This window comes from Alosa pseudoharengus, unplaced genomic scaffold (assembly GCF_046254945.1).
Source record: "Alosa pseudoharengus isolate Yale_2024_CS ecotype anadromous, Long Island Sound unplaced genomic scaffold, YU_APseudo_1.1 YU_APseudo_1.1_scf_25, whole genome shotgun sequence".
Lineage (NCBI taxonomy): Eukaryota > Metazoa > Chordata > Actinopteri > Clupeiformes > Clupeidae > Alosa > Alosa pseudoharengus.
The window spans coordinates 3,184,284-3,245,231 of NW_027468696.1; the positions used below are offsets into that span (position 1 = coordinate 3,184,284).

General features: G+C 40.7%; 1 protein-coding gene across 1 annotated transcript; it reads right to left on the reverse strand.

Annotated features, from left to right (window-relative positions):
* Window positions 1–30,951: 30,951 nt before the first annotated feature.
* LOC143099242 (uncharacterized) lies at window positions 30,952–57,977 on the reverse strand. Its single transcript, XM_076262338.1, has 11 exons — window positions 57,761–57,977; window positions 55,300–55,404; window positions 53,768–53,947; window positions 52,722–52,792; window positions 51,388–51,445; window positions 48,036–48,168; window positions 47,830–47,870; window positions 46,628–46,727; window positions 46,207–46,277; window positions 33,079–33,262; window positions 30,952–32,093 (listed from the first exon to the last, which is right to left on the reverse strand). The coding sequence occupies exons 1-11, from the start codon at window positions 57,857–57,859 to the stop codon at window positions 31,243–31,245; spliced, it is 1,893 nt and encodes a 630-aa protein (XP_076118453.1). The 5' UTR covers window positions 57,860–57,977; the 3' UTR covers window positions 30,952–31,242.
* Between the last annotated feature and the right edge of the window lie 2,971 nt (window positions 57,978–60,948).

Sequence of the window (60,948 nt, forward strand, 5' to 3'; positions counted from 1 at the left end):
TTAGTCAGCTGTGTGTTCAACAGCAGAAATTAATCTTAATTACCTTTTCTCATCTGCCAACAGTGGTTTGATCTATACCATAGACGGGTGCGTCCACAGCTCCTTAGATCCAACAAGAAACGCAAGAGGAGTAAAGATGTTGACGTGGAAGACAGGTTCTTTGTCTCCTCAACAGGGAGGGCAATTCACAACCCATCCAATGACCTGTTGCGGCTGCATTCAAAGTAAGTGAACCATTTGCCCTCTTATATGTTTGCCCATGTGTTGTTCATTGTGCCTCAGATGAGATGTCTTGATGCATTTCTAACATACTGTTTAAACTTGCATTTTAGATACAACCTCCCGTCAGTGACCAGCCAGATGGCGCGGAGAGCGTTTCAGACAGCAGCTGAGAGCTGGCCGGAAGCTGAGAAGTCAATGTTGGCCGGTTACATGGGTTGAATGAGCACGGTTTAATCACGCGCATCCAAATAATACGCGTGCAGGATCGAAGATACGGTTCAAACAAAAAGTGAAGATCCTCACACTGGAGTGCTCCCATTGAAGCATTTTTTATTGGTAACATTTCAAGCCCTTACGGCCCTTCCACAGACTTCCAGCAGGTGTTACACAGACCTCTTGGCCGATTACCTGACACATGCCAACGTAATGTAAAAATTAAAAAATTGAGTTTTATCTTACTCCAGTTCTTCCAGCTGTTCGCTGAGTCTGGCGATACCACTTAGCTCTAGCCTAGATCATGAATAGGATTAGACCAGTGGTCTAAGCATCACGCTTAAAAGTGACTAACATTATGGATGTGTTTTAGTGTAGCGTGTAACCATCTTTAATTCTGCCTCTCGTGTAGCCCTTCTTGTCAGTATGAGTGTGACCACCCTTTCTGTGTACTGTATGAGTGTTGTTGACTGCCCTAGTGTGAGCCATGTATTGTCGTCTGTATTCCCCACTCCTGACCTATAAATAAAGCTAAATGTTTTGAACAAGCCTTGCTCGAGTCATCGCAATATGATTCAAGGTGAGAGAGAGGGAGAGAACATAGCTAACTTAGGCTGTGATCAGATAGGACACGGTATTTGCAGTGAGATCCGGCTTTCTTAATGTTGTTTCCTTTTGGCAGTAAGCGTTTTGCGTGCTGCGTATGTGCTCAGAGCTTCATTCTGTCTAGAACTTCATTTGCAAACTTGAGCAGCTTATGTTAGGGTTAACTGACGTGAATGAATGAATTTGTGATTTTAGAGAAACAGGAAGAGGTTTTAGTTTGGTTGATGCATTTTTTAAGTGGCTACAGCGTAAAGTTTAAGTAGATAATGTTGCCGTGCTGCACTTCAGCATCGATTGTGTGCTTGTTTTCTCCCTCTTGACATGCATGCTGGACGTGACATTTGGGGTGTGGCTGCATCGTCGATTCTAGCTTTGATTTCAAAGTTCAAGATTGTGATGTCATTTCTGTTTGACTTCAAACCGAGATTGTGACACCTCTAGTAGGGGTTATTGCGTTTATAAAGATGTAGCAACTCTTGACTTTTGATTCAATTCGTAGCACGTAGTATAGAATGAAATGAGGTGAACATGGGGGGTTGCAGTAGGTTTTGCAGCAGCAAAAAACGTGATTCAGTCAATTATAATCAAGAACAAGTTGGTGTTGCATCCAAAACTCTTACCAAACTAACTGCAGTGGTACGGCCTCTCTTTTGTGTAAACTAGGGTTGTCAAAATAACTGATTAATTTCGATTAATTTATTTGAGAAAAAATAACTGATTAGAAAAAATAACGCAGATTAACCGATTCCGTATGACCTTTGACCCCGAGCCATTCTAGTCAGTAACCATTAGACTGTAAAATGAAGGAAAGAGAAAAATGTGCTGCCTAGATCATTGATTGGAACATTTACTTTTAAAAAACGGCCTGATGTTGATAAAAATGAAGTGTTGATTAAAATAAAGCCCTCTGCAATGTCTGCAGCAAGGAATTTGCATATCACCGGAGTTTGTCCACTCTAAAGTCGCACATCAATGCAAAGAAATAGTGTTGACATTCAAGGGAGTGTTAATTTATTTTCATTGTGTCCCCTGGGTTATATCTGTGGCCTGAAATGCCTGTATGAAAAAAAAACTTCTTCCCGAAGCACTTTTGAATTGATTTCCTCATCATATTACGTCATATCATAGATTATTATGGCCATCATTTGAACAGTGAAAATAATAATGAAAGAGTTTTTAAACTTTAATGTCACTAATGCTGATTATTCAATGATTCATTTGAATTTAAATATTTAAAATATATTCACAGCAAAAATTATATATGCGATTAATTTAGATTAATTAATCACAGAGTATGTAATTAATTTGATTCATTTTTTTAATCGATTGACAGGCCTAGTGTAAACAGGTGTCTTTTGAGATGTCCCTTTACTTTGAAGTCCTTGCCACACTTGAGTGCATTTATACGTCCTCTCTCCTAGTGGGCAGCCATGGCCTACTGGTTAGCGCTTGGACTTGTAACCAGTTGCCAGTTGGAACCCTGACCAGTAGGAACGGCTGAAGTGCCCTTGAGGTACCTAACCCCTCATTGCTCCCCAGGCGCCGCAGTAGCAGGCAGCTCACTGCGTTGGGATTATTGTGTGCTTCACCTCACTGTGTGTTCACTGTGTTTCATTAATTCATGGATTGGTATAAATGAAGAGACCAAATTTCCCTCACAGGATCAAAATAGTATATTATATGTACTATTTTATACTATATGTATGTGTATACTATTTTATACTATATGTATGTATTTGGTGTCTTTTGAGATCTCCCTCTTGAGAGGAACTCTTGCCACACTGATTGCATCTACAGAATATGGCCTCTCTATGTATTCTTTGGTGAACTCTGAGATTTCCCTCCAGAGTGAAACCCTTGCCACATCTAGTGTATTTATACAGCCTCTCTCCTGTATGAATATGTTTGTGAGTTTTGAGATGTCCCGCTTGACAGAAACTCTTGCCACACTGGCTACAGAAAATTATATGAAGGCTTTTCACACACACTCACACAGCAGCACAGAGCTATCATTACATTACATTTACATTACATTACATTTGGCTGACGCATTTTTAGCCAAAGCGACTAACAACATGGTAAACAGTTTAAGTTTTAGAGCAATTCTCAACAATATTAGGACAATTTAAAAAACATTAGAGAACAGTAAGAATAAGTGCATCAGTGAGTGCTGTTACCTATCAACCAAAACAATAGGAGGGCCATCAACCAAAACAAAGCATGTGACATGCCATACTGTGGGTAACACTGGACACTGGAACAACTCTGATTAAACAACATGTAATGTGGAAGCCATTCCATAATTTCAGCAAAGACTCCAAAAGGTAAAGTTCTGCAATTCTTCAGGACGTCCCGATCGTCCAACTTGGCCGTTTCATCCACTTCAGCAATGGCAGCTTCAGTGCTGTCCCTCAAGCATGCCCTCCGCAGATGGGCTAACCTGTGGGTGGAGCCAACCTGTATGTAGCTCCACCCATCTTCAACAGGTGAACCATACACGTGCTAATGGGTGGGGCTAACCTGTAAACAGAAGCATAAATAGAAGCATGACACTTTGGGAATTATCTTACTGTGCAGGAGATCAACATTGCTACAGTAGATTTTCATTGCTACTGATTTTTCCTTTTTGCATTTTTCATTTCTTCCTTAGGCCTTCACCTGAAGCCAAAAAAGCAATTTTCATTGCTACACTGAGAAGCATTTATTCCATAGGCTTTCACCTGAAGATTCTGCTTCATTCAATCCCGAGAAATGGCTCCAAGAATAGTGTCAAAGGGACACTCTCTGTTCTGCCCATTTTGTCGTAAAACCCAAGATAACCTGCCCGTCCACCTGTGCAGATCCTGCATGAGAACGAGCACCGAAGCAGACCGTTTGGCAGTGGTTGAAAAGGCCAAGTTGGACGCTGCGGAAGTCCTGGATCGAGTATGGTACTATTGCATCCTTCAGAAAGTTAGGAAAACTCAAGATCCAGTCCAAAGGTTGGTGGCTTCTACATTACTTTTTGTTTAGTCAGAGTTATCACATTCAGCTTGTTTTTGAAAGCCTTAAAACATGCTTTGTGTATATATGTAGGAATGTATCTCAGTTAATTGCCATGTAGGAATGCATCTCAGTGAATTGCTCCATTATCACCTCTCTCAGTCTTATGTGAATAGGTCATTGATTATTGATTGTAACTGCTTTAGTCAGAGCTCATGTCACTGCGCATGTTCAATCCCCAATAGGCCACATGCTTTGTTTGGTTAATGACCCTCCTATTGTTGGTTGATAGCTCTGTTCTGCTGTGTGAGTATGTGTGTGAAAAGCCTTCATACCTTGCTTCCAAACTCCAAACTATCTTCCATCACAGTCCCCTTTTACTATTTCTTTGAGTTTAAATGTTTCATACTTTAGTTAATTTACCTTTTTTTCAAACATCTTGTTTTCCTTAAGCTTGATTGAGGAGCTGAAGCGTCGTGACATGGTTAAGAATGGTGTCCCCCCACCTGAGGCGGGACCATCCACCAGGCAGAACAATTCTGTGACTAGACCATCCACCAGGCAGAACAATTCTGTGGCTAGACCATCCACCATGCAGACTAATTCTGTGACTAGACCATCCACCAGAGACCGTGGAGAGTCAGCCGAAGTGGCATCTGACGGCAGTGGAAAGTTGTTTCAATGGTGAGAGTCTCAGTTTTCACAACTTATCTGTGATTTGTGTTATTTAGTGTGGTTCACATTAAATCATAATAATGCACTATTATGACAAAAGTCTTATCCCACATTGCAGTGGCCGAGATGTGAATTATTCCCAGAAGACCAAGCAACTCATGCTTAAGAAGGAGCTTTATAACAAACATCCACTGGAAAATCCACTGCTGAAAGACTTTGCCGAACACCTAAGGATAGATCTCCTAAAAGAAAATTACAAACAGGGGGTGAGGATCATCAATACACACTCTGTGTTTATTAGGCACATTCATTAGAAAGTTAATAAACGATGAAGCAACGGTCATGATTAGAAGGTAATTTAACATTGTTGCTTTTACTTTCAGGTTGAAAATGTTTCCCGGTATCTCTACTATGTCAACCCTGAGCAAGTATCCCTGGAGTTTGTCAATGACAGAGAGAAGCTCCGACAGTACCTGCGTGACCTTTCTGAGGCAACACAATTGAACTACCTGAAAAGCTTGAAAAGATTCCTGGTTTACCACGCTAATTTATCAGATCTGGGGATGGAGAATGTTACACTCCAGGAACAGTGCCAGGACTTCATTGCCTTCATTGATTCTCTGAAAAAAGTCACCTCTAAGCTGGTGAGCAAAAACATCACCCAAAAGAGGTTAGTTGAAGTGTTTGTACCCCATGCAAATTATTACACTACAGAACTGGTAGTCCTCTCTCTGTAATATGACTTGTTAATACAGTTGATGTGTTTTGTCATAGGCATGACTTGTTGACTAGCAGCGAACGTCAATTACAACCATATGAATGCGTGGCTGTTCTGATGGCTGCCGAGAAGGACCTTTTGGCAATTATGAACAAACTGTCGGACAGTTGTTCTGCCTCATTGGAGTTGGCCGAGTGCACCTTTGTGGTGTACTACCTCGAGGCTGTTATCATTCTGCAACACCTCCAACAACCGGGCGTGGTGGCACACATGACTGTGGCGGAGTGGCTTGCCAGGAGAGAACATCAATCACGTTACATCATTGACGTACACGAGCACAAGACAGCACCACAGGAAGAGGCATCGTTTGCCCTGTCAGAGGAGGAGGCGCGCGTAAGTTCAATTCAGAGATATCACATTTCCTCAGAGAAAATGGATAAACCAAAGCAAATGTCATTTGAAGAATGAGTGAAATCCTGTATAGGAGAAGCAGGGACAGTGTATTCTTAGATGAGCAGTCCATCTGTAACCTGCCTGTCTGTGGGTTAGTCAGCTGTGTGTTCAACAGCAGAAATTAATCTTAATTACCTTTTCTCATCTGCCAACAGTGGTTTGATCTATACCATAGACGGGTGCGTCCACAGCTCCTTAGATCCAACAAGAAACGCAAGAGGAGTAAAGATGTTGACGTGGAAGACAGGTTCTTTGTCTCCTCAACAGGGAGGGCAATTCACAACCCATCCAATGACCTGTTGCGGCTGCATTCAAAGTAAGTGAACCATTTGCCCTCTTATATATTTGCCCATGTGTTGTTCATTGTGCCTCAGATGAGATGTCTTGATGCATTTCTAACATACTGTTTAAACTTGCATTTTAGATACAACCTCCCGTCAGTGACCAGCCAGATGGCGCGGAGAGCGTTTCAGACAGCAGCTGAGAGCTGGCCGGAAGCTGAGAAGTCAATGTTGGCCGGTTACATGGGTTGAATGAGCACGGTTTAATCACGCGCATCCAAATAATACGCGTGCAGGATCGAAGATACGGTTCAAACAAAAAGTGAAGATCCTCACACTGGAGTGCTCCCATTGAAGCATTTTTTATTGGTAACATTTCAAGCCCTTACGGCCCTTCCACAGACTTCCAGCAGGTGTTACACAGACCTCTTGGCCGATTACCTGACACATGCCAACGTAATGTAAAAATTAAAAAATTGAGTTTTATCTTACTCCAGTTCTTCCAGCTGTTCGCTGAGTCTGGTGATACCACTTAGCTCTAGCCTAGATCATGAATAGGATTAGACCAGTGGTCTAAGCATCACGCTTAAAAGTGACTAACATTATGGATGTGTTTTAGTGTAGCGTGTAACCATCTTTAATTCTGCCTCTCGTGTAGCCCTTCTTGTCAGTATGAGTGTGACCACCCTTTCTGTGTACTGTATGAGTGTTGTTGACTGCCCTAGTGTGAGCCATGTATTGTCGTCTGTATTCCCCACTCCTGACCTATAAATAAAGCTAAATGTTTTGAACAAGCCTTGCTCGAGTCATCGCAATATGATTCAAGGTGAGAGAGAGGGAGAGAACATAGCTAACTTAGGCTGTGATCGATCAGATAGGACACGGTATTTGCAGTGAGATCCGGCTTTCTTAATGTTGTTTCCTTTTGGCAGTAAGCGTTTTGCGTGCTGCGTATGTGCTCAGAGCTTCATTCTGTCTAGAACTTCATTTTCAAACTTGAGCAGCTTATGTTAGGGTTAACTGACGTGAATGAATGAATTTGTGATTTTAGAGAAACAGGAAGAGGTTTTAGTTTGGTTGATGCATTTTTTAAGTGGCTACAGCGTAAAGTTTAAGTAGATAATGTTGCCGTGCTGCACTTCAGCATCGATTGTGTGCTTGTTTTCTCCCTCTTGACATGCATGCTGGACGTGACATTTGGGGTGTGGCTGCATCGTCGATTCTAGCTTTGATTTCAAAGTTCAAGATTGTGATGTCATTTCTGTTTGACTTCAAACCGAGATTGTGACACCTCTAGTAGGGGTTATTGCGTTTATAAAGATGTAGCAACTCTTGACTTTTGATTCAATTCGTAGCACGTAGTATAGAATGAAATGAGGTGAACATGGGGGGTTGCAGTAGGTTTTGCAGCAGCAAAAAACGTGATTCAGTCAATTATAATCAAGAACAAGTTGGTGTTGCATCCAAAACTCTTACCAAACTAACTGCAGTGGTACGGCCTCTCTTTTGTGTAAACTAGGGTTGTCAAAATAACTGATTAATTTCGATTAATTTATTTGAGAAAAAATAACTGATTAGAAAAAATAACGCAGATTAACCGATTCCGTATGACCTTTGACCCCGAGCCATTCTAGTCAGTAACCATTAGACTGTAAAATGAAGGAAAGAGAAAAATGTGCTGCCTAGATCATTGATTGGAACATTTACTTTTAAAAAACGGCCTGATGTTGATAAAAATGAAGTGTTGATTAAAATAAAGCCCTCTGCAATGTCTGCAGCAAGGAATTTGCATATCACCGGAGTTTGTCCACTCTAAAGTCGCACATCAATGCAAAGAAATAGTGTTGACATTCAAGGGAGTGTTAATTTATTTTCATTGTGTCCCCTGGGTTATATCTGTGGCCTGAAATGCCTGTATGAAAAAAAAATTTCTTCCCGAAGCACTTTTGAATTGATTTCCTCATCATATTACGTCATATCATAGATTATTATGGCCATCATTTGAACAGTGAAAATAATAATGAAAGAGTTTTTAAACTTTAATGTCACTAATGCTGATTATTCAATGATTCATTTGAATTTAAATATTTAAAATATATTCACAGCAAAAATTATATATGCGATTAATTTAGATTAATTAATCACAGAGTATGTAATTAATTTGATTCATTTTTTTAATCGATTGACAGCCCTAGTGTAAACAGGTGTCTTTTGAGATGTCCCTTTACTTTGAAGTCCTTGCCACACTTGAGTGCATTTATACGGCCTCTCTCCTAGTGGGCAGCCGTGGCCTACTGGTTAGCGCTTGGACTTGTAACCAGTTGCCAGTTGGAACCCTGACCAGTAGGAACGGCTGAAGTGCCCTTGAGGTACCTAACCACTCATTGCTCCCCAGGCGCCGCAGTAGCAGGCAGCTCACTGCGTTGGGATTATTGTGTGCTTCACCTCACTGTGTGTTCACTGTGTTTCATTAATTCATGGATTGGTATAAATGAAGAGACCAAATTTCCCTCACAGGATCAAAATAGTATATTATATGTACTATTTTATACTATATGTATGTGTATACTATTTTATACTATATGTATGTATTTGGTGTCTTTTGAGATCTCCCTCTTGAGAGGAACTCTTGCCACACTGATTGCATCTACAGAATATGGCCTCTCTATGTATTCTTTGGTGAACTCTGAGATTTCCCTCCAGAGTGAAACCCTTGCCACATCTAGTGTATTTATACAGCCTCTCTCCTGTATGAATATGTTTGTGAGTTTTGAGATGTCCCGCTTGACAGAAACTCTTGCCACACTGGCTACAGAAAATTATATGAAGGCTTTTCACACACACTCACACAGCAGCACAGAGCTATCATTACATTACATTTACATTACATTACATTTGGCTGACGCATTTTTAGCCAAAGCGACTAACAACATGGTAAACAGTTTAAGTTTTAGAGCAATTCTCAACAATATTAGGACAATTTAAAAAACATTAGAGAACAGTAAGAATAAGTGCATCAGTGAGTGCTGTTACCTATCAACCAAAACAATAGGAGGGCCATCAACCAAAACAAAGCATGTGACATGCCATACTGTGGGTAACACTGGACACTGGAACAACTCTGATTAAACAACATGTAATGTGGAAGCCATTCCATAATTTCAGCAAAGACTCCAAAAGGTAAAGTTCTGCAATTCTTCAGGACGTCCCGATCGTCCAACTTGGCCGTTTCATCCACTTCAGCAATGGCAGCTTCAGTGCTGTCCCTCAAGCATGCCCTCCGCAGATGGGCTAACCTGTGGGTGGAGCCAACCTGTATGTAGCTCCACCCATCTTCAACAGGTGAACCATACACGTGCTAATGGGTGGGGCTAACCTGTAAACAGAAGCATAAATAGAAGCATGACACTTTGGGAATTATCTTACTGTGCAGGAGATCAACATTGCTACAGTAGATTTTCATTGCTACTGATTTTTCCTTTTTGCCTTTTTCATTTCTTCCTTAGGCCTTCACCTGAAGCCAAAAAAGCAATTTTCATTGCTACACTGAGAAGCATTTATTCCATAGGCTTTCACCTGAAGATTCTGCTTCATTCAATCCCGAGAAATGGCTCCAAGAATAGTGTCAAAGGGACACTCTCTGTTCTGCCCATTTTGTCGTAAAACCCAAGATAACCTGCCCGTCCACCTGTGCAGATCCTGCATGAGAACGAGCACTGAAGCAGACCGTTTGGCAGTGGTTGAAAAGGCCAAGTTGGACGCTGCGGAAGTCCTGGATCGAGTATGGTACTATTGCATCCTTCAGAAAGTTAGGAAAACTCAAGATCCAGTCCAAAGGTTGGTGGCTTCTACATTACTTTTTGTTTAGTCAGAGTTATCACATTCAGCTTGTTTTTGAAAGCCTTAAAACATGCTTTGTGTATATATGTAGGAATGTATCTCAGTTAATTGCCATGTAGGAATGCATCTCAGTGAATTGCTCCATTATCACCTATCTCAGTCTTATGTGAATAGGTCATTGATTATTGATTGTAACTGCTTTAGTCAGAGCTCATGTCACTGCGCATGTCCAATCCCCAATAGGCCACATGCTTTGTTTGGTTAATGACCCTCCTATTGTTGGTTGATAGCTCTGTTCTGCTGTGTGAGTATGTGTGTGAAAAGCCTTCATACCTTGCTTCCAAACTCTTCTTCCATCACAGTCCCCTTTTACTATTTCTTTGAGTTTAAATGTTTCATACTTTAGTTAATTTACCTTTTTTCAAATATCTTGTTTTCCTTAAGCTTGATTGAGGAGCTGAAGCGTCGTGACATGGTTAAGAATGGTGTCCCCCCACCTGAGGCGGGACCATCCACCAGGCAGAACAATTCTGTGGCTAGACCATCCACCAGGCAGACTAATTCTGTGGCTAGACGATCCACCAGGCAGACTAATTCTGTGGCTAGACCATCCACCATGCAGACTAATTCTGAGGCCGGACCATCCACCAGAGACTGTGGAGAGTCAGCCAAAGTGGCATCTGACGGCAGTGGAAAGTTGTTTCAATGGTGAGAGTCTCAGTTTTCACAACTTATCTGTGATTTGTGTTTTTTAGTGTGGTTCACATTAAATCATAATAATGCACTATTATGACAAAAGTCTTATCCCACATTGCAGTGGCCGAGATGTGAATTATTCCCAGAAGACCAAGCAACTCATGCTTAAGAAGGAGCTTTATAACAAACATCCACTGGAAAATCCACTGCTGAAAGACTTTGCCGAACACCTAAGGATAGATCTCCTAAAAGAAAATTACAAACAGGGGGTGAGGATCATCAATACACACTCTGTGTTTATTAGGCACATTCATTAGAAAGTTAATAAACGATGAAGCAACGGTCATGATTAGAAGGTAATTTAACATTGTTGCTTTTATTTTCAGGTTGAAAATGTTTCCCGGTATCTCTACTATGTCAACCCTGAGCAAGTATCCCTGGAGTTTGTCAATGACAGAGAGAAGCTCCGACAGTACCTGCGTGACCTTTCTGAGGCAACACAATTGAACTACCTGAAAAGCTTGAAAAGATTCCTGGTTTACCACGCTAATTTATCAGATCTGGGGATGGAGAATGTTACACTCCAGGAACAGTGCCAGGACTTCATTGCCTTCATTGATTCTCTGAAAAAAGTCACCTCTAAGCTGGTGAGCAAAAACATCACCCAAAAGAGGTTAGTTGAAGTGTTTGTACCCCATGCAAATTATTACACTACAGAACTGGTAGTCCTCTCCCTGTAATATGATTTGTTAATACAGTTGATGTGTTTTGTCATAGGCATGACTTGTTGACTAGCAGCGAACGTCAATTACAACCATATGAATGTGTGGCTGTTCTGATGGCTGCCGAGAAGGACCTTTTGGCAATTATGAACAAACTGTCGGACAGTTGTTCTGCCTCATTGGAGTTGGCCGAGTGCACCTTTGTGGTGTACTACCTCGAGGCTGTTATCATTCTGCAACACCTCCAACGACCAGGCGTGGTGGCACACATGACTGTGGCGGAGTGGCTTGCCAGGAGAGAACATCAATCACGTTACATCATTGACGTACACGAGCACAAGACAGCACCACAGGAAGAGGCATCGTTTGCCCTGTCAGAGGAGGAGGCGCGCGTAAGTTCAATTCAGAGATATCACATTTCCTCAGAGAAAATGGATAAACCAAAGCAAATGTCATTTGAAGAATGAGTGAAATCCTGTATAGGAGAAGCAGGGACAGTGTATTCTTAGATGAGCAGTCCATCTGTAACCTGCCTGTCTGTGGGTTAGTCAGCTGTGTGTTCAACAGCAGAAATTAATCTTAATTACCTTTTCTCATCTGCCAACAGTGGTTTGATCTATACCATAGACGGGTGCGTCCACAGCTCCTTAGAATCAACAAGAAACGCAAGAGGAGTAAAGATGTTGACGTGGAAGACAGGTTCTTTGTCTCCTCAACAGGGAGGGCAATTCACAACCCATCCAATGACCTGTTGCGGCTGCATTCAAAGTAAGTGAACCATTTGCCCTCTTATATGTTTGCCCATGTGTTGTTCATTGTGTCTCAGATGAGATGTCTTGATACATTTCTAACATACTGTTTAAACTTGCATTTTAGATACAACCTCCCGTCAGTGACCAGCCAGATGGCGCGGAGAGCGTTTCAGACAGCAGCTGAGAGCTGGCCGGAAGCTGAGAAGTCAATGTTGGCCGGTTACATGGGTTGAATGAGCACGGTTTAATCACGCGCATCCAAATAATACGCGTGCAGGATCGAAGATACGGTTCAAACAAAAAGTGAAGATCCTCACACTGGAGTGCTCCCATTGAAGCATTTTTTATTGGTAACATTTCAAGCCCTTACGGCCCTTCCACAGACTTCCAGCAGGTGTTACACAGACCTCTTGGCCGATTACCTGACACATGCAAACGTAATGTAAAAATTAAAAAATTGAGTTTTATCTTTCTCCAGTTCTTCCAGCTGTTCGCTGAGTCTGGCGATACCACTTAGCTCTAGCCTAGATCATGAATAGGATTAGACCAGTGGTCTAAGCATCACGCTTAAAAGTGACTAACATTATGGATGTGTTTTAGTGTAGCGTGTAACCATCTTTAATTCTGCCTCTCGTGTAGCCCTTCTTGTCAGTGTGAGTGTGACCTCCCTTTCTGTGTACTGTATGAGTGTTGTTGACTGCCCTAGTGTGAGCCATGTATTGTCGTCTGTATTCCCCACTCCTGACCTATAAATAAAGCTAAATGTTTTGAACAAGCCTTGCTCGAGTCATCGCAATATGATTCAAGGTGAGAGAGAGGGAGAGAACATAGCTAACTTAGGCTGTGATCAGATAGGACACGGTATTTGCAGTGAGATCCGGCTTTCTTAATGTTGTTTCCTTTTGGCAGTAAGCGTTTTGCGTGCTGCGTATGTGCTCAGAGCTTCATTCTGTCTAGAACTTCATTTGCAAACTTGAGCAGCTTATGTTAGGGTTAACTGACGTGAATGAATGAATTTGTGATTTCAGAGAAACAGGAAGAGGTTTTAGTTTGGTTGATGCATTTTTTAAGTGGCTACAGCGTAAAGTTTAAGTAGATAATGTTGCCGTGCTGCACTTCAGCATCGATTGTGTGCTTGTTTTCTCCCTCTTGACATGCATGCTGGACGTGACATTTGGGGTGTGGCTGCATCGTCGATTCTAGCTTTGATTTCAAAGTTCAAGATTGTGATGTCATTTCTGTTTGACTTCAAACCGAGATTGTGACACCTCTAGTAGGGGTTATTGCGTTTATAAAGATGTAGCAACTCTTGACTTTTGATTCAATTCGTAGCACGTAGTATAGAATGAAATGAGGTGAACATGGGGGGTTGCAGTAGGTTTTGCAGCAGCAAAAAACGTGATTCAGTCAATTATAATCAAGAACAAGTTGGTGTTGCATCCAAAACTCTTACCAAACTAACTGCAGTGGTACGGCCTCTCTTTTGTGTAAACTAGGGTTGTCAAAATAACTGATTAATTTCGATTAATTAATTTGAGAAAAAATAACTGATTAGAAAAAATAACGCAGATTAACCGATTCCGTATGACCTTTGACCCCGAGCCATTCTAGTCAGTAACCATTAGACTGTAAAATGAAGGAAAGAGAAAAATGTGCTGCCTAGATCATTGATTGGAACATTTACTTTTAAAAAACGGCCTGATGTTGATAAAAATGAAGTGTTGATTAAAATAAAGCCCTCTGCAATGTCTGCAGCAAGGAATTTGCATATCACCGGAGTTTGTCCACTCTAAAGTCGCACATCAATGCAAAGAAATAGTGTTGACATTCAAGGGAGTGTTAATTTATTTTCATTGTGTCCCCTGGGTTATATCTGTGGCCTGAAATGCCTGTATGAAAAAAAAACTTCTTCCCGAAGCACTTTTGAATTGATTTCCTCATCATATTACGTCATATCATAGATTATTATGGCCATCATTTGAACAGTGAAAATAATAATGAAAGAGTTTTTAAACTTTAATGTCACTAATGCTGATTATTCAATGATTCATTTGAATTTAAATATTTAAAATATATTCACAGCAAAAATTATATATGCGATTAATTTAGATTAATTAATCACAGAGTATGTAATTAATTTGATTCATTTTTTTAATCGATTGACAGCCCTAGTGTAAACAGGTGTCTTTTGAGATGTCCCTTTACTTTGAAGTCCTTGCCACACTTGAGTGCATTTATACGGCCTCTCTCCTAGTGGGCAGCCGTGGCCTACTGGTTAGCGCTTGGACTTGTAACCAGTTGCCAGTTGGAACCCTGACCAGTAGGAACGGCTGAAGTGCCCTTGAGGTACCTAACCACTCATTGCTCCCCAGGCGCCGCAGTAGCAGGCAGCTCACTGCGTTGGGATTATTGTGTGCTTCACCTCACTGTGTGTTCACTGTGTTTCATTAATTCATGGATTGGTATAAATGAAGAGACCAAATTTCCCTCACAGGATCAAAATAGTATATTATATGTACTATTTTATACTATATGTATGTGTATACTATTTTATACTATATGTATGTATTTGGTGTCTTTTGAGATCTCCCTCTTGAGAGGAACTCTTGCCACACTGATTGCATCTACAGAATATGGCCTCTCTATGTATTCTTTGGTGAACTCTGAGATTTCCCTCCAGAGTGAAACCCTTGCCACATCTAGTGTATTTATACAGCCTCTCTCCTGTATGAATATGTTTGTGAGTTTTGAGATGTCCCGCTTGACAGAAACTCTTGCCACACTGGCTACAGAAAATTATATGAAGGCTTTTCACACACACTCACACAGCAGCACAGAGCTATCATTACATTACATTTACATTACATTACATTTGGCTGACGCATTTTTAGCCAAAGCGACTAACAACATGGTAAACAGTTTAAGTTTTAGAGCAATTCTCAACAATATTAGGACAATTTAAAAAACATTAGAGAACAGTAAGAATAAGTGCATCAGTGAGTGCTGTTACCTATCAACCAAAACAATAGGAGGGCCATCAACCAAAACAAAGCATGTGACATGCCATACTGTGGGTAACACTGGACACTGGAACAACTCTGATTAAACAACATGTAATGTGGAAGCCATTCCATAATTTCAGCAAAGACTCCAAAAGGTAAAGTTCTGCAATTCTTCAGGACGTCCCGATCGTCCAACTTGGCCGTTTCATCCACTTCAGCAATGGCAGCTTCAGTGCTGTCCCTCAAGCATGCCCTCCGCAGATGGGCTAACCTGTGGGTGGAGCCAACCTGTATGTAGCTCCACCCATCTTCAACAGGTGAACCATACACGTGCTAATGGGTGGGGCTAACCTGTAAACAGAAGCATAAATAGAAGCATGACACTTTGGGAATTATCTTACTGTGCAGGAGATCAACATTGCTACAGTAGATTTTCATTGCTACTGATTTTTCCTTTTTGCCTTTTTCATTTCTTCCTTAGGCCTTCACCTGAAGCCAAAAAAGCAATTTTCATTGCTACACTGAGAAGCATTTATTCCATAGGCTTTCACCTGAAGATTCTGCTTCATTCAATCCCGAGAAATGGCTCCAAGAATAGTGTCAAAGGGACACTCTCTGTTCTGCCCATTTTGTCGTAAAACCCAAGATAACCTGCCCGTCCACCTGTGCAGATCCTGCATGAGAACGAGCACTGAAGCAGACCGTTTGGCAGTGGTTGAAAAGGCCAAGTTGGACGCTGCGGAAGTCCTGGATCGAGTATGGTACTATTGCATCCTTCAGAAAGTTAGGAAAACTCAAGATCCAGTCCAAAGGTTGGTGGCTTCTACATTACTTTTTGTTTAGTCAGAGTTATCACATTCAGCTTGTTTTTGAAAGCCTTAAAACATGCTTTGTGTATATATGTAGGAATGTATCTCAGTTAATTGCCATGTAGGAATGCATCTCAGTGAATTGGTCCATTATCACCTATCTCAGTCTAATGTGAATAGGTCATTGATTATTGATTGTAACTGCTTTAGTCAGAGCTCATGTCACTGCGCATGTCCAATCCCCAATAGGCCACATGCTTTGTTTGGTTAATGACCCTCCTATTGTTGGTTGATAGCTCTGTTCTGCTGTGTGAGTATGTGTGTGAAAAGCCTTCATACCTTGCTTCCAAACTCTTCTTCCATCACAGTCCCCTTTTACTATTTCTTTGAGTTTAAATGTTTCATACTTTAGTTAATTTACCTTTTTTCAAATATCTTGTTTTCCTTAAGCTTGATTGAGGAGCTGAAGCGTCGTGACATGGTTAAGAATGGTGTCCCCCCACCTGAGGCGGGACCATCCACCAGGCAGAACAATTCTGTGGCTAGACCATCCACCAGGCAGACTAATTCTGTGGCTAGACGATCCACCAGGCAGACTAATTCTGTGGCTAGACCATCCACCATGCAGACTAATTCTGAGGCCGGACCATCCACCAGAGACCGTGGAGAGTCAGCCAAAGTGGCATCTGACGGCAGTGGAAAGTTGTTTCAATGGTGAGAGTCTCAGTTTTCACAACTTATCTGTGATTTGTGTTTTTTAGTGTGGTTCACATTAAATCATAATAATGCACTATTATGACAAAAGTCTTATCCCACATTGCAGTGGCCGAGATGTGAATTATTCCCAGAAGACCAAGCAACTCATGCTTAAGAAGGAGCTTTATAACAAACATCCACTGGAAAATCCACTGCTGAAAGACTTTGCCGAACACCTAAGGATAGATCTCCTAAAAGAAAATTACAAACAGGAGGTGAGGACAATCAATACACACTCTGTGTTTATTAGGCACATTCATTAGAAAATTGACAAATGATAATAATACATAATAAGTTTATTTTATATAGCGCCTTTCTCAAACCCAAGGTCGCTTTACATAGTAGGAAGGCAGGGAAACACAATAACAAAAGAACAAAACAATACAACAGAGTCAAAGGCAGGGAAAAACAATAACAAATGATGAAGCAACAGTCATGATTAGAAGGTAATTTAACATTGTTGCTTTTATTTTCAGGTTGAAAATGTTTCCCGGTATCTGTACTATGTGAACCCTGAGCAAGTATCCCTGGAGTTTGTCAATGACAGAGAGAAGCTCCGACAGTACCTGCGTGACCTTTCTGAGGCAACACAATTGAACTACCTGAAGAGCTTGAAAAGATTCCTGGTTTACCACGCTAATTTATCAGATCTGAGGATGGAGAATGGTACACTCCAGGAACAGTGCCAGGACTTCATTGCCTTCATTGATAAAAAAAGTCACCTCTAAGCTGGTGAGCAAAAACATCACCCAAAAGAGGTTAGTTGATGTTTGTACCCCATGCAAATTATTACACTACAGAACTGGTAGTCCTCTCTCTGTAATATGATTTGTTAATACAGTTGATGTGTTTTGTCATAGGCGTGACTTGTTGACTAGCAGCGAATGTCAGTTACAACCATATGAATGCATGACTGTTCTGGTGGCTGCCAAGAAGGACCTTTTGGCAATTATGAACAATTCTGTGGAGTTGTGGGTCTACTGTGTGTCCTCTATTGGCTGAGGTGAGATCACATGAGGGAGGATGTGGGTGAGTCTATTCCAAAACAGTTGACTGTCATAAAATATACTCTCCTGGAGAACATGACTTTATCAAGTGTTTTTGATTTACAAGGAAGATAAAACAAGGGAAACAGTAGGACAGAGAAAATAGGCACAGAGGTGAGATGCCTCTTCCCACTGTGTACAAAAAGCTTCTCTAATTTACCTTGATTATCAGATCTGTATTGCTCTCCAATTCAGAAACATAATCTACGACGTTTCTGAATTTGAAGAGCATTACACATTCCAAACTTGCTCTTCTCATGACTGTTTTGACCTAACAATGAGGTTCCTAACTTGATCCTCGTGTGACTGCTATGACTGAGGTTTGCATCCCTGCAGAATCAGAACGATGAGCGGAGCTCTTGCTCCCCCCAGTGCCGAGGCAGCAGGAAGAACAGAGGATGACGTTCAGCATGACTGTCCATCCCAAGCACAGCGGGCAGACTGCAGGAGGTCAAGGGGACGATGTCCTGTACGCCAGTGTCCACTTCAAGACAGATGGTGCACAAAAAAGGTATCATTCTGTTACCCAGTAATCACGGTTGATAACAGCGTTATAATAGCATGTTGATGACATCACTGAAATATGCCACCGAGGGCATCGCAACCTGGAAGCGTTAACATTGTTTCACTTGACCCCTACTTGCTGTGTCACCTCACTGCTACTTTTGTCTTATGGCTGTGCTCATCTCTGTTGTCCTGTAATTCACTTGACCCACCAGAGGGGGAGCCCTCTGTGATCTACAGCAGTCTAAAGATGAGAATGTGAAGCAATATGACATCAACCATGAGCAAACAAAGTGAAGGTGATGCCATAATATATTTAGCTTATGGAGTGGGAGTATACTTTCATATATCTTTTCTTGTTACATTATCAATATGTTTAAATGCAACACCTATATTATTTGTAAGAAGTTGTTGATGTTTATGAGAACATGTTACAGTTTTTTCTGATTGCTTAAGCACATTTTTTGTAACTATGGCTTTTTTTGCAAAACTCTACACACAAATGGCAAAACCTCTCACCCAATCAGCAAAACATTGTAGTTCTCTTGCAAAAGCTAACACACCTTGCTTAACTCTTCACACCTTCGTAAAAATGGTGTTTTCGTATCTAACAGTAAACACAAGCCATCACAATAGTAAGCACACAATGTGCCAACAACACACTGATGGTATGAATAAAAAACACATCTGGCTTTTGCTTTCTCTGTGCACAAGGTAGACTATGTCAGTTTGAGGTCATACTTTTGTCATAGTTCTGTAAACATACAGGGATCCAAACTTCAAGTATTGGTATTTATTTACACACATCAAAACAAACACAAGTGTGTTTTTCCAAGTCAAAACACAAAATAGCATTTCACTGAGACAAAACAAATCAGTCTACATTGGGTCGTCTCTCTCAAAATTCTGTCTACATCGCATGCAATGTCCTAGTCCAAGGCACCGGGAAAAATATATTCTGGAATGACGTATCCAGGCCTGACATGACAATATCCCCACATGTAGACTGTTTTTTTGTCTGTAAAAGGGCTATTTCTTTCTCTTCTCACTCTTCCTGCTCACTCCATTGTACCCATTGTACATTACCTGTGGCTTATTTATAGTGCTTAGGCTGATTGCAAAGTGAACTAATTATCTAAAACAGTTTTCACATGAGAAAGTGTGCCAGAGAGTTGGCAAAATAGTGTAAATAATAGCCATTGTGCCTACAGTTGTGCAAAGTGTGTGTTACAAAATTGCAAACTGAGTGCAAAGCAGTGTTTGTGCTTTTAGTTTTGCGAACTCAGTGAGTGGTTTTGCCATTTGTGTGTAGAGTTTTGCAAAAAAAGCCATAGTTACAAAAAATGTGTTTAAGCATTCAGAAAAAACTGTAATATAAATGAAGACAAAACATGAATCACATTAAATAAATGTTTTGGCTTAAGGAACAAAATATTACCAAACACACACACAAGTGAACTAGCTTGCAGAAAACAACTATTTTGTATATTATATCACAAATAAGCTTCCACTATAATCAATGGAGCTACGTTCGAAAATGGAATATGTATGGAATATGTAAATAGCCCTCCAAGAGGGGGCGATCGTGGTAAAAGGCTTCTCCAAAGAGAAACTTTTTGGATTTATTACCTCAATACAATGTCGCCAGGGGGGTTAAATGAGGAATTTGACATAAAGCCTTTCCTCTAATGTCCTTTTTTGTATCTTCATGTAACATTGTGTGTGGGATTGCTCTGATGTGACAAATTATGTCATTGTGGGATAATGTAATATACAATGTAATTTTATTACTTTGTGAGCCATGGTGTTGGTCTTTTTCTATTTTCTTTGTTTTTTGTGGGTAAATCGTATATGTAATTTTATCACTAATTGTCTTATGTGGTGGCACGTGTGATGGATAAGGTGATACTTAGGCCTTGGTAATTAGTGTGAATGGGCTCAGCTGATGAATGATCATCTGAGCAGGTATATGCTCTATTTATACGCTTGAATTGTCGCCACTGCTATATGACATTTGCCTGAGGAAGACCCAGCCGGGTCGAAACGTTGCACACTTGAACACTTAATAAACAATATTAGCACTGACTGTGGGAATGACAGAAGCAGCTGCTGCCATCTACTGGTGAATACAAAGTTTTGCAAATATAAAGGGCTCCAATAGACCTCTGAGGTTCACCTACAAAAAGGCTGACATTTTTGCCTACCGTATTTTCCAGACTATAAGTCGCACTTTTTTTCATAGTTTGGCAGGTCCTGCGACTTATAGTCAGGTGCGACTTATATATGAAAAAAAATATATAATTGAACATGTTTTTAAATGTTAATTTATATTAACTGACATGAACCCTACATTAAACATTACCGTCTACAGCCTCGAGAGAGCGCTCTCAAATGCACAAGTACTGTGCACTTTCAGTCAGAGATTAGTGCTTGCGCTATGCCTGAAACACACATGCATACTTAAATCCTCAAATTATGGCCGGGATTCTATTTATAGCCGGGCCTCAGATTTGGAAAAATAAAAGCCAGTATAATTTTGTTACAACTCATAAAAGAGCTCTTCTTAATAATTTATATTGTTGGTTGGTTTAATATTGTTGCCAATGAAAAGTCATTGTACTACACCATGAGTTTCCAACACCTTGCTATCAAGCTACCAGTCGTACGCAGCCCCTTTCTGAGCTAGAGGCTGAAGCAATAACCTACATTTAAACACAATTGTTGCTGCCAGGCATCAGCCTACGAATTTTATAAAAAAGTAAATCATGCATAATTTAATAATCTTAGACCTCTTTGGCTGTACGGAATAAGGTTTCCCTTGCAGCACAGCACACGTTCCATGAATGAATGAAAGCGGATGCCTTATGCAATAAGCAGATGGAAATCCCGACACTCTTTCATATATGAAACTTAATAGTGAACCATTAAATACCCCATGGTCATCAGTCCCGATATTTAGCAGTATAATCAAACAGTCCAAATGTAAATTAAATCTCAAATTGAACATCTTCTGCTTTTGATAGCCTACCGCTCCAAACGAAAAGTATAGGCCTATGTCTCACAATAAAACGCAAGAAATAAAGGCCTATAGCTGACTCGAATATGGTCCAAATAAAGGTGCTGTACTTTGCCCAGCCATAATTTGAGGATTTACGATAGTCTGTCCCCTAAACATTCCTTACCCGTTATCTACAAAAAACAAAAACTCACTGCCATGTAATATTTGATCGCTGTTTTGCTACTAATTATCTGTCACGTGAATACGCACAGAAAGTAAAAGTAGGCCTACTATGCGCTCCGTGTCTGTAGCTGTCTGTTCACGTCCGCAATCGATTATAACTTTCCTGAAATGGAGAACACGTCCATGTTCTCTCGCGTTATAGGCTGTCATGCTTTTGTGTTTGCAAAATTCCGGTTGTGTGACGGTTCCTGATCGCTAAACGTTTGTTTTCCTTTCCTGTCGATAGCAGTTGATGTAGAAGCACCTATATTAGTATGGGGAATTGTGTTATTTTAGGAACGATTCATATAGATTTTTGCACTTGGTGTTTTTTTACTTGCTAGGACCCCATTGAATACAAAACAACCTGTTTCCAATTTTTTTCTTCATTTTCAGTGCCAAAATTCAAGATGGCGGACAATGTATGCGGAAAAATAATATAAATGCTTAAAGTGGTCAACTTTTTGATAAATATACACCTAATAAGGTAGACAAGTGAGATACAGACTATTTTCAAAAGATGTATTGCATCATTTGCCAAAAAATTTGGAGAAAAAATGTAAAAAAAATAAATAAAAAAGAGAAAAAAATCTGCATCTTGTTTCATTATTGAAGAGTTCAACAAAACATTGTCATTGTCACTCAAGTATTTATCCTCACCACTGTCACTGTCTTTTTAATATTGGTGTACATCTCCTCAGAGCCTTCACACCTGCAAAGTTGCGTGAATGGTAGTATATATCATTGTAGCCTCGTGCCTTACTTTCAACATTTTCAAAGAAGCATTCTGCCAGATCTTGGCAATAGTTTATGTCACTTTTCCTGACAACCATCTCCTGCACAACAGCCATGCCATCTATTAAGATGCTATCCAATGTGTGTGTTAATTGCACTGAGCTACTCTCTGTAGATTGTTCAGAGGATGCTGTTTCTGAAACCAGTCACAATTCATGGATGAAGGCAGACTTAGCTGTAGTGGGCAGCATTAGAGCTTGCATATAATCAACAAATGCATATGTTCCCACAATTTCCTGCAAGTCCTGTTAACAGAATTATTGAAGACCAAAGAGCTCATTGTGGATTTCAGGAAGTCTAAAGCTAGCACACACACCCATTCTCATCAATGGGACTGAAGTGGAGTGTATCACCAGCTTCAGATTTCTGGGTGTCCACATCTCTTGGACCCTTAACACCTCTACCCTGATCAAGAAGGCTTACCAGCATCTCTTCTATCTGAGGAGGCTAAAGAAGGTCCACCGGCCTCCTCAGATCCTGGTGAACTTCTACCCCTGCACCATCAAGCGTATCCTTACCAACTGTGTCACAGTTTGGTATGGCAACTGCTCTGCCCACAACTGAAAAGCACTGCAGAGGGTGGTGAAAACTGCCCAACGCATTCCTCACTCCCCTCCATTGAGGCCATCCAGGGCAAGCGATGCTTGCATAAGGCGCACAGCAGGTTCAGAGGAAGCTTCTTTCCTGCAGCTGAAGTCTAGCTCTCCATCCCAGTGACAACCAACCAACTAAGCCCCCCCCCTACCCACCCCTGTCCAATGCCTCCTTGCCTGTGCCTGTTGAGGTGTCCACGACCATGGCAACCTTGACATGGACAACAAGGAGGCAGACCCCCCCCCCCCATGTTGTTCATACATTGTTCACATTACATAGCCATATTTATTCTGCTCTTATAAGGTAACTGCTAATACACTGCACATATTTATATTACTCTAAACCTCTCTACTTTATATAAATCAACTGTATACTACTGTCTACACTGCACTATATTTCTTGACCTGTCTATGCACCACCTGTCTATACTTTGTATATCACATTGCACTTTTGTCCTTTTTTGCACTTCTGGTTAGACGCAAACCACATTTCGTTGTCTTCATACTTGTACTCTGCTATGACAATAAAGTTGAATCTAATCTACTCTAATCTAATCTATTGTGTTGAGTGCAGAACATTACTTTAATTCAAATGATTATTAGGTTATGTGAAGGAAACTTTTAAATCAGTCAATGTGTTTTTCCGGGTATGCCAATAAATAGCATAATGGTGGTTACACCCATCACTGCTTGATAATCATGACATCTCATGTCACCCATGGTCATATTTATTACCTAAGTCATTCAAATTTATTAGAAAATGTATGTATATAATGATAAAACCTAACATATATCCATTTAAAATGTTTAAAAAGGCGATTATTTGCAATTTTTGGTGATATATCCGCCATCTTGGATTTTGGACCTGTGCAGTCCGGGAAAAAATTGGAAACAGGTAGTTTTGCAAACTATAGGGTCTGAAGAAGTGAAAAAACATAATTTGCAAAAATCTATATGAAATGTTCCAAACACCTTTTTTTGCTACATATCGCCCTGCGACTTCAGTGGTGACAAATCCTGCTGAGAGAGAGAGAGAGAGAGAGAGAGAGAGAGCGCGCAAAGAGAGAGGCACCCCCAAAGTGGTCCTGCGCGCGCCCGTGTGTGTGTGTGTGTCTCTGCATGGGGTTCAATTGAAGTCAGAGTTGGTCCGTCCAGTCTAGTTCCGCATTCAGGCCGCTCCATTATTAGATTAACGTCAGACAGCGCTGTAAAATGTGTGGGAATTTCTCGCATTATGATGGCTAGAGTTGCAGGACTTTTATTAGTATGCTCAATACTTATTAATTTTATTAATAATTTATGTGCAATAGCCTACCCGCAATCCCGCGCTGAAATGTAGGCCCTGGTTTTAAATGTGCATCTTTTTTTCTCTGCTTTCTCGGAGGTGGCCAGCGAGCATTTGTTCTGCTGCTGGCTTGTCTCTCTACATCGTCCAAAATGCTTGATTGCATTGCATTGCATTCTCCACATTTTTAGCAAAATCTTCATGTACCACATCAGCATTTTTGTTTCAGTGGATCGATCTTTTGTAAATTGCTTTACAAATACCTTCGGGCCTATATAGGCCTATTGCCTGGCATGCCAGTTTCGGGCACGTCCTTTTAAAACAGTCTTTTTCTCTATCGTGAGCATTTAATCTGCTGCCAGCTACACATCGCCCAAAATGCTTGATTGCATTGCATTCTCCACATTTTTAGCAAAAATGTCATGTATCATATCAGATTCAAAAATGCTTTTGTAAATTGCTTTACAATTACCTTCGGGCCTATAGGCCTATCACCTGGCTTGCTTTGGTCACGTCTAAAACTGCATCTTTTTCTCTCTCATGAGCATTTAATCTGCTGCCAGCTTGTGACTCCACATCGCCCAAAATGCTTGATTGCATTGTATCCACATTTTAGATACATTTTGGTGTACCACATGGCATTTTCTTTCAGTGAATCTTTTGTTTTGCAATTAGCCTACTTTCCTGCCCTCCACTTGGCTGCCTTCACTCCTTCGTCTTCATCTTTTTGGCCTCAATAATCCAGTTACATAGTCTCTGTTTTTGGTTTTGGATTTTGTGAAATACATTTCTAAATAAATGTGACTTATAGTCCGGTGCGACTTATATATGTTTTTTTCCTATTCATGACGCATTTTTTGACTGATGCGACTTATAGTCCGGAAAATACGGTATATTATGAGATCAGGTATCTTGCATTTTTTTCCATGTGAAAATAACATGGGGATTTTGAATTATCACACATGTTAAACTCTTAGCCTGGAGATTACAGACCCTGGAAATCTAGAAAGATTAAGGGTCTGGCCATGACTAATGTAATGGCCCAACTCGAGGAGCGGCACCAAGCATGCATTTGAAAATCTCACTGCACGCAATTGGATAACACTATGACCAATGTTTATTCACTGATTTCGGACTTCAATGTTGTCATTATCTGTTTAGCTCGCCTCTGGCCCGCATGCATCAGATACACCGCCGTGATTACTTTTCGCATCGCGAGGAACCAATGTGCATCATTACTCATTGCCAGAGGGTCTGGCCACAAATAATTTAATGGCCCAACTCGAGGGGCAGCACCAAGCACGCATTTGAAAATCTCACTGCACGCAGTTGGATAACACTACAACCAATGTTTGCTGACTGATCCCGGACTTCGACGCAATTGGGTAACACTACGACCAATGTTTACTGACTGATTCGTTGCAGCGCTGTCGTCATCTGTTTAGCTCGCCTCTGGCCCGCCTATATCAGATACACCGCCGTGATTACTTTTCGCATCGCGAGGAACCAATGTGCATCATTACTCATTGCCAGAGTGTCTTGCAGAGACAATTCAAATTGTGCTCTCGCGAGAACTCTGAATTTTCAGGGTATTAAAAGGGACAAATAATTCTGAAATGCAGATGTTTTAACCTTCATGCTTCTTCAGGGGCCTCAAATACAAAGACTCGCGTGGAATTCCTACTAAAACATTGCGTACGCAAAAATCTGGAAAGTTGCACACGCATACAATAATCCAGATGTATGAAACTGTACATAAGAAGCAAACCGCGCAACCTTTCTTTGTACATCCCAATTAACGTGAAATTAAGCGCACATGAACAAGCATTATACTCCACCCTCTCTCCTCCCTCAATCACACTCATTTTAATATGCTAACTAGAAGGACACTCGAGATTGCAGACCTCCGCGGAGACAATGGCCTATCCCACAATATTAATACGAATGAAAACTAATTTGTGGACCCATCCGTACTCGAACCTGCTCCAAAATGTAATGGAAATGGCAAGAAACGTACGTCTTTATTGTCTGTAATTAATAAAAAAAAAAAAACAGTAGTGGCAGAGGAGTGTGGCAGAGGGCTACTAGGGTCAGAGACCGTGGCAGATTCATTGGTCAGTCTGCATATAGTTGACAGGGTTTGCATAACGGGGTTTGGTGGGCATTTGGACCATTACAAAACAACTGCTTTAATTAAAAAGTCATTAAGTCAATCGTGAACAAGTAAGAGACCACTCATCGCGCACTCGAAGTAGAATAAACAAAGTTGATCCAGGCCACCTTGCCACATTACAATTTCTGGATCATATTCCTATAATTTGCACACAAGTATAACATCAATGATGTGAATGCTTACTCAAGGAAAGTCAAAGTAGCCTATAGCAGTCAGTCACACTAAGGGAAATAGCTTAAATTTGCGCTTATTAGTCAGGCTTTAGCTATTCACTTTATATGATATGAGCAGTGTTGGGAACGTTACTTTAAAAAAGTAATTAGTTATAGTTCACTCACTACTTGTTCCAAAAAGTAACTGAGTTAGTAACTGAATTACTCTATGATAAGAGTAACTTATTACTAGGTAAAGTAACTATTTGTGTTACTGTTACAAAAAAAAAGTTGCTATATGTCAAAGAATTTGGATTTTTTTTAGCAGTTTTGAGCAGCCAGTTGAAATGAGTAGAACAGACAGGTGTTTGTAGGCTACATAACTTTTGATATTTATTAGATAGAGATAGATAGATAAATAGATATATAGATACTTTATTGATCCCCAAGGGGAAATTCAAGATATTGCACATCGACAGACCTACGGTTGACTTCAGCCTGTGTCATAGGTTTTTGTTGTGAGGCAGAAAGATCTAGCTTTTGCTGCTTGGAGGACTTTGCTCCGAGTCTTTCTTTACTAGTGGATGGCGAGCTATCATCTGTGGTGGAGGTATAGGTTTTTGGCCACTAGCTTTAGATGCGTGTGTGAGATGCTTCACTAACCCTTAGAACCCTAAGCTGTTTTAGGGCATTTTCACTACCTTTATTCATAAGGATGTATTCTGGTCAATGTAAGTGCCACACACACATATTATATATTTTTTTTTCAGCAGAGTCTAGGCTATCCAGATCTGCCATCATTTCATGTATTAGTACTAGCATTGGTTTTATTTTGAATATTAAAGAATTAAAAAAAAAAGTCATATTATAAAAATTTTAATATTTTGACCTGTATTTGCATTTCATGTGTGTGTAGGGCAGACTGTCCTGAAACGGGCAATATAATTGCCATGTTGGAGGGATACTCTGGGGCTGAGTAATTTACAGAAATATGTGGTGTGTTATTTACGGAAATAAATGCCATTTTTTATTTAGCGATGAAAAATGACCATTCTGCGCTCCATATCTGTGACACGAACTGATCTGACCTGACTTGACCCAAGTTGGCCTGTTAGCATGTGTGACTATGGTGTATGCACTCATGATGATTCTCAACTTTTTACTGCATTGCCATGAACAAAGTAAAGGCAAAAAAGGTGTTTCTTTGTTGAACAAATTGGGATGCAATGTGAGCCTTGAATTGGATGCCATGCAGGAATTTGCTAGGATCGATCTCAAAACCGAATTATGAACATGTTTTGCCATAGAGAAACACACGATAGCGTTGGATTATAAACATGCTTTGCCACAAAAACAGACAAAAACGTGGGGTAAGTCCAGCTATATGAAGTTATTATTTTGCTGTCACTTCGTCTGTTTTATAACCCAGAAGGATGTATTTGGCATCAAATGATAGCTCTGTGTCTCCTCTTTCATCTGACATACGGGTCCGCGAGTAATGCAAACGAGAGTAATGGGTGTGCAGCGTTGGTTTGTGTACATGACGTTAATATTTTGCAGTCACTTCGTCTGTTTTTATAAGCCAGAAAGATCAATATCCATGGTACCAATGGATAGCCCTGTTTCCTCTTTTATCTGATATGCTTCCCATATCTATGCGATCACGGGTTCGCGAGTAATTCAAACGAGAGTAATGGGTGCGCAGGTGAACGCAGAGAAGTATAGACTCTAAATATGATGCAATTTGATTTAATTTCATGATTTTTTTAAATTTTCATACTTGATTGTAGTCTCTTTGGAAAGCCCCACTTCTTCTCTGTCATGCAATAAAGGTTACATCTTGTTGCGATGAACAGTCGCGGAGCAATGTAACAGAGAAGAAAGGGTGTGTTTTTTGACGCACTTTGCGTCAATCGGGTTCTAAGGGTTAAATTAGAGTTGCTTACAACGGATGTCGACAAAGTCTTCGCTCCTGGACATAATGTACACATTACATGCACGTTCTTGCCTTGATGAATTTGAAGTAGTGCTTATATCTCCACCTTGAAAATGCCAACTTTTCGGATTGCTCCTGACGTCTGCTGTTTCGTCAAATTTAATTTAGCTGTTGCGTGTGTGTGTGTGGCACATGTGCTGGCAAGTGTGTAAAAACACTGGCTCTGATTGGCTATCATGGAACATGACTCTGCCTTAGCCAATCATAATCGCTTACGTCGTTATTAACCCACCTCCTCACTAACTGTGAGTGTGCGTTCGGATTACACAGTTTATTCAATCAATGCATAGTAACGCACCGCATTTAACGTCCAGTAACGTTAACGGCGTTGTAACGACGGGGAAAGTAATTAGTTAGATTACCCCGTTAGTGAAAAAATAACGTCGTTACCTAACGCCGTTCTTTTAAACGGCGTTATTCCAAACACTGGATATGAGATATGAAGTGAAAACGCCCGGCAAATGTTCAAGGCATGCGCAAATGCGAGAAACTGACCTCATTCATCACAGGTTTGTGATTTGTAATAAACAGGTTCATAATCTGAAATGTTTGATAAGCCAGTCATTAACAATCGTGGAATTAAATATAGGTGCTGTCTCTAAATAGGTTTCACATTCCCTTTTAATTCTTGATATACTCTGATAAGACTACTGTCATCATAGATGTAGGCTGCTGCATTAGGGTTGCCACCTGTGTCTGACAAAAATCCTGGACATTTTGACCATCCAATCGACCTTTTTGTTTGTAAGCAACGGTGCCTTTCGCACATCTAACACAAGATAAAAACCGTCATTCTAAGCGACAATTGTATAGCTAAAATTAGTAAGAATGACAATTTCTAGTTATTTGTTTAGTTAATTGCTTTATTTAATAGCAGACCTTTATTATTTTGTTATATTTTCAACAGTTTTTAGTTGTGGACACCTGGGGGCAGTATTGAGAAAAAAGGGGGAATACATAATTAGGTTCTGCTTTTTTGCTTATGTGGAATAAACTTACCTTTCTCTGTCTCTCCTTCAATTAAACTGAAATACACATTTTGCGCATCATGTACAAAAATCCGGGACATTCAGTGTCCAGGATTTTTATTTTTATTTTCCTGGACAGACCATGAAAATCCTGGACAATCAGGAAAATCCTGGACAGGTGGCAACCCTATGCTGCATAGCTTAGTAGTATTTGCGCATGTTGGGCCTAACACATTCAGCCATTTGGAACAAGAACACACCAGAATAGGCCTGTTTCGTAAGCAGGATATGTCCCACACACTCTCCGTCTCCACCTTACCATTTCTAATGAACCTCCACGGTGCGTGCCCCCACCACCACCAGCCATGTTATGCTACGTCATTTTTGTAGAGCCAATAAGGCTGTGCATACGTTTATGGACGTAGGCACGCTTCAATTAAACTGAAATACACATTTTGCGCATCATGTACAAAAATCCGGGACATTCAGTGTCCAGGATTTTTATTTTTATTTTCCTGGACAGACCATGAAAATCCTGGACAATCAGGAAAATCCTGGACAGGTGGCAACCCTATGCTGCATAGCTTGGTAGTATTTGCGCATGTTGCATGCCCATTTGTCTAGAAAGATAGGCCTACTTCGAAATTTTGTCATTTTTAATAGCCCACATTTTACAATATGCTGTACAAATAAAGGCCTAGTCGTGATCAACTAATGTTGTTGCGCTGCATTGCGTCTAAGTGTCGCCAACTGACGATACACATTGGAAATGTGTGTACGACACACATATAGTTGCCGTGGAGAAAATTCTCAGGCTCATTTACTCTTGATACAGCCGACCGTGAGCGTTAAAGATGGCGTACGCAACATTTTTGTACTTTGTACATGAGGCCCCTGGTCTTCTTAATTATTCCCCTTTCACATATAAGGCTGCTTATATCATGTATTGATGAAGATCTATTGACAAAGAACAAACTAGTAGAATTAATAGGCCAAGTTATGAGATAAGGAGCCAAAACCTTTCCCCCAGTATAAGCTACTTGTCAATTTTGAGATTTTGGTTTGATCATCTTTTTTTTGGACTACCCTCTGTTTGCATCTGTAAACTACATTTCTCCTGAACGCACAAAACAAGCTTATCTATTTATTAAAACTTAAGGTTATCAGGGGAAATTATGTAAGTAATGAAGTCCCATGGTGATATATTCAAGGTTTTGTGAATATACCTGTGGGCCTAACACATTCAGCCATTTGGAACAAGAACACACCAGAATAGGCCTGTTTCGTAAGCAGGATATGATGGCCGCATTCCTACACTTATAAAATGCAATTCAATGCGGAAGTAATCCAAGTATTCAGAATACGTTACTCAGATTGAGTAACGTAACAGAATACGCTACAAATGACATTTTTGGGCATGTATTCTGTAACGGAATACGTTTTGAAAGTATCTTTCCCAACACTGATCATAATCAAGAACCAGAACTATCAGTTTCAGAACAGTAATTTTATTCCAACTGAGTCATGAATCCAATTGTAATTGGATTAGATGTGCCCAGGTAAACACACCTGCTTTTAAAATGTGAACAAGCTTTTACATTCTCTTTTCACTGCAACTCTGGTGCGGCCTCTCTCCTGTGTGAATGCACTGATGTCTTTTGAATTATTTTATTTGACTGAAACGTTTGCCACACTGAGTGCATTGGTGCGGCCTCTCTCCTGTGTGAATGTGCTGGTGTCTTTTGAGATTTCCATTTACATTGAAACTCTTGCCACACTTAGTTCATTTATACGGCCTCTCTCCAGTATGCATTCGTTGGTGAACTCTGAGATTTCCCGCATGACTGAAACTTTTGCCACACCGAGTGCATTTATACGGCCTCTCTCCAGTATGCATTCGTTGGTGAACTTTGAGAGCTCCCGCTTGACTGAAACTCTTGCCACACCGAGTGCATTTATACGGCCTCTCTCCAGTATGCATTCGTTGGTGAACTTTGAGAGCTCCCGCTTGACTGAAACTCTTGCCACACTGACTGCATTTATACGGCCTCTCTCCAGTATGCATTCGTTGGTGTCTTTTGAGATGTCCCTTTTGAAAAAAACTCTTGCCACACTGAGTGCATTTATACGGCATCTCTCCAGTATGCTTTCTTTGGTGATCTTTGAGATGTACCTTTTGAAAAAAACTCTTGCCACACTGAGTGCATTTATACGGCCTCTCTCCGGTGTGTACTCGCTGGTGAACTTTGAGATTTCCTACTACACTGAAACTGTTGCCACACTGAGTGCATTTGTACGGCCTCTCTCCAGTATGCATTCGTTGGTGATCTTTGAGATGTCCTACTGCACTGAAACTCTTGCCACACTGAGTGCATTTGTACGGCCTCTCTCCGGTGTGTACTCGCTGGTGAACTCTGAGATTTCCAGCATGACTGAAACTTTTGCCGCACAGTTTACAGCAGTGTAGCTTCTCTCTTGTGTGAGTGTAATTACACAACTTGAGCTGGGAGCTGTGTTTACGCAGAGGACGGGACAATCTTCCAGACTCCTTCGGCTCTTTTTGCAGGGTCCAGCTGGACGTGGGACTCTCTGAAGGGGCCATGGAGGATGAAGTGCATAATCCTGTCCGTTTCACTGGGAAAACACAACACATGAAATAAGCCATGAAATAGATCGATCCATACCAGGGTTTTCATGGTTTCCTTTTCTCATGCTGGTCCGATGTCCGGATATATATCTGAAGATGTACTAGTCATGTTTTAATAAACGTCTGTCATAAATGGAATGGAAAATGGAATAAATAATTCATAAATGGAATGGAAATGGAACCAAATGTGTGTACATGTCTGTACTTACCTATGTTTACAAATAAATTAAGTCCTCAAATCAATGTGACTGTGTGACCCACTAATTATAGTGGATGGAATCCACTATCTTGATATCTCCTGGCTTCTTCTTTTTACCTTTTCTTTTTACCTTTTCAAAAATGAATGCGGCTATAATCGCTTAACGTACAGACTTGTTGAAATAACCGTTGTGTAGGTCTGGAATTGGCCAAGAGTAATCTTTTTAGATTTTTTGAAAAGTTTATACTTTTTGAGAAATAGGGGATTAAAATGTTTTCTCTCTATGACATCACAAAGGGGGCTCATTTAGAAGGGTCGTAAAGTAATCAGGTGTGGGTCCACCTGCAACGTCAGCTTCTAAGCATACAATCTGGTTTGATAAGATTGGTATTACGTCGAGTAAGTTCATAACTTGATTAAGCGATAACCGAGGATTTAGTAGGACGTCAGGTATGTTTCTAGGTTCGCAGTTGTGTGCAGTGGTGGCGGTAGTGTTAGCAGCTAAGTAATAATTAGCTTCACACTCAAATTGTCAGCCACCTTTCCTAGCGATAGCTGGCCTGACAAGGGAAATGGCCTTCTATGGCAGTCACTGGCAGAAACTTAGCCTTCGTTTTGAACTACATTTGTATGAGTGGTAGGTTGTGGTGTAAAATTACTTGATTGTAGGCTTATTCTATTTTCAGAAAATAGCATAATTCGCACAAAGTGAACCACCACTTTTGATATAGACTAACAATGAAGTGAAATTTTTCTTTTTTGAATTATCTTACGACTCTTCTGCTGTTCTCCTTCTCTGTTCTTCTCTGTCCCATGCTGTCCTGTCCTGCAGCAGTCCACCAACTTCACGGACACCCTTCTTAATTGCACCAGATGCAGGGGGTCTGCAAGGGAGAGGGTGGATGAGGCAGCTTCAGAGCTGAACACTGGAGCCAAGTGGGATTCATCCTCCTCTTCCTAACACACACAGAAGGAGAAAAAGAGGTAACTTGAGCCAGTTGGTTAAATGCAGCACCTTACTGTGCTCATCCTAAATAAATACTTCAGACATGTACTGTATTCATCTTACATACAGTACCCTCCAATATTATTGGCACCCCATGCTAAAGTTGACTAAAATCTGGTATAAAAAATAATCTGTTGGTGATTTATTGTAATCTCACAATAAAAACAAATAGGAAAAATCCAACCTTGAAGGGAAGCCTGTTTTTAGTCAACATTACCAAAGGTGGCAATAATTCTGGAGGGTACTGTAAATACCTCAAATGTAGCCCAGCTTGTATCTCTACTGGTTAGCACTCTGGACTTGTAACCGGAGGGTTGCCGGTTCGAGCCCCGACCAGTGGGCCGCGGCTGAAGTGCCCTTGAGCAAGGCACCTAACCCCTCACTGCTCCCCGAGCGCCGCCATTGTAGCAGGCAGCTCACTGCGCCGGGATTAGTGTGTGCTTCACCTCACTGTGTGTTCACTGTGTGCTGTTTGTGTTTCACTAATTCACCATTGGGTTAAATGCAGAGACCAAATTTCCCTCACGGGATCAAAAAAGTATATATACTTATACTTACACTATCTGCCACATTGCCGATTGTGGAGAACTAACTCCTGTCGTGCCCAACACTATACAACTCCTCCAATTTTTTAACAAAAACATGTTGCTCACAATTATTGGCACACCTGCTTATAATACCTTCTTAATAGAGATGCACCGATTGCAATTTTCTGGGCCGATACCGATATCCGATTTTTCATAGAGTTTGACCTGCCGATACCGATTTTAGCCGATTCCGATTTCATTTCTTCTAACCATTTTACAGCACACACACAAATAGTTATTTTCTATCTTTTCTTTGATAGAGCATGTTAATATAGGCATGTAATCAACTTATCAATAATGAAATGGCTGTTAAAAAATGGAACCGGTGAGCAGACAGATTCTTCTTCAAGTCTAACTTCAGCTGCAGTATCAAATTATGGATTAAGTTAAGTTATGGAACACCCATTTTATTCTTCTCACATCCAATATCCAACTAAATATATAAGAACAATTTTCATGATAGGCCTACATTTGAACATGCTACTGAAGGAGAAATTTTGGATTATTAACATTTCATTTTCTTATATTCTTTGTATGCTTTCTATACATTCAATACTGTGCATCAATTTTGCTTTGTCTGTCATTTGCTCTCTCCATGTCATGATTTTCTAATAAAGGTCATGCGACCCCCTTTGTCACGAGTTAAGGGTATTCTGCCTGAGGCAGTAATATTAGGAATATCCCGACAGGAACTAGACTATGGCAAGAGAATGCTGAAGGATGTATATGTATTGTATTGACCAATTATCTACTTACTTGGAGTAGCCCCATGACTTGCGTATGGCGCATGGATCACATGCTATGTCCAAGAAGTGTATATGTATTGTTGTATTTCTGCATGTATGAGGATTTTTGGAAAAGACCATTGTACTCATGTGATTTGTATTACCAATGTAATTAACATGTATAAGATGGGGCTTCGCCCTAGAGAACTTTGAGTAGTTTTACTGGAACATGATGTTGCTAGTGACCTGCTCCCGGTATCGTGAATAAACCTGCAGTGGTTCCTCACACCTGAGTGTTGCCTGGATATTTTTGACCACATTTTGGTGGCAGCGGTTGGGATACCTAACTCCGAGACGCGGCGGTGAAACCTGGAAGGCGTAGGACCCGAAAAGCGCTTACGGGAGATCTATTTTTGATTTTGGGACAATACCGTGGAAAAAAGGCAACATCGCCCGCGGGACCCATCCTTGCCGGAAGGGAGTCATCCTGTGTCTCGGATACGGTATTACCGTATTGTGGTCACAGGCACCTAGGTGGTGAGTGGGAAGCGATTTTTTTCTACCGCTTTGTAGTTAAAAGTTGGCTTGTGTGCCGGGGTGCCACCGAAGCAATCTGCTCTACTTGTAGGAAGGTAGAAAGGTTGGCTTGTGAGCACAGCCGAAGAGCAATCGATAAAGGATCTGCTAAGAGAAGCAATCGGTAGGATTGGCTTAAAGCGCTTGATACGGGGATTGGATTGGTTGAGAACATTGCTATTGTACTCTGATAGTTTGCTCTGTTTTAGGCGTGAGGTAATTTGGCTAATAAAAATATATTAAAGGGACACTGCTATGGGGACTAGTAATAGTAAAACTGTTAAATTGCCCAAAGGTATACATAATTATTTAATGTTTAAAAGATATAAGAAATATGGATCTGAATGTGTAGATGAATGTTTATTGAATAAGTGGAGTAGATGGACTGAAGGAAAATTTCCTTTAGATGGTACGTTGAGTTTTGAAAGGTTAACTGAATGTAGGGCTAAGATGGAAAGGAAGGCTAGGCCTTTTAAGTATGATTTGTTTGATAAGTGGGAAAGAGAAGCGAGGGAAAGAGAGGAGAAGAGAAAAGTTAAGGAACAGAAAGAGCAGGGCCAGAGAGAGAAAGAGAGAAGGTTTGTGCGGAGCTATGGACATTTCAACTGAAGTCTATGTGCAGACGACCTCAAGCCCCTATAGTCTGTAAATCTCCACCACCATTCCCTTCAGCACCCCCTGCACCACAACCAGCTGTGGCTGTTCCTGCTCCTAAGCCCCTGCAAGTATTCACCTACTGAAGATTGGACTAAAATGGCTATTTCTCAGCTTACTGACTGCTAGAGAATTCTTGGGAAGAGTGGCTTCAGCAGTTAACAAACATTGTGGAGGAAGGAGAGCAGGATTTAGGTGGACTGAAAGAAACGGTTGTTGGAATTGTGGAGACATAGAACACATAGCGAGATATTGTCCGAAGCAGGGTGATTGGAGACAAGACGGGGATAAATCATCACAACGACGCCCTCAGGGTCCGGTCTGGACACAGAATGGAAATTCTGAATAGGACAGGGAGGACTCTGAACAGGGGACTCCAGGACCCCTCACCAACACTTCTGTATCACCCTATGAACTTTATCCCCAACTGACTTTGAATGCTGCCGCACAACCTAAGCTAACTCTTTCTCTGAATGGAAATGATGTATCTTTTTTAGTTGATACAGGAGCGGATGTTAGTACACTTGGAAGGAAAGATAGTTGTAAGTTTTTAACATTAAAAAAGCAATAGAGTTATATATGTAACAGGAGCTTCAGGCCAATCAGTGGCAGAACCAGTTTCTACCCCTTTAGTGGTTCAATATAAACATCAGACAGTAGAACATTCTTTTCTCCTGAGCAGTGTTTGCCCTGAAAATTTACTAGGCCGAGATCTAATGTGTAAATTAAATCTTACACTTTTTCTTTCTCCTGAAGGAGTAGGTCTAGAAGGGCCCATTTATTTGTATTGTCAGAAAGTTAACCCCACATGGATAGGATATGAGTGTAAAGACATTAGTTTAGCATTAAAATCTCCGATCTCGGTTCTAGAAAAGACAGAAACCCCTGAGCAATTTCAGTGTACAATCGCATGTTTTCAAGGCTCTCCAGATCAGCTGTATGTGAAAGAGTGGTACCAGATAGGAAATAGTATTGAGACTATTGATGTAGCCGGCGTATTGACCTCTAAAATCTACTCTGCAGTAGTAGTAGACCTGTCTCCAGGTCTGAAATATTTGTTTGCAAACCCAAATTCTTATCCACATGTTGCATTGGTAAAAGCCCAAGAAAATTGGATTGATTTAGGGCCGTTTGTGAAAGCGTGTGTGAATGCTAAAGATTGGACAGTGGTCCGAGATACCCCAAATTTGTTTTATTCGTCATCACAATATGCATATATTTTCCAACAATGGTGTTCTTTGAAAGTTACTCCTGTGCAGAAAGAGCTCTCTGCATGTTTAACACCCTCATTAACCCAACCCAATGAATGGAGGGTTCTCTCTTTAAAAGAGAAAGCAGATCTGTTAGCCGCTGTTCCAGATAATCTCTGGGCAGCTGATAGTTATGACTTTGGGACTATCTACTGCTCAACCAAAAAAAAATATGCGCAAAAACATTGCATTACCCGTCGAAAGCCCAATATCCGTTGTCGAAAGAGGCTGAGCAGGGGATAGAGCCCGTATTCAAATCATTATTGGACAGGGGAGCTATTGTGCGTTGCAGTTCCTCCCCAGTTAACACACCAATTTTGCCCGTTAAGAAGTCTGATGGTACTTGGAGATTTGTGCAAGATTTAAGACTTGTTAATGACGCTATTCACCCGAGGCATCTTATTGTGCCAAATCCTTGCACAATTCTCTCTAGTCTGCCATCCACTGCGAAGTTTTATTCTGTAATTGATATTAAAAATGCGTTTTTACGATAAGAGTACATCCTGCCTCTCAATGTTGGTTTGCCTTCACCTTTAAAGGTCAAAGGCATACTTGGAGTTGTTTGCCTATGGGATACACAGAATCACCTTCAGTGTTTAATGAGGCATTAGTGGCCTGTCTGACACAATTTACTCCACTGGCAGGAAGTACTGTTATTTCTTATGTTGATGTTTTATTAGGAAGTCCAGCAAAAGAATCATGCCTGATTGACACAGTGGCATTGCTGAAATACCTGGCCAGGGTGGGACTTAAAGTCTCTAAAGAAAAGTTGCAACTCTGCCAAGAGCAAGTTAAGTACTTGGGTCATATACTTACTCCTGGCTGCAGGGCCCTGGATGCGTCACGCATCACTGCAATTACTGGCTGTCCGAGACCCAGGACAAAGCAGCAATTGTTAAGCTTCTTAGGAATGATTGGTTATTGTCGTGCTTGGATTTTAGACTTCTCGGAGAAGGCACAACCTCTCCGAGCATGCGCAAATGCTTGTAAGAGTTTGACTGACATTGTAACTTGGACTGACGACTGTGAGACTGCTTTTGAAACAAGCTTTAGCTTCAGCTCCAGCTTTGGGATTGCCTAATTATGATCTTGATTTTCATTTGTTTGTGTGTGAAAAAGGAGGTTACATGTCTGGGGTATTGTGACAGTTGCATGGTGGACAGTATAGACCAATAGCCTATCTGTCAAAGAGACTGGATCCGGTAGCAAGAGGCTGGGTGCCTTGTTTGAAGTCTGTTGCAGCTGCTTCAAATTCAGTAATGGCTTGTGCGGATCTAGTATTAATGCATCCTTTGACTGTTCATGTTCCACATGACGTGCATGCATTGCTTTTACAAGCAAAGACATCACATCTGACCACTGCCCGCCTCCTCTCGTACCAACATGTGTTATTGACTTTAGCACATGTCACACTTGTACGTAGTACCACCCTCAACCCATCGACATTATTACCTACCGCCGAAGATGGCGAAAGCCATGATTGCTGTGATGTCATAACAATTTGTACTAAACCTCGTCCTGATATATCTGAGGAACCCCTTACTAACCCTGACTTAATTTTTATGTCGATGGTTCCTCATTACGCTTGGAATCTGGAGAGGTAGGGAGTGGCTACGCTGTGGTGAATCAATTTGAAGTGGTTGAATCTTACTCGCTCCCTCCAACTTTTTCTGCCCAATCTGCTGAGTTGATTGGACTTTTTCGAACTTGTGTGTTGGCAGCTGGAAAAATCTGTTTGCATATACACTGATAGTCGTTATTGCTGGGGAATTGTTCATGACCATGGAGCAATATGGAAAGAAAGAGGCTTTCTTACGGCTACTGGTAAACCTATACAACATAAAGAGTTCATTGTATTGTTGCTAGAGGCAATTCAGCTTCCTTCTGCTGTAGCAGTAATTAAGTGTGCAGCGCATACTAGAGGCGCTGATGAGGTCAGCCTTGGTAATGAGAGGGCTGACTCGGCTGCTAAAAGTGCCGCGAAGGGGGGAGTTGAGAGGAGGATACCAACAGAGTTTTTAAGACTTTCGAACAAAACACAATTGTTTTTTAATTTGAATTTGCAAATACCAGATATAGTGACATCAGTTCAAGCTTTAAAAGAAGCACAAACATTGGCAGATACAAAAGAAAAAAGAAAATGGAAAAATTGTAAAAAGAATAATGATGATTTGTGGCTACATACTCCAACAGGCAAGCCTGTTTTACCAAAATCATGTTTTCATATAGTTGATAAAGTCACTCATGGTTTAGATCATGCGAGTGCAACAGCTATGGTAAAAACAACAATAGAACAACTTTATTTTGCACCAGGATTCACCACCGCGGTGCTGCTTACTGTGATAGGTGCATTACCTGTCTTAAACATAACACCGCACCCACAGTGAGAACCCAAGGAGGGCATCACCCACCACCATCAGACCCGTTTGAATATATTATAATGGATTTTATTCAATTGATCAATTAACAAAATGCAAAAGTTATGAATATTGCCTTGTAATTGTAGATATGTTTTCAAAATGACCAGAATGTTAATGGAATGTTGAAAGATAAATTGACTAAAATAACTACTATAACTGGGATGGAATTGGGTGACTGGTCTACCTTTGGTTCTCCTCTACCTCAGAGGCCGTGCATCAAGATCAAAAAGGTTAAGCCCATTTGAGATTTTGACTGCCCGTCCCATGCCAATTCCAGGTTTACTTAATCCTAACCTAATGTAGTTGGTACCTTGTCTGGTTACATGCGAGAACTGATTGCTGCTCTATCTTTTGTTTCTCAACAGGTGGCGTCAGCTTTGCCTCAAAGTTTTCTGGATACATACCCAGTGCTTGTTAAGGACTTTCGAAGAAAACGCTGGAATGAAGAACGGTGGCGCGGACCGTATCAAGTTCTGTTGTCTACACCTACCGCAGTGAGAATTGCGGAAAGAGACTCTTGGATTCATTTGTCACACTGTAGAGTGGTGAAAGAACCGGAACATTATCTCAACGGATTGTGACTTTATGCTTGAGGTTGACCAGCGGAGGTTTTGGCAAACTTCGCCAGTAGGCCTTTGGATATATGTTCCATCGGGGATAAGGGAAGTGTTGCAAGATCCTGCTGTTTTAACCTGCATTACAACTAGAAAGTATTGGACTGCAAATGAAGGGAAGTATGCTCTGATTGTTACACATTTTACTAAGTACACATGTGAAGTCCTTTTAGGGTAGGGAAATCAATTAGTGTGGTACACCAGTGTCCATTAAAATTAGTGGATTCAACCATCCATCATCCAAATCAGTGGTGGATATTAAAAGTAGAAACAAGATATCAGTATACATTAAACTAGCACTGTTTTATTTCCAGTTTAGCTAGATATTTAATCATCGCTGGACAGTGACCTGGGGAGGGCCTAAAAACCCAAGCCAGCTCTGCTGTTGAAGATAGAATAGAGCTTTTGTTGTTTTGTAACTGGGAGTAGAATGGGGCTAGTGTTGCTATTCTGTGTGTTCTTACTGATTATGCCCACTTCTCCAGAGGAGGAGATCTGTGGTACTAATAAAGCCTGTCAACTTGCTTTCCAAGTTAGAACAACTGTAGCAGGGACGAATGAGACCTGCTGGGTGTGCCAAGAAAAGTCTTTTCAAATGCGTGTTTTTCCCTACAGGACTTCTGATGATTCTGCATGCTCTGCATCTCGACTGTGTACTAGTAAAGATTGCCTTAACATAGTAGGTGTGACAGGGATAGAACAATTTTTAGGTGGTTCGTCCTTGAATATTATGTTAACATTAATGGATTCTGTTTGGATAAAAAGAACTGGACAAAATATTTGATAGAATGATATTGAAATGTGGAATGAGTTTTACCCTGATATGATGACCCGGAAATGTTTTTGGATGATGTTATTGGAAATTGGTTTTTTCTTTTTTGTTTCTTTTTGATTACTAAAATTTCTTTGTGGCCTTAAGCCCCAAAGGGGGGAAATGAAGGAGAAATTTTGGATTATTAACATTTCATTTTCTTATATTCTTTGTATGCTTTCTATACATTCAATACTGTGCATCAATTTTGCTTTGTCTGTCATTTGCTCTCTCCATGTCATGATTTTCTAATAAAGGTCATGCGACCCCCTTTGTCACGAGTTAAGGGTATTCTGCCTGAGGCAGTAATATTAGGAATATCCCGACAGGAACTAGACTATGGCAAGAGAATGCTGAAGGATGTATATGTATTGTATTGACCAATTATCTACTTACTTGGAGTAGCCCCATGACTTGCGTATGGCGCATGGATCACATGCTATGTCCAAGAAGTGTATATGTATTGTTGTATTTCTGCATGTATGAGGATTTTTGGAAAAGACCATTGTACTCATGTGATTTGTATTACCAATGTAATTAACATGTATAAGATGGGGCTTCGCCCTAGAGAACTTTGAGTAGTTTTACTGGAACATGATGTTGCTAGTGACCTGCTCCCGGTATCGTGAATAAACCTGCAGTGGTTCCTCACACCTGAGTGTTGCCTGGATATTTTTGACCACACTACCGTGTCATATTTTCATATGCATTGATGAATTTATGGGAGGGCGAGGGAAAAATGGTAGTAGCCTAGGCTATCACGCAATCAACAGGGGAGAAGTGCTAATAGCGATTAGGTGCTCCACCATATATGAAAACAGTGCACGTCTGTTTTGCGGTGAAAAAATTAAATCCAAATTCCGGTTAAATGCATCAATTAGGCTAAATAAACTTTCAGAGACGGCTGATTCAGTATTCAGAGCATCAATTTTCTTCATTGTAGGCTACTATGTCAAAAGCAACTTTTTTTGCCTTTCTAATAGGCTATCGTTTGTTCACTTCACGACATCCACTTCTCAATCTGCTAGACTAGGGTATTTTAAGGCATAGCCTTAGTCTACGTGCAGTAAATACTTTGAGTATTTTTTTTTTAAGTGGAGTAGAACTACTAGGGCTACTGTCCCTGCTTGTTGACATCTTATTATGTAGCCTATGATGGCTAAACTTTGATTATTTTTAATGTCGCAATCGGTTATCTCTGTTCAGCTGTGGGCACGCAATTAGCGGCAGTGACGGGCGGTGATGAGCGATGTTTACGTAGCCTAATGAAGTGACAGCTTAGTAAATTCCACGCAGTAGGCCAATGGCAAAGCACAGCGTTTGCTGCATAGAAAAACTCAGTAGCCTATTAGCGCTTTCTTTGTAGCCCTACATCCAGCCCTGAGTGTTGGTTGCTAGCTTCTTCAAACTTTGCAAACTCTGGGTGTTGTTACAATTGCGGCGCACGAGTGCATTTGACCGGCATAAAATCGGCATGTCTCAGACTGACCGGCAGGTCGCCGGTCATGGCCGATCACGTGAAAATCGGCCGATTCCGGTCACCAGCCGATCTATCGGTGCATCTCTACTTCTTAAGCCTCCCTTTTCCAATAAAACAGCTTGTAATATTCACCTATGACACCCCATAGAGTTGGAGAATACAAAGCAAGAGATTTAAGACTGTTGGTCTTTACAAAATTTCCAGGGGGCTGAGATGGCAATGGCCGAAGCTTGATTTTGCGTTCAGTAAACCATATTTGTTTTGATCTGGACGTTTGTTGTGGTTCATTGACCTGATATATGATCCAATCATGACCAACGTTTAGTATCTTGGCAGAGATTGACAGATTTTGTTTAAAACATTTTCAGGTTTTTCATGTTGTTTGTGATACCAGGCACTTTAATTAGATTCCCAAGGCCTTTGAGAATAATAACAGCCCCGCAATAGCACAGCCTGTCCACCATAATTCTCATTAAGCATGGGGTTCTTTTCAGTAAAGTCATTCTTCTATGTATGCCAAACACACCTAAAGTGTTCCTAGCCAAAGAGCGCACTTCCAGACAAAGTCACTGTACCATTCGGTGACTCCTGCCATTTACATTGGTAATTAAAGGACTGGACAGGCGTTTACCTAGCATGCACTCTAAATAAGCTAGCAGTGAGGTCACTTTTGAAGATTGTAACTCTCCAATAGTGGTCCTTATGGAATTTTTTGCCTATCTTATCATCCTCCATATACTGTAAATGGGGGAGAGATAACCATGGGTCTTTGTCCAAGCATGTTTGTCACATTTTCAGTTGATTAGAACCTTTTAATCATTGTTTAAACTGTAAATATATAGCCTGGGTGCTTAGTTGAGATGTGAACAAGGGAACATGTCACAATGCAACAGCGCTGTTTTCCCTTGATGAAAGTGAAACCACGAGTTTTCCCACATCTCAACTTAATCCCGCCCACAACATTTGAGGTCGGGAAGTTCGGTCTGGCATTGCTGCATTGTGGAGCAAGTATGCTCGCCCTAAATCAGGTGGACCAATCAAATTGGGCTTTACGATGATGGACAGGTGAGCAACAGCGCCTAGTCTATCACGTCGTCGTTCAAACATAAACTTAGATTAAGCTTATGTTTGAAACAAAAACACTGTGGCTAGAAGGATACATGGCTTTTAAGACCCCATATGGAAAATGCATATTATTTAATGAGGTTTTATCACTGAAAACGATGATTTTTGAAAACTTTGGCCAAAGTTGAGATGTGGGAAAACTCGTGGTTTCACTTTCATCAAGGGAAAACAGTGCTGTTGCATTGTGACATGTTCCCTCGTTCATTTGAAATCTCTGATTGACCACCTGTTCGAGGGATTTGCAACAGCCTTTCCCAGCTGTTTAACATGTTTGTAGCATATCAGTGTTGAACAGAATTATTTTTAAAAACAGAGGGGCTATAGGCTATCCGTTTTTCCCTAATAGCCTACCCTACTAGTCTTACGTATCTCTTATATTTCGCTAATGAGTGTTGTAGGCTATGAGTTATAGACGCCACTAACTTTTACAAAAGACCAGAAAACAAAGTTAAGGCATTTATGGAGAAGGATGGTTCGTGTGTTTTCTTCCTACACCTCACGGCAGGGCTCCAGACTAACTTTTTGCACTGGTTGCACTGGTGCGCCTAACTTTTTTTCTTAGGTGCACCAGCACAAAAGTTAGGTGCACCCAATTTTCAACCACATCGCATTTAACACCGCAGCAGGTTCACTTTTCTTCCTTAGTTATTGTCCTATATAGGTTGTCCTATGACTTATGATTTAAACTTCTACAAGAAAAGTAACTTAATGAAGTGTTGGTGCTTTAAGTGCTTCACTGAGCTGAAATTTAAACTTAAAACATCTCAAGATGAATTAAATAAAAACAGTGAGTAAGTTAACAGTGCACGCCTTTTAAGGGCTTCACACTGCACATCTCATGGCTCAATGTCTTACATACTATCCTTCATGATCTTTAGGCCATGCTCAATCTAAATGTGTCCATTCAATTCACCGTACACAATGACCACAGTTATACATGCAGAGAATATTCGGGCTTTAAATGTAGCAGCGATATTCGGTTTGCGCCAAATACCGGATTAAATTGATTGATGCCATCAGAATGAGTTTACACAACTCGCGCTGATATCTGTATCTCTGTCGTTCGGGAAGGCCCTGTATGCATTGTTCGCAATTTTAAGACGTCTTTTCATCTGCAATGACTCCTATAAATTTGGTGCAAGTGGCATTCCTGTACGTCGGGTTTACGTTCAAACTATTTTTCTGGTGAATAATTATTTCGGACTGAACTTGGTGAAGGGAAGTTTCACTAGGCCTATCGTAGGCAACGATAAACTTGATCATCATCTCGGGCTAGTCTTATCGGTTTGCATTTTCAAATTTACACACAGGCACTGGGTCCCGCCCTTCACTATCTGTGATTTGTTTAATCCACAATATTGGCCAAATATGTGTCTGTTATTGAACCAAAGGTAGAGTTTCAATGCGGACACTTTTTCCTCTCTCGAATAGCTGGTCGCACCGGTGCGACCTCCGATTTTTTTTAGTTGCACTTTTGAAAAATTAGCTCGCATATGCGACCAAATTGGTCGCACTCTGGAGCCCTGCCTCACGGTAAGCTATTTCATTGCTCTGATTGGTTAGGTCTATCCAATTGAGTGCAGAGGCATTCCCCCCCTGTATCGGTTAAAACACGCCCCATAATTATGTCCCAATGGAGCAGTATCAGACTCATATTCTGACTAGAATTGAGTATGACTACGTCAGGCTAGTAAATATAGGCATTTTCAACAAAGTACCTAGTTTTTATAGACATTCACTGACTTACAAATGTCAACACAATTTCTTTTTATTTAAATTTAGTGTATTCTCTTGTCTTTCTGATGTTGAAAAATGACAAGACAATTTAGCATCTGTGTGACTTTATTTTCATACCTTAGTGAAAAACAAAGTAATGAACTACCTCTGAAAGTTCACAGACACTCTGATTAACTTAACAAAGTTAAAATTAGATAGGGAAATGCTTCTGTTAGATTTTGTATGTATGATTTTCTAGGGGTGCCAATAATTGTGTTTTCGTTAAAAAATATTTATTTCTTTATAAGATTTTCTTTTTTCTCAGAATACATTTTCTTCCCAGGCAAATTCAGCCAAGGTCACTTACAAGTTCATGCATCAGAATGCCTTCTTCTTCAGAGTTTTAGCTTGATGTAGTTCTTGCCTTAAAGGTACATTATGCAAGATTTTCATCTTTACAAAGCCAATTTGATGGTAAACTAACTTGTAATAGGGAAATTGTTCACCTAGCATAGCTATACAGCATAGACGTAGTGAGTCCCTACCGAGAAAACCAACCATGCAACAACCAAGAGCGGCACCCAACAAATCTCACGAGAATCGTGAAACATTACCTTGTCAGTAGATCTAGCTCTTTGGAGATAGTTTTTGCCTGTTGCTAATTCTTCACCTCCACAACAAAAGCATTTGCATTGTGTATAGGGGATAAGTCACGAGAAGTTTGCTATTTACAATAGCAGAGTAACATATCAATACATTGCGACTCTAGAGGGAGCTCTACACTTGCCAAAAATACCTAAACCTGTATATTGTACCTTTTACTCATTTGATTTTACTGTAATATTAGTATGAGTTTGGCTAATTAAATAAAGATGTGATTTTAACAGTGGATAACTATACTAGACATTACAAATATCATAGACTTTCACCACTGTACCTGGACCTGTTCAGTTTTGATGTCTTCAGCTGAAGAGACAGGGTATTCTGCTCTGAGGACGGATTCTTCTACTGCAGACACAAACAAAGAAGACACTTAGTGTGAACAGACTACGCTTCCTTTTTGACAAAAATAGTTGACCAGGGCGTTTTTTTTTTTTATTAACAGTTAAGGGAGTTTTTACTTCCATAATGTGCAATAATAATGAGTTAATGGTAGCTAACATGCTAGTTTTTGAAACCACTGCAATAAAGACACGTGCTGGCCAGAAAATTTGGGACAGGTCCAGTCTATCTACACAAATGAATATGATGATACATTTGAACTCTGACGTCATATTAGTCATATGTGTGTGTGTGTGTGTGTGTGTGTGTGTGTGTGTATGCATTTGTGTGTTGTGTATGTGTGTTGCTCTTTTCACCTATGCTCTCCTTGCCAGAGCCTCTCCGCTCCCCACATCCACTTTCACCATCTTCTTCTTTAACTGCAAGGACCAGACCACCACACGGCTCCTGCTGAGTCTGAGAAGTAAACAAAACCATCAGAGTGTGTGTGCTAGGGGTGGGCGATATATATCGTCTACGATAATATCGTGATTGTTGTTTTAACGATGTGCAATTTGACATTATCGAGTATTTAAATTACTTATGTGGAAAAAACACTCGAAATCACGCATTGAAGACTCATACATTCCCAGCAGGTGTATGTGGGAGAAGCCCCTGGCTGCAGCAGAGCAAGTGTCACGTGATCACTAGTGGGTCACAACATTGTCCCACGCACGCCTAATGTTTATTTTGTGCAGCGAGAGTAGCCTACTTGGGATTTTATGCGGCTACTTTTGTCAAGTATCTGTTCAAGTAGCATTTATGAGACAGTCACGTTTTTTCCTACATGGTAGGAAGACATTAGCCTTTGAGTATTTTAATAGTCAGTTGTAAACAAAGAACTATTCTCAAGTAACTCTTTTGTAAATGGACTGAAGTAAATGTAAATATCTACGTTTACCGATTATGCTAACGTTAGCATCTCTATGGGATTTCTCATATACATTAGCCATAAGCTAACGCATTAGTTTCTATTCTGTAACTTGGAATGGTAGCCTCTTGGAAGGCTAGTGCTCATAAACAAAACATAGAAGGAAATAACTGATATGTACTCTGTTGGTCTGCTTAGTTTTACAGTGAATCCTATGTAAAGGTTTGAAAGGAACTTTAGCCTCAGACTTTCTCTTGGGAAACTGTTAGGCCTATTCATCTTCTCTAATGTAGCTGGCTAGACCATGTCATTGCCACACACCCAAGTGGGGGCAGAATTGGAAATGTGTCATAGAGTGACAATGCATTGGTTGATTTGGTTAAAAAGTCACAGGTTAGGTTATTGGTTATTATTGTAATGATGCTATTCATAAATAATTAGCGGTAAAGTAACTCAGACTTTAACAAAACATTTTTTTAAAGGATATCGACTAATTATCGTTATCATCAAAATCACAAAAAATATTGAGATATTATTTTTTGTCCATATCGCCCACCCCTAGTGTGCGCGTGTGATTGTGTGTGTGCCAAGCAAGCTGACACATATCCATGTGTTTGACATGATGTGTATATGTAACAAACACCGTACCTGGAACAGCTCTGATCTGGGGTCAGTTATCTCTAACGTTACTGCAAAAGCAGAAAAAAAGGAAACGTATTCACATTTAATCCTCCAGCATAATAGAGTACAATTGTGTTGCACTCAGTGGATATTCAACACAGGACATTAGTGTGTGTGTTGTGTGTGTGTGTGTATGTGTGTGTGTGTGTGTGTGTGTGTGTGTGTCTGCTTACCAGACTGACTGGACTCTCCATGGCCATAATCCTCCTCCTCCTCATTCTCCTCTTCCTCAGCCTCTTCTTCTTCTTTAATGCAAGAGACTGGAGCCTCAAACAGCTTCTGACCCTCAGGAGAGACCATCTCACTCTGAACACGAGACGAGTACGAGACAAGCCCATCAAAATTGAGTGTTAATAGGTGAACATGATGAGTCCGAGACAAGCCCATCAAAATTGAGTGTTAATAGGTGAACACGAGACGAGTATGAGACAAGCCCATCAAAATTGAGTGTTAATAGGTGAACACGAGACGAGTACGAGACAAGCCCATCAAAATTGAGTGTTAATAGGTGAACATGATGAGTCCGAGACAAGCCCATCAAAATTGAGTGTTAATAGGTGAACACGAGACGAGTACGAGACAAGCCCATCAAAATTGAGTGTTAATAGGTGAACACGAGACGAGTACGAGACAAGCCCATCAAAATTGAGTGTTAATAGGTGAACACGAGACGAATACGAGACAAGCCCATCAAAATTGAGTGTTAATAGGTGAACACGAGACGAGTACGAGACAAGCCCATCAAAATTGAGTGTTAATAGGTGTGAGTGAGCGGGTGGTTAAAGATACACTATGCAATATTTTCACCTCAAAGGATAATTCCAGTATTTAGTACTTTGAGTCCCTTTTCTGGTTTGTTTTGGATGAACTAGAGTGGTGGAAACCGAAATTTTGACAATGGGTCCTGTCTCGACTTTCTGACTCGTTTTGAATCGCCTTTGACTGTTTCAGAGTGCCTGGCTATGGGCATGTACAAACATGTCCTTAAAACAACCCTTAACGACTACCACAACGTTGCTGAATGTATGTTCAGGCATGAAAACGGGTCAGGGGTGAAAAAGGTGAGAAGGGCGCGCAAAGAGGGAAATGGCCGTTTCATAGCAAAACAAGCGCGAGTGACATTGTTGCCAATAGTGCATAGCTTCCATGGAGTATGAAGTTGCCTAAAACCAGAGATTTATAAAGAAAACAAACTACAAAATGACTAATTTTTACAAAAAAATACCTTTATTTCTTGTTTTTGGCTTGGGCCAAAGTGTGAAGGGGCCCGCTTGCGCTGTTTGGCAACATGCTTCAGTCTGGCCCTCCTCTCCTCCTCAGTAATCTACATGAGTGCCTTTTTTTCTTTCTTTCTTTCTTTCTTTCTTTCTTTGTGGCTGAAGATTTCATAGGCCTAAAGGACACTTCATTGTAGACTATTAGAATAAGTCTGAATAAGATAAGTCTGAATATTTGTTGGACCAAACCAGGTAATAAATAAACTTGGGTAGAGTAGGCTTTAATTTGTAAAATTGGTTTGAAATGTTTTAACCTTCAGCCTTGGCTACATACAGATTGTGGCATTGTGCTAGTGTGTTTAACCAACCAATAAAGTTGTGTGAACAGTGTTCACATGTTAAACTGTACCCTGTCGACACAGGACAGTGATCTGATCAGGTTACTGAACGTTTCTTAAAAGACAGCATTACCATGTCAAACACTGCTTTTGTCTCTGAACTCGACAAAACGCACCAGCCCAGTTTAGGAGCTTTTAATTCAACTATTTAGTTATTCACATTTTTTTGTCCCTTTGCTATAGGCGACTGATACAGTATGCCTATTTGCTTCACGATTTTGTCGCTATTCGCGATGCGTCCGCGGCAAAAATTAGCTTCCACTGTTTAATAGGCTAAATGCATAGGGGCTGCATTCACATATTCCTTGCTGGATCAGACAAGTTTGTAATGGGGCTCTGACAACGCATCAAGATGCGTTCACGTCTGCGCATGGTTTGTAAACTCAGTTGTAACTTAAAGGAGAAGTTCGGTGTGAAATTGACCTTAGCTGTACTGAAAGATGTTGCTGAGTACTTACATGTGTCCAATAGGCACCTTCGCTCACCCCCTAGCATTCCGAATTACGCCGTTTTTAGCCGAGTAGCTGTGGGGGGCATAGCGTAGCCAACATCTTTCAGTACAGTTAAGATCAATTTCACACCGAACTTCTCCTTTAATAGGCCTACCCCCCCCCCCCCCCCCCCCAACATTTTCTCATCAGATCTGCGCGAACCACTTAAGTCCCCCATTTTGGATTCAAAATGGCGAATTTCGCCGAAAGGTGAGGAGTTGTCATGCCTGTATGCTATTTCAGGTTAGTTTGCAACAATGTACACGTTTAACCAAAGTCCTTAGCTTCTACCAAGCTAGCGAAGATCACTAGCCATTCCCATTCACTTTCAGTTTACTGTGCTAACGTTAGCTAACTAGCTCAGTTATCAGGGAAAATTAAATGATTTATTCCATGTCCGAAAGTGTGTTTCATTGGCATCACACACAAGCAATGACAAAAGAAAACAGTTAATGTTTTGACACACCTATTTAAGAGTCCGGAACTAGGGCCGTCATCTAGGTAGATTTGCAACGAGATGAACTGCGACTAGATATGGTAATGTTAAATGCTTTGCGACGGCTGGCAACGACGTGCGCCATTTAATTTACACAGCTGCAACTCCTTCTGCGACGGTTTCGTCTCGATGCGGATCTTTGGTGTGAATTGGGTGTTATGTTTTTGATGTGCAACGGCTACCGTAGTTCTATTAGGTTGCAATATAATCCCTAAACACTAGATTGGAGAAGTTCTTACACATGGGACCTTTAGGTTCAGTTGAAAAGGACTTGTCATATTGAGAAATATGCACCAGTGCATGAGCAAAATGTAGCCTAGGCCTTCAACACATTTTAATGAAGTGCATAAAGTGCGTGGCGGGCCGTAGTTTGCCCACCTCTGTTGTAGATCATAGCTATACCTGAAGTGCTTTGAGGATCATTTAATTCCATGTCTATTGAGTCAACTTTTTAAAAAGTAAAAAATGGGCCTTTCAGCCAATCGGGAGTTTTTTTTTTTTTTTTTTTAAATGTGTCATTCACAGCTGTGTTGCTGTTATCTGTTATATAGTTATCTCTATGACCTCAGCAGGAGGACCAGGCAGAAGCCCACTAGGAAGTGTCTGTGCTGGGAAATGTTGTTGGTCTGTGCCAGTCTGAGGACAAGAAAGGGTCATGAATAGAAAGCAGCCAAAGAGAATCGTTGATAACAGCACAAGTGACGGTGTAAAAAAAATAAAAATAAAAAAAACATTTGGCGGCACACCATGAACGCAATTTAAAAAAAAAATAACATGTTATGGTCCATAATCTCATCGCGATTAACATGTGATTAACACTGACAGCAAGTGTGTGTGTGTGTGTGTGTGTGTGTGTATGTGCTTGTTAATGTGTGTGTGTGTGTTAGTATACTATGTGCACGTTTGTGTATGTGTGTGTGTACCTTAACCTGGAGTTGTCTCTCAACACCCTGCAGCCATTCTTGCCCTTCCTGCAACACCCTGTAGGAGTCAGAAGAGATCAAAGGCTACATAAGTTATAAACTAGATGTACCACATAGCGGTACAAAATATGACTACCACTCAGCTCTGCATATTCTCTCTGCAAAAATAAATCACGCATGTCAATATGTCTCCATCCCCTACTCTTGCAAGTCATCCTATGTGTATGTGAGCGAGTGTGTGTATGTATGTGTGTTTCTGCTGTTGTGGGTATGTGTGCTTCTGTGTTTGTCTATGTTAACTTATGAGTGTGTGTGTGTGTGTGTGTGTTTGCTGTTGTGGGTATGTGTGCTTCTGTCTTTGTCTATGTTAACTTATGAGTGTGTGTGTGTTTGTGTGTTTGCTGTTGTGGGTATGTGTGCTTCTGTGTTTGTCTATGTTAACTTATGAGTGTGTGTGTGTGTGTTTGCTGTTGTGGGTATGTGTGCTTCTGTGTTTGTCTATGTTAACTTATGAGTGTGTGTGTGTGTGTGTGTGTTTGCTGTTGTGGGTATGTGTGCTTCTGTGTTTGTCTATGTTAACTTATGAGTGTGTGTGTGTGTGTGTGTGTTTGCTGTTGTGGGTATGTGTGCTTCTGTGTTTGTCTATGTTAACTTATGAGTGTGTGTGTGTGTGTGTGTGTTTGCTGTTGTGGGTATGTGTGCTTCTGTGTTTGTCTATGTTAACTTATGAGTGTGTGTGTGTGTGTGTGTGTGTGTTTGCTGTTGTGGGTATGTGTGCTTCTGTCTTTGTCTATGTTAACTTATGAGTGTGTGTGTGTGTGTGTGTGTGTGTTTGCTGTTGTGGGTATGTGTGCTTGTGTGTTTGTCTATGTTAACTTATGAGTGTGTGTGTGTGTGTGTGTGTTTGCTGTTGTGGGTATGTGTGCTTCTGTGTTTGTCTATGTTAACTTATGAGTGTGTGTGTGTTTGCTGTTGTGGGTATGTGTGCTTCTGTGTTTGTCTATGTTAACTTATGAGTGTGTGTGTGTGTGTGTGTGTGTTTGCTGTTGTGGGTATGTGTGCTTCTGTGTTTGTCTATGTTAACTTATGAGTGTGTGTGTGTTTGCTGTTGTGGGTATGTGTGCTTCTGTGTTTGTCTATGTTAACTTATGAGTGTGTGTGTGTGTGTGTGTGTGTTTGCTGTTGTGGGTATGTGTGCTTCTGTCTTTGTCTATGTTAACTTATGAGTGTGTGTGTGTTTGTGTGTGTGCCATGTCCATGTGTGTGGAAGTCATGAATAACGGCAGTCATAACACCCCCCCACCATCTCTCTCTCTCTCTCTCTCTCACTGTACCTCTCTTTACGCTGCTGCATCTGAAGCTGCTGACACAAGTCCCTCAGTTCATTCCTCAGTAAAACCACAGTCTGTAAACACACACACAAACACTGCTGAAATCACCCAACAGATAAATACAGTCCAAAAATAAATAAATCAATAATAATTTTATAACTCTTTTGTTGCAGAGCTAAGTGCAACTTTTAAGAGTATAGAAGTAGGCTACTTTAAACAGGCTATTATACCTGCATAATGTTTGCGGTCATGAATAAATAATCAGAAATGCATCATTCTTTTCTTTTTATATCAGTAGTTTTTATATCACATAATAATTTATCTACTGTCCTGTCCTGTCAATGCACACTTACAATGCATGCAATTAGTAATTGGGGCAATTCCCCAGCAGTGGTAGCCTGGCTAGCGCCACCACTTCTCAATGAGACGTGGTCTGGGAACCAAACGTTCATTTTCTCGTATTTGAAAAAAAAATGCCCAGATCCGTTTATTGGGTGCCACGGATGTCTATCAAATGCGTCTGTGCATAACTCATCCCCTATCTCAGGCGAAAATTTGCTCCATGGTCTCCAGGCTGCCTTAGCAGCTGAATCAAATCGCGCGCAAGGCAGCATGGGAACACCCAGGCTACAGCAGTGGCGTTTTCTCCCGGAGGCCAAGGGAAGCCAGGCTTCCCCTACCTCGTCCGACAATCGCTGTTATTGTAAATAAAACAATTTGTTCCATCATTTTACAGTTTTCTTCATTCTTGCTGTGCTGCCATCTCCCGTTTTCATGTAGTGTTTTGCAATGAGTGAAATTGTATTTAGTGAATGTGGTGACTGAATCACCTCAATTCGCCTTATTCACCAGGCGGCCATTACGAGGCTATAGGGTACACTTGCCATTACACCTCAGTCCAGCAGATGGTGGTGGTAATGCACTCCGTTTGCAAACTGCCAAAAAAAAACTCACTGAAGAAGAAGAACAGGCCAGTGAACCCTTCTTTCGGTCAGCCTCGTAAAGGCCGCCGGGTGAATAAGGCAATTTCCTCATACACACACACACACCTGGTTGGCTTGTGTAAGGGAGCGGTCTTTTTCCTCCAGGCGTTTCTGTAGTTCATCAATCTTCGCCTGCAGCTGGCGGTTTGACTCTGCCAGTTCTGTTAGACTCCGCCCAGTCTCTACATCCTTCTCCTCCAGACGACGAATCAATACACAAAGCTCCCGGTTTCGACCTACTGCATGCTGCACACACACACACACACACACACACTAATTAACATTCTGAAGAATTGCTTAGAGGGGTATTCCATCATCCTCGCTAATGAAGGCGGCGCCTAACAGAAATAGCTTGGCTTGAACTAGCGTAGACTTTCACTTGGGGCTGAAGCCGTTCCATTTACTGAAGTTAGCTGCATCTAGCCTTCGTTTATTCAAGCGAGGCTTAGGTCAGCTTCATGTCTACTCGTGCATGAGGTAGAAAAGTAGACACAAACAGTAGATTGACGAAAAGAGGATAGGTCATAAAATTAAGGCAATACTAGATGATTTCTGTTTGATTTACAAGCTTCATCTACAGCAGGGATCACCAAATGGCGGACCGCGGTACGAGTCCGGACCGTGACGTGATCCTATTCGGACCCAGACCATAATAGGCTAATTTAGATTTTCACGTAAGATTTCAAAGCTGTGCTAAATGTTTCGTTGGTTAGGATAACAGCATTTACTTCAGGAGCTTCAGGAACCATCATTTTGCTTGCTGCTACGAGTCAGTGAGTAAAGCAGCCTACTATGGAGAAGAGACTGATAGCCTGAAACGAGCAAGGAGAGGAGACGGGACGAGAAACAATCAGATAAGTTATTTTCAAATCATCGATTGATTTTTGATTGATTAATTTAATTAAACTTGCTGATTAATGGGTTCAAGGAACCAGCTGGGGAATATCCATCTTTGTCTCAGCTCAAATTTTATTTTAAGTTCCCGTTAAGATCTTAAAAATAGCCAAGGCTACTCAGTTTTTCTCCCCAATTACTCTTATCTTGCCTTATTTCTCCTCATTTCGAATGTTGCCTTTTAGGCTACTTATTTTATTTCACATTAAACATTAGGCCTAGGCCTACAATCTTCTATTTCTTGAATTTCCCCTTGGGGATCAATTATGTATGTATGTATGTATGTATGTATGTATGTATGTATGTATGTATGTATCTATCTATCTATATATCTACAACTAGGCTCCATCCATCCATCCTAATATTATACATACATACATATAGCCTACATAGCCTAAACACGCAAGTTAAACATTATGATGCTCCGGACCTTTGCTTGAGGAAATTTTCCGTAACTGGACCTCGCTGAAGATTAATTGAATACCCCTGATCTACAGGATTTTCATCGAAAGTCATCAAATTGAAGATCAAGAGAAAAAAAATGAGATGGTTGCCTACATAAATTGGAGAATAATGAAAACATAAATTTAAACAACAATGAGTTTGAAATCAATTGTGAGTTTGATTGTCTTCACTCTTGTGTGTGTGTGTGTGTGTGTGTGTGTGTGTGTGTGTGTGTGTGTGTGTGTGTGTGTGTGTCTTACCTGCAATACTTGAGTGATAAACTGAGTTGCCTTCTCCAGGTCAATGCAGGCTTGCTTGTGACTCATCATATCAACATGCTGCTGCTGACCACTTTCATCCATGATCTACACAGAGGACACAACAGCACTTCACGCACGGTCCATCAACTGACAACCATGCCAATAAGTAGACGTCCACACAAACTAGCCTAAAATGTTAAAATATACATTTTCCATAAAGAGGAGACTAGGCCTAGAGTAGCCTATAAGGGCCAAACATTAAGAAAAAAAGAAATATTTTGTCATGACAAGATTAAACTTTAAATTTGAAATGTCCAGATTAAAGTAGACTTGTCGAAGTTGACATTTCAAATATAAATTTGACATAGCCCATCATGTCGACTTTAATCTCAACTGCTCCACAGCACACTGTGTTTCTGGGCTAAAAAAAAAAAAAAAAAACAAGGATTTCCTTGTTGCTAAACCCGATTTTGAAATAGTCAACTTCACCAAATCCTCTATACAAGGTATTTTGTTGCTGACTGACTGTCCGGACTCACTGGCAGCTAATGTCTCCAAACTAGTTTTGATGGACAAATCTAGAATAAAGACGAAATGTCATATGTGATGATATAATTTTGGAAATTTCAACTTTAATCTCGACAGTAAAATCTGGACCATCAAGATAAAAGTCGACATGCTATTTCAACTTAATTGTCGAAATTTCGAGTTTAATGTCGACATGTCAAGATTAATTATTATATCATAATAGATAGTCAGTCATAGGTGACTCAATCAGGAATGGAAGTCGATTAAAAACCAAGAGGAGGTTAACTTTAACTTAATGACAAAATCGACACCCCCTTCCCCCTATAAAATTGGCTGTATCTTGGAAAGTATTGATCTTACATAAAATACATGTTTGTTAACCTGACTCCGCCAGATGGATTTGCTCCGCATATCCATCTGGGAACTTTTCATTGAAGAACTTTTGGGAAGGGGCGGAAATACTGGTTAGCTGATTGGATAAACCATCTGTCTATCACTACCTTTGTTGGTTATCGACGGGCCAAATCAACCAATTAGATGAACAAAGTGTTCTTCTAATGCCTTCGTTTAACATACAATTAAGTTAGGTAACGTGACTAACGTTAAGACGTTAAGAATTTGTATGTGACATGAACCTAATCAACGACAATTCCCATCAAGTTTTCACGGTAGGCCCTACACTTCTGAAGAAAGTCCATTGTGAACTGGAATCAGCCGTGGAGGATGTCTGTGTCTTTCATTCCTCCCAGCTGCATGGCTGAGACTCATAGCTTCACAGCTTACCCAGGAATACTTTCTAATTTGAATAAAACTTGCGCGATAGCTATGCTCATCTCTGTGGATGCCGTCATGTTGTTCGTTGCGTCACACCTCAACCCGCCTCAAAGCCAACGCTGATTGGACGTTCGTTTGGTGAACTTCAACAAATTCTCTTTAACGGAAAGTATCCAGACTGATCTGCGAGTGAAACCCTGAAGCTCGCGAGATCAGGATGGTCTCACGAGGCTACATGTTTGTGTGTCTCCTGGGGAACATAGGTAGGCCTACACCTGGTAATTTTTTCAGAATTTTTTGAGACCTAAGTGCGTGGGCCCTGGTTGAATTGACGTGGAACGACCCAGATGTAGTATGTTGCCTGGGAGGCCGTAGAATGTGTGTTGTGATTTTGGAAGCACTAGGCTCAATGAGAGTGAAGCTATTGAATTGTATCCCCGATAAAAATATATTATAAATAGGGTGAGTCAGTTTTTCAATAATTAAGAGGTGTAGTAGCCTACATTGCTAGGGAGGCCCTAGCTGGGTGTTGTGATTTCGGAAGCACTAGGCTCAATAATAGTGAAGCTATTTTAAAATGTATCTTTGTAGGCCTATCCATTATCGGTTTTGCACTTTGTAGACGGTCCCTAGACGCTGGAAGCAGAATGCTCAAGGGACGCATTTTATTTATCTACATATGCTATACGGTGCTTTCGGATAAAACCGGGTTGTAGCTTGTTGTCTACCATACTACGGTTAGATATAGCTGTATATTATGTCATGAAAACGTTTCGCCTATGACTTAGGCTATTGAACCGCAAAACGCGAATCTTGCAAATCTGCCCATTTCTGTCTAACACTAAAAGTGAAAAATACGGTGCTCTTTGTTTCGCCGGTTTACTCATGGTTCCGACTCTCAATAGAAGATGTCTTTCAACTTCAACTTTAAGTTCGCCGTCAACGCACAACTCTAGGTTGAACTAATTGGAACCGGTGTTTTGGAGCCGACAGCTCAGGTTTAGTCGCCACAGGTTCAGACAACTCAGAGGTTAGCTTTTATCTCAAGGTTTGTTAAATCTGGAGATTTATATAGCCTAATCCCCAGAAGTTGTAGGCTACACCAACAGATACACCGTTAACTAATTTGTAGACTAGCCTACCTCAGTCAAACACTCACCTTACTTCGTACATCCCTCTGGTACCAATCGGTGTGTTGTAACTTTAAACCCTCGGGGCTCGAGGCAAAGCTCAGTGTATCGCCTGTCAGTTTCTGCATTATTTTGTGTACGAATGACCTCAGTTATCTTCTTTGACCAATGTTAAGGTTTCCATAGTTGAAAGGCGACAGACAGGTGGATTTGTTTAGATGCTCTCTGAAGCTTCAGCGTCAGCGATTGACGCTTTCTTCTTCTTCTTTTTTTCTTTGGCGGTTGGCAAACAGCTTTTAGGTGCATTACCGCCACCTTCTGAATAGGAGTGTGGGTCTGAATACTACATCCCTCTAAATTCTATGGAATAAACCTGTTGTTTTCAAATATTGAAAAACACATCTAAAACATTGTTCCCCAGAATTTCTTTGCAGTATATCTGTTATGTCCAGACTTTTTTTTTTTCTTGTGCTAGCTGCTGTATAAGTGTCTGTCGTTCCTGTTGGAATTTAGGACACTGTACTATGACATGTTCTACGGTTGCTTGAATGCCACACTCACAGTAACCATCAGCATGCTTTCTCATTAGAACTAGTGTGCTGTTCAACCCTGTATGCCCATACCTCATTCTTGACACAATATCCTCCTCCTGTTTGTTTCTGCTGGTAGTCCTACTCCATCCTACATTCTTTTGAATTGAATGCAGATGCCTGCCTGTAACTTCATTATCCCATAAATATTGCCATATTTCCTTATTCTTAGCTTTAATCATGTTTTTAATTTCAGCTTTGCTATATTGTACCTGAATACCTATACTGTCTTGTTTTGTTGCCTGTTTAGCATACTTGTCTGCCACTTCATTCCCCACTACTCCTACATGGGCTGGAACCCACCCCAGAAGGATGCTGACTCCTGAATTGGTTAACCTATTTAACAAATGCACTATCTCATATATAATATCCTGCCTGGATTCAGAATGTACATTCCTTATACTTAATAGATTGACGCTTTCGGTATTCAATTAATGCCTTAATCTTATCGCCCTCTGCAGTCCTGGATGAGAATTCTAGGTAAAAAAATGCCTAGCCTACAGATGCAGCCATTTGGTTCTCAATTTCATTTTACTATATCTACTTACCTATAGGCCTAGGCCAGTGTTTGCCAAGCCTTTTCAGACCAAGGACCACTTATCCAATAATAATAATTACTTTTTGCTCAGTCATAGTTGTAACATTCAGCTGTTTTTTAAGGCCTTAAAACATGCTGGGTGTCTTACCTGAGTAGGCCTAACTAGAGGATTATGTAGGAATGTATCTCAGTTAATTGCCATGCAGGAATGTATCTCAGTTAATTGCTCCATTATCACCTCTCTCAGTCTTATGTGAATAGGTAATTGATTATTGATTGTAACTGCTTTAGTCAGAGCTCATGTCACTGCGCATGTCCACCCCCCCCCCCCCCCCCCCCATAGGCCACATGCTTTGTTTGGGTAATTACCCTCCTATTGTTGGTTGATAGCTCTGTTCTGCTGTGTGAGTGTGTGTGAAAATTTGAACCCTCGGGGCTCGAGGCAAAGCTCAGTGTATCGCCTGTCAGTTTCTGCATTATTTTGTGTACGAATGACCTCAGTTATCTTCTTTGACCAATGTTCAGGTTTCCATAGTTGAAAGGCGACAGACAGGTGGATTTGTTTAGATGCTCTCTGAAGCTTCAGCGTCAGCGATTGACGCGTTCTTCTTCTTCTTCTTTTTTTCTTTGGCGGTTGACAAACAGCTTTTAGGTGAATTACCGCCACCTTCTGAATAGGAGTGTGGGTCTGAATACTACATCCCTCTAAATTCTATGGAATAAACCTGTTGTTTTCAAATATTGAAAAACACATCTAAAACATTGTTCCCCAGAATTTCTTTGCAGTATATCTGTTATGTCCAGACTTTTTTTTTTTCTTGTGCTAGCTGCTGTATAAGTGTCTGTCGTTCCTGTTGGAATTTAGGACACTGTACTATGACATGTTCTACGGTTGCTTGAATGCCACACTCACAGTAACCATCAGCATGCTTTCTCATTAGAACTAGTGTGCTGTTCAACCCTGTATGCCCATACCTCATTCTTGACACAATATCCTCCTCCTGTTTGTTTCTGCTGGTACTCCTACTCCATCCTACATTCTTTTGAATTGAATGCAGATGCCTGCCTGTAACTTCATTATCCCATAAATATTGCCATATTTCCTTATTCTTAGCTTTAATCATGTTTTTAATTTCAGCTTTGCTATATTGTACCTGAATACCTATACTGTCTTGTTTTGTTGCCTGTTTAGCATACTTGTCTGCCACTTCATTCCCCACTACTCCTACATGGGCTGGAACCCACCCCAGAAGGATGCTGACTCCTGAATTGGTTAACCTATTTACCAAATGCACTATCTCATATATAATATCCTGCCTGGATTCAGAATGTACATTCCTTATACTTAATAGATTGACGCTTTCGGTATTCAATTAATGCCTTAATCTTATCGCCCTCTGCAGTCCTGGATGAGAATTCTAGGTAAAAAAATGCCTAGCCTACAGATGCAGCCATTTGGTTCTCAATTTCATTTTACTATATCTACTTACCTATAGGCCTAGGCCAGTGTTTGCCAAGCCTTTTCAGACCAAGGACCACTTATCCAATAATAATAATTACTTTTTGCTCAGTCATAGTTGTAACATTCAGCTGTTTTTTAAGGCCTTAAAACATGCTGGGTGTCTTACCTGAGTAGGCCTAACTAGAGGATTATGTAGGAATGTATCTCAGTTAATTGCCATGCAGGAATGTATCTCAGTTAATTGCTCCATTATCACCTCTCTCAGTCTTATGTGAATAGGTAATTGATTATTGATTGTAACTGCTTTAGTCAGAGCTCATGTCACTGCGCATGTCCAATCCCCAATAGGCCACATGCTTTGTTTGGTTAATGACCCTCCTATTGTTGGTTGATAGCTCTGTTCTGCTGTGTGAGTGTGTGTGAAAAGCCTTCATACCTTGCTTCCAAGTTTTGTTTCATCACAGTCCCTTTATACTATTTGAGTTTAGATTTTTCATACTTTAGTTTGATTTGATTTAATCGGTTTGATTCGATTTACCTTGATTCGATTTAATCTTCCATTTTAAAGTCATGATTCGATTCAATTTTCCATCTTTTAAAAATATATTACTATCAATGCATGTATTA

What these genes read in the sequence shown, in the direction of transcription:
- LOC143099242 (XM_076262338.1), bottom strand. Translation starts at nt 57,859, where the DNA reads ATGCAGAAACTGACAGGCGATACACTGAGCTTTGCCTCGAGCCCCGAG. An exon ending in ATGCAGCAGCGTAAAGAGAG is followed by an intron (nt 51,446 to 52,721) that starts GTACAGTGAGAG and finishes TGACTCCTACAG; the next exon opens with GGTGTTGCAGGAAGGGCAAG. An exon ending in CTCTGGCAAGGAGAGCATAG is followed by an intron (nt 46,278 to 46,627) that starts GTGAAAAGAGCA and finishes TTGTGTCTGCAG; the next exon opens with TAGAAGAATCCGTCCTCAGA.